The sequence below is a fragment of the Poecile atricapillus genome, chromosome 1 (assembly GCF_030490865.1).
Source record: "Poecile atricapillus isolate bPoeAtr1 chromosome 1, bPoeAtr1.hap1, whole genome shotgun sequence".
Taxonomy (NCBI): Eukaryota; Metazoa; Chordata; class Aves; order Passeriformes; family Paridae; genus Poecile; species Poecile atricapillus.
Window position 1 is genome coordinate 97,878,102 of NC_081249.1, and position 72,089 is coordinate 97,950,190.

Sequence of the window (72,089 nt, forward strand, 5' to 3'; positions counted from 1 at the left end):
CCTGTTTTCCTTTCTGCAGAATTTTTCTAAATAGGAGAGAAATCTTCTCTGCAAAAGAACCAACACTGCTTACTGTTAGAAAATGGAAGAGGTATTTAGCCTAAATGTCCTGAATTCTCTTTGCTGGTTTCTCTTCTGATTCTAGTTTTGTGAAAATTACAGTGGGGGGGGGGGGGGGGGGGTCATCATTTAGCTATCTTGATAATACACATGATACCCTTAGTGACAAAATACACAGACACAGGAATATAAACCAAGGCAGAATCCAGATTATTAGCTTTTATTTGTTGCTTTAAGCTTACCTTTGCAGATTTAGCTGTAATCACTTAATTTTAGGGCCTTCTTACTTCATCTGAAACTGACTTCCTAAAAAGCCCAAGCAGCACCAAGTCTGACCAGGAAAATGCAAGACTCATTGATGAGCTGGTCCCTTGTGACAGGCAAAACCCCTGCATAGTTAAATACCAAACAGAAGATCAAAATAAAACCATGAACACAGGCAGAGAGATGGGTAGATCAACTCACCCAGTGCCTACAAGGCTCCATGACTAAACATCCTGAGCAGTAGTGTACAAGACTATTAACCCCTGAGAATTTATTTTCCCTAAATTGAGTATAAAAGCAGTTTCCTACTTCCAAAAAGTGGTGGACTACAAAATTACCAGCTAGTACTTCAATTCATCTTTTGAAGTTGAAGGTGGCATAGAAGAGTGAAGCACTCTTGCTATTTTAGATGTAATCATCATCACCTTAAGGAATGTACTCCATGGCCTGCAGAGAGAGTGGAGTCTCAATGAGGAGCCCATCAAAGAGTTTCTGGTGTTAATAGGTAGTGGCTAAAGTGGCACAGACTCCTGGTAATCTTTGACTTCACACCACGGAGGATGTGGACCATTACTTTCCAGATATTAAGATGTATCATTCGAAGGAGGACACTACAGTGACACACAGCACTCAGTGATTATTAACAAGTATCAAATAAGACTTATGCATGAGTAATATTTTTTTTTCATAAATATATATGAATAGATCTAAATGTACTTGATTTTGAGGAAAAAGCACCAAGTGCATCAAATTATTGAACAATCTGAGTGACATTCAGCAGCCAATGTAAGACATAATTTAGTCAATGACCAGTTGTGACTAAATCCTCTGCTGTGTGGTTTTCCAGTTGTAAGCGCCACCTTCTACATAACAGCATGGGGGAATTCAACATAGCTATGTCACCATGATTCTATCAAAAAAAACACTGTACTTATTAGAGTTATTTTCATGAAAATCTCCAGAGGTTAATAAGCATTCAATTGTTTTATACCCATGGGGCTATTAACCTACTGTTTCTTGCAGGATTTATGCACAAAACTCAGTGGGAGCTCTCTGAGAAGATTTGCATGTCTAGTTTCCATTAGAGTTAATAGGAGGCGAGCATATCAATGCTTTTTACACAATAGGGAATAACCTTTCTTTGAAGACTTTAATGAAAATTCTTGTTCACTCTTACTCCACCGTATTAAACCCAAAAGACAGTCCTGATAGTTGTCCTATTCTTTATCTTTCTGACAAAAAATGTTAAGCTCAGAAAACTCTCTTCCCATCTCTTATTTTCTTCTTCCTATTATCACTTTTTCTTCTCTTCCATATTCTTCCCCTCCCACTTTTTCATCACTAGACAGACATCTTAAGAATCTCCACCAACGTGAGAAGCAGCATTGTTCTTTTCACTTCAATAGCGTTATACATTTTCAAGCCATAGGAAAAACAAGGAAATGCTCTGTTCAGCTTGGTTCTTAATGCAACAAGTAATAGAGAGATGCAATTTCTTCCCAAAGGAAGCTTTTATTACAAGATGTGTGACACAGGGTTTCAAGAGGAGGGTGGACAAGAACTTGAGAGAGAAAAAATTTGAGGGTCATTAGCTAGACAAATCATAAGAGGTTGGGGAAATCTTTGACCTGAGTATAGCTGATGGCAGGAAGAATACTCAGGAGAAGTATTACGTCATTGACCTTTCTCTCCTGTGCCTCTTTATGTAGGGTCAATGTTGGAGGCAGGATACTGATCTGAAGCAATCTGCTTGTTTCATATGATGTTGGACATTCCAGTATTAATCCATGTCTTTATATCACCATATGCTGACCCTCCACATCAGAAGTTTAGTAGATCAAAATCTTCAGGGCTGATAAGGAAGGGGAGAGGCTGCCAGCCTATTGCCTCACCCAGTGCCCAGGTGGGGCGCATCCTACGGACGGGCTCAGTACGACAGACCATACACAGCTCTCAGTAACGTTCCCTGCTTATTCTGAAGTTTAAAGGAAAAAATAGCACCAGGCTGACCCTAGGCAAGGAGGGGAGAGAAAAACACATTCTCTGATACACTTTCTAGATGAGGAGGGGCATATGAATAGGAGTTGACACAGTAAAAACCACTGTGAAATTAAGCTGTTAATGTGAGTATGTGCTTTTGTTATTTGTCAGGGACACAGCCCTGAAAACTGCTTCTGAGTAAGGAATGCCCAAGGAAAATCAAAGATTAGGAGATTGGTGGAAAGTAGTGGTTTTCCTCTGATAGAAAGCTTTGTTCAGATCTCAAATAACATATCTTATCCAGTATGTTGTTGGCAATTCCCTAAGCAGCTGGCACAGCTGGAATATATCGGTTTCATGGACTTCATTAAGCAAAGATAACTTTTTCTCAAGGTTTTGATGAAGTCATCAGTGGTAGGGTTTTCATGATATCTCTTTGACAAAGGCAGGAGATGACTTCCCTACTAGTTTCAACTGTGGAGATGAGATGTTTCCTGACTCAATTGTTTCTGGAAATGGAGCTGCTTCTGTTTTACCTCCCGTTGCAGAACTGTGGTGTGAGGTTTCTTTGTGAAGCTGAACAGATGTTGTGTAGCATCCTAAATATACCATATGTTGCAAAGCAGGGGATGTTTATCCTTAAATGTGTAATTTGCAGAGCAATTTTAAAACCTCTTGTGACAAATGATTCAGCTCTTCAGAGCTCTTGATTGGTGTATATCTAGCAGGGAGTACTCTAGCTCATATTTGGACTTTTTCTATGCAGTGTTTGTTGTTCTCACTTGACTTATTTGATTTAGTTAGCTTCTTTAACACTTCACAGCACAATGCATGCATCCTTGAGAAAGGGCTACAGGTTACATAATTTAGAAATACAGTGCAGCATAGGGTGGTTCTCCACCCTTGTTTTGTTTTGGTGGTCAATAAAAGTACCCCAGGTTGACTGTAGATCTTAGAGGGCATATCTGCATCTTCCTCTTTCTCCATCAGAACTGTCTCCCTTCTTTTTCGTCAGAATAATATAAAAGAAACAGATGCTTTGATTTTATTGTCCCCTATAGTGTTGCAGAGAGTATGCATCTTAAGGCAATCCTTAAGGTTGTTCCAGCAATTGCAGCTTCCAAAGGATTGCTACCTAAAAAAGAAAACAATTTTAAATAAAAACAAAAAACCAGCCAAACAAAACCCCACAAAAACCATCCTCCCCCCCCCCCCCCCCCCCCCCAAAAAAAAACCACCTCTATCCAAACACACACACAAAAAAAAGCAACAAGAGAAGACCCAACTTGTTTTTGTGTCTTTGGATCCCAAAATGGATGTATAATTCATTGCACCTGTAGTCAATTATCCATTCAAAACTATTGCTATTTCACAGTGATTAGCTGATTTGCCAATATAAGAGGCAGCTGGTTTATCCATGGCTGAGTAGTAAAGCACAATGAAATCTTCTGAGTCCAGATTCTTCTCCTTTTAGAACCACAAACAGAAATAAACTTTCTCCTTCAAAATAAGACATCATTTAAAATAATAAATAGCATTGTTTCAGATGGAAAGACAGTAGTATTAAATTTGAAATTTTTTTAATGTGGACAGATGTTCTTAGTGAAGATTAATTTCTTGACTCTTTCTAATGGACAATATTAAAATATTTGGGATACTGTGTCCCTTGATTCCTGTCTTCTGTAACTTTGTCTTGTTGTCATGAAGACCCTTATCTGTCTTTGCTGTGCCTTTTAAACCTTTGAGATTTTTTTGCACCCAGCTACTAAGGTTGACTCTTTAGTTGCTGAAATATGAAGAACTGTTGGCCACCTCTTGTGTATAGTGTCATAGAATAGTTTGAGCTGGAAGGAATGACTTTTAAAAGTCATCTAGTTCAAAATCCCTGCCAAGAGCAGGGACATCTTCCACTAGACCAGGTTGCTCTGAGCCCCTTCCAACCTGGCCTTGACTGTTACCAAGAAAGGGTACTCTGGACAACCCGTTTCAGTGTTTTACCACCCTCATTTAAAAAATAAAAAAGTAAACCTTCTGTCTTGTATGCAGTCTAATTTAACCCTCCTTAATCTTAAACCATCACCCCTTGTTTCATCACAAGTTTGCTCAAAAGTTTTACCCCATGGATCTTACAGGCTCCTTTCAAGTACTGAATGGCTGTGATAAGATCTCCCAGTAATTTTCTCTTCTCCAGGCTGAACAATGCTAATTCTTTCAGTCTTTCCTCATAGTAGATGTGATCCATCCCTCTAACAATCTTCATGACTCTCCTCTGGGTTAATTCCAACAGGTCCATGTTGTTCCTGTGCTGGGGCCCCAGAGCTGGATGCAGTTCTCCAGGTGGGGTTTCACAAGAGCGGAGCAGAAGGGCAGAATCACCTCCCTCAGTCTGTCAGCCTCGCTGCTTCGGATGCAGCCCAGAACAGTTGGCTTTATGGGCAAGTGTTTTAGGCATCATAAGACATTTTTGTTGAAAAACCTGTTTAAGAAAATAGTCTGATCCTATTTCCATCCTTAGTCATACTGATATGTAATGGGGTGAACTCCACTAAGTCAATAATGTTACACAGAATTAAAACAGATGAAAATAATTTAGAAAGGAGAACATAAAAGGGACAAGCTATAGCATTTGGATATTTACTTTTATTTTTAAGAGGGGTAGAGTAATTCACTACAGATAAGCATTTGATGGAGTTACAGCTCATAAAAGTGGTTCTCCTTCATCTAATCCTTCTGGATTCATTCTCTGCATGGGATCCACTCTTATTAAAGCTGAGCAATGAGGTTGTAAAGGACAGTTAATGGAGGGAAAGCAACTTCTCCCTCTGCTTGCTTTAACATGTTGGTGCAGCTGTAAGGGTGAATTGACAGAGATTTCCAGGAACAGTTACTACTTTCCAGGCAAAATTAAAGCTTTAATTTCTGCTGTTTTTTTAGAGTTTGATGATCATCAAATCAGATGAGCCTGTTATAATGTGTCAACCCCATGGGAACAACCTCCTGTGCTGTTGGAGCAGCATTCTTAGAATGTTTGGCTTGGAAGAAAAATGATTATTGTTTGATACTTAGGCCTCAGTTCAGTTACCTGAGCCCAGGCATCTCGTGCTCAGGCACTGTAAGGTATTGAAAAGATGCCTGGATAGCACTAGCATGTTTGATTAAGAGGGAGAAAACCCAACAAAAACCCTAAAACCAACCCATTAGTTACCCATATCCTTCTGTAGCAGTAGCAAGAGACCAGTGGGGATACCCTGGGGCACTGAATCAAGCTGTGATATTCTGACCTCTCTTAAATGACTAAATAGTGAAACTGCAGCCAGATAGCTGAGGAAAGATTGCAGCTGACCAAGAAGGCAAAAACAAGAGCTAATTTACCTCATGCTATTTTTCAGAACTGGTAAACACTATTGTATCTAGTTTTCTATTTGGTTTCATTTGATTGTATTAGATTTAATTCTTCATTGAGGCTTTCCTATTGCTTCTGAAAGAAAAGAGGAATAGAATAGAATAGAATAGAATAGAATAGAATAGAATAGAATAGAATAGAATAGAATAGAATAGAATAGAATAGAATAGAATAGAATAGAATAGAATAGAATAGAATAGAATAGAATAGAATAGAATAGAATAGAATAGAATAGAATAGAATAGAATAGAATAGAATAGAATAGAATAGAATAGAATAGAATAGAATAGAATAGGAGATTTACTAGCAGTAGATTAACTTCAAAGGCTTCTAAGACTGAAATCAATTTACAGATTTTTTGGATGCTAAAGGGAACTTTAAAAATTAGTCTGGTAGTCTTACAAGGATAAAATGAGAAGTTCTTCAGGAGGAACTGATTTCTTTTTGGAAGGAAATGTTCTAGGACACCTAGAAAGAAATATTTTAAGAGACCTGTGGGATAATTTGGGGTTTTCTTTGGAGAAATTAGAAGTATAGTGACATTAAAGCATAATAATATAAAAGGTAACTAAGCCTAATTTTTAAAAACACCATAAATTTAATGAATTAATTATTAATCATTTTTCAATTATATCTAAATTAAATAAACATTTGTTTATTTTTTCAAATACCAATTATGTTGTTCAAATTTGGCTTGTCCATTTAGTGCAATATGGCTATTCTTCTTAGAACAATTTCTCTCTCTATGAAAATCAAACAGTAAATCAGGTTTTCAGAGAGGCAATGTACATTCTTGTCTTAATAAGAAAGATGTAATCCACGTTTGAATCTCAGCATGGGAGGGTCAGTGGGAGGAAGATGCTCCCTGCAGCAGCAAGTACAGGATCCTCAGTACTCAAACAGTTCAAACACCAGGAAGTTGCATGATCTAAACAGTAGAAATCTTTCATCAGTGCTGAGTCCTCACCACAAAAACTTAAAAGGATGTCTTGCTTTTCATTTTTTTCTCTTCAACCTCCTACTTGTTTCTCTGATCTACATCTGAAAGAAGAGCTTGTTCAAAATCACTAAGATATGACAAGAGAGCAGCAGATGTATATCTGAAGCATTATATTCAGTTGATGCACTTTCAGTCTCCTTATAAAGCCAACAAAAGAAAAATTGCACAAAATGTTTTGCAGTGATCATAAGACACAAATTTTCCACTTTCATGTTCTTTAGCTAAACTGTCAAGAGCAAGCAAACCCCCACCATGATATAATAGATACCACTTTATTCTTTGACATGTCTTTTCCAAATTTCTACATAAAATTTGAACTATTCAACTTTTGTTGCAGGGTTCAGTGTTAGTATTGTCAATCTCAAGGATTTGTGAACACAAACCAAGCTCAAAAAGGGTGCTAAATTAAAATATGCTCACATGTATGCATATACATCATTTATACATCTATACATCTATACATATATACATATATATATATATATATACAGCACTCTTCCATATGCTGACCATGTTTTAGGAGCAGTAAGCAGTGGGGACATAGCGAGGATTTACTTGGTCTTCTCATTTTAGAACTTTTAAACCCTACTGATTTCATAGATTTAAGCTTTTCTCATCAACTTTGGAGGGTAAAATTTTGCTTTAAAATGAAATCAAAGCAATATTTTTCTGTGATTTTAACTTTAAGACCTAATCTCAATCTAGTAAGAATGCCAAGAGCTGTCACAAAATCGTGAAGGCTTGTACCCTTTTGAGAAAAGCCCGTGTCCTAAATCTTATAGACTCTAATAATTGCTGATAATAATTCAGTAAAGCTGCATAACTAGAAAAATGGGAGATAATGCAAATAATATGAATCATCTAGCAAGATCATTTGCTACTTGGATGATGTTTGCAGACATATATATGTACACATTATCTATCTACATGTAGATGAGCACGATGTGAAATTTAGATATATATGGAAGAGCAATAAGGTCTCTTATACTGAAGAAGAATTTCACTGCTGAGAAGAGGAAGTAAGTGTATATTTCCTGGATGTGAGAAGTTAATGCCTGGGTGTCATAAGGAAGAGCTTCTCCATCTCCTGGATCAAGGGGAGGTAAAAGTGACAGAAGATATTGGTTAAGGAGGGTGAAGGGCATCCTATGTACATGACCCTTTGAAGTGTAGGAGACATTGCACAGTACAGCTCAGTTCTTGAATTGTTTTTGTGGAGCTTCTTGGATTCTACCAGAATGAAAGAAAATTCTTGCTTTGGAAAAAATCCAAATGTATTTGTTTCTTCCTTGCATCAAAATTCCTCCATCAATATCCACAAAACACTGGATGTACTTAGTTCTGTGATTTCTATCACAGCTGGTAACAGGGAAACACCTGTACCATTTTTGGTTTTATTCCCATTCCTGTACATTTTAGGAATATAAAAGGAGGGTTTTGTCTGCTTGAGTATTTTGGGAAGCTATTCTGTGGATGACTTTCTTCAGTGGTAATCTATGCTTCTGTCCCTGATACTCAGAGCAATTACAGGACAAAATACTGGCTCCAATCATCCTCTCTTCCTAGTAGATTACATTTTCTTACCACAGTAAGTGAACTTTGACCTCTTATCCATTCAAAATGCAGCTGCTGAGTTCTTCTCTTTTGCCTGTTGCTCTGATTCTCTGAGCATTTTCCTTTTAACTTCTTTTTCCCCTTCCCCCTCCCATTTCACTCACTGCTCTACCTTATCCTGCTCCTCACTGTACAATCTGCCTCACCTTGAAGGTCGTTCACACCATTCTCTCCCTCCCTCCTTGTCTAGTCAAGTCTCTTATCTCGGAACATTAATTTAGCTTGACTACAGTGAGTGAAAGTAATAAAAAATAATTGGCTATTTGCAATACTCCTAATCAAGGTTGTAGTCATGTTTCTTTCTCTTTAGAGCTATAAGGCAATAAAAACAAGTTGCTTTCTGTGAAATGTATTGAAATCCATTGCTAGCTAAATATTATACAGAAATGGAAGAAATGTTAAATTTTAACTATTCTAGAGATAATAGGATGTTCAGTTACTAAAGACAAGTTCCAATTTAATTGCTTCCCTCACAACAGAGTTGTCAAAGGTCAGCATTTGTAACATGGACCATTATCAATATGAATCATAACACTTCTGTTTAGATTGGTGGAGTCATGACTACTGTGGAACATCTACATTTTAATTTCCTGCATTTGTAACCTTTTAAATTGTGATCACAACACACCAACAGAAATTAAATTCTGTTTAGATCTTGTCTTTCTAGACAAAGACTTCACTGTCCTTCTAGGGCTGCATGATAAAAGATGTGTCCAACTTGAGCACTACAGTTCCTGACCTTCTGCTGAATTATTCCAGCTCAAGAAACTGGGGATCAGCTAGTTTCTTCATAACTGATTCTCTGTTCTTTGGGGTAGACTGTCTCTCTTTCTGTTTATTTCTTAATAAATTAAATAAATTAATAAATTTAATATAAATTTAATAAATTTATAAATTTAATAAATTAAATTAATAAATGCATGTCTTTAAAATGGGGTTAATTCAAAAATCCCAAAGACATTTTTCCAGACCAGAGTCAACTCTCTTAGTCAGCAACCTGGCTTACATTTTCTGCTTTAGACTGGTATCATTAGTCTGTTGCTCAATTTTTAGCACTTCTCACACTTTTCTCCACATGAAATAATACTCTGAAATTCTCTCCTTAATGTCAGCCTTCCCTTTTCCCAGCAGACTTACATTCACCTTTGAAAAGAGAAATGTACTTAACTTCTTTCTTATCTTAAATAAATACACCAGTTTCAATGAGGTTTAAGCCAGTCCATAACAGAAACCCAATGCCAGTGTTACACCATTCTTACATGGCTACAATAGTTTGCAATCTTAAAAATCTAGGTGTAAAATAATTGACATTTTCTATTGATCATAAACTCAATGTTACAACTACAGACTCATATAATTTTATCCTTTCCTTGTCCTGCACCACCCTTCAGTGCCTAGGAGATTTCTCAGTTCACAGCAGTCATATAGAAGGGATTACTTTGCAATTTCAGTTGTATCAAAGTAATCTTTTACAGAAAAAAATCCCAAAAAACACTATTTAAGCAATTGGGAACTATTTTACTCTCCTATAAATCAAAATAGATGATGAGATTTTTAGTCTATTTCAGTGAAAAAAGCAATCATTCTAGGGCTGAGACCAAGTATGGGAATTAATCTGAAAATGTGTTGTTTTTCAGAAAGTGAAAAGAAAATGAAATATAGAAAGAAACCTTGATATTACCTTATCTCAGAACACAGCAAATTAGTGTCTTCCTGAGTCCTCTCTGAGCTGTAGCTTTGTTTATGAAGAATGGAATAAGTGGTAACCTTTGGCCTTGTGCTGTGCACTGTCCTAGACTTCTCAGAAGCATAATCTACATTCTCGTTTAATGTCAGCACCAAGCCTCCCATTCACTTCATTGGCAGCAGCCAATGGCTCTTTGATGAGGTGATTTCATGAATTTTGTTATGCTGAGGAGGAGCCAGACTGTGCAAATCTTTCTTACTGTCACATGTAAGCTTCTTGCTGAGTCCATTAGCGTGTGCTATTGAATAAGTGAGAAAGTAAAATCATTTGGTCCCACGGTTGGAGCAAAGCCTTTCTCAAGATGACAACCAGTTGAGAAAATTTAATAGCACTGTGGGAAAATTTAGATTCTGAAATTAGGCTAAATGAATGGACTTCACCATAACATAGTTGGTTTTACAGACTGATTTTACACTGCAACCTAATCATGATAAGACAATGAATCATCCTTAGCCACCTAAGGATTAACTAATTCTGGTCTGGCATCTTTAGAAATACTGCCTGAGAATTAGCAAACCCATTTTGTCCTTTGCATCAAATCCTGCAGGAAAGGAGGGACACATAGAGCTATGTCTAAATAATCCCAGACACAGCAGATGGATCTTGAGCTCTCTTTTCTGCTGTAGATCCATACGTAGAATCATAGAATAGTTTAGATTGGAAAAGATCCTTAAGATCATTGAGTCCAGCTGCTAACCCAGCACTGCCAAATCTACCACTAAACCACATCCCTAAGCACCACATCTACACTTCTTTTAGATACCTCCAGGGACAATGACTCAACCACTTCCCTGAGCAGCCTGTTCCAATGCTTGATGACCCCTTCAGTGAAGAAATTTTTCTTAATATCCAATCTAAACCTCCCCTGGAATAATTTGAAATGGGAGAATTTGTAATGCTGCCACTGAAATCCTATTTGCACAATATAACATTTTCCTTTTGGTTTAGGTATGAAGGATATAAAACTCAAGGCAATGAAAATAACACTTACAGAGTTGGTTGTTTTTTATAAGCCCTTGAGAAAAAGAATATCAGAGTTAAGGTTTCCTTCCTTTTTCTTTAAGCCATATTGTTAGTCATAAGAAAAATATGATGGCAAATTGTTATCTTTTGTAACTCTTGCTGTAACACCTACAGAGAACAATGTAAAGCAAGGATGCAGTGACATGCCTTAAATTAGATCTCACTTTAGCAATCTTCAAGAGGATATTTTATAGCAGCACAATTTCAAAAAGCAATACATTCATTGGACTTTTTTATAATAAGTCACGATTTCCAGGGCTGGCAATTCCCAGTATCCCCTTTGCTATTATTTTTAGCAGCAGTACACCCCTGGATAAAATATATCCTCCCTCAAAGTTCCAAAATCCTTCTTGTCTGGTTACAGGTTGTGCTCGAATGCACAGACCTGTGGGTTACCCCAGGAGCCCCTGCATGACAAGGGGTTGTCCTCAGCCACACTCTGCTGTCAGCACACATCCTGTGGATTGGAATCCAAGTGGGTTTATACACCAAATACAGAATGGACCGGTACAGTTTTCTCCAATAAAGTTTTGGTACCGATGAACACTCTAAGGTGCTGCCCTTATGCAAAAAATATTTGCAAACTGTTAGTGTGATGAGGAGGAAAACAAAATAGAATCAAGCTTCAAGGCACATTATTTTATTAGATATGGATTTCCCAAACTCTGTTTAGCAAAAGTTGAAAAGCGTAATGCAGCACAAGTGCCACGTTTCCAAACGTCATTCTTTTTTGCTGAGTTACACATGAACATTCAGGCCCCAAATGAGAGAAGGGTAACTTCTTGTTACTTTTTATTGGTGGATGCAAATGGCTTAGATTCAGCAAGTTATCTGAGCACACAATTGGCCATTGAATTAAATGGGACTTACCCACTTAAAGCTAAATGTGCTCTGCAGAATGAACACTATAACACTGAGGTATTAAAAATAAATTAGGGTACAGCAGTACAAAAGTTGAGACCATCCACCATCTGAAGTACAGAAAGAATTGAGAAGCAAAGGAACAAATCCAGCATACAATGTTTAATACCTTTAGGCATGATGGGATAATAAGTAGGTTATTGTTTTCTGAGCCATTAAAGGAATGCATTGGTTTTAAGGATGTTCTTATTTCTAGTGAAATTTTAGTTCTCACAGGAAATACAGACAGGCTCTTCCTATGGCTTGCAATGTGTTTGCTAGAAACAGCCATCTGCTTCTCCTGCTTTCTCCTAAGGGGAATAAATTCCTTACATCTGGCCTGTATAATAGGACTTAGTGTCAGATCCTAGACCCAATGAAGTTAAATGATGTCTTTCCCTTAGTCAGGAAAAAATCAGGATTGTATCGCTTTTATTGCTAACATCTCCTGCTGTTTTTGCTCTTTTTGTTTTGAGTTTTATCCTATTCCAGATAATGGGCAGATGTTGCTGCCCATATATCCTTATTTCTAGATTTATGCTTAGGAATTCTCTTGCCTTGCTCAGCATAGATGTTCAATACTACCTATTTTCAAAAGAGCTTTTAAAAACTTTTAATTGTCTGAGTTTTAGAGAAAAAAACTGCTTAGAAAACCCAAAAATTTGACAACTAGGAGCTTCCTAGTTTTCCGGTTCCTTTCTTATTTTCTACTCAGATAATTTTTTCTAATTTCTTTAAGCTTTATTACTATTTTTTTGTTTCACTATCTCATTTTCTGTATTTCATCTACTGTTCAGCTCCAGTATCACAGAAACTTCTCACAGTCATTAATTCAACAAACAGCTTACATTTTCTCTACTGAAGACTAAGATTTTGCAGATAATTTCTGCATGTAGGTCAGAATATTCCATAGGAAGAGAGGTTCCCTGGGATTTTCCTTTCTCCTAAAGCAACTTTTGTGGGAAAGAGCAAGTCTACATTTTAGTATAGCAGTAAACCTGTGGAGTTTTTACATTTCCCCTTATTAACATTATAGCAGTTGGTGAAAGACGGACATGTGTGCCTGTCTTAACACAGGAAAAAAAATTAATTATTATGTATCTAGGAAGATTTTATAACCAGCCAGTACTGTTAATTGCAGAAGTAGGTGGGGAAATAAAATCAACCTAAAGGTTACTGAAGTATAGCATAGTGCAGTATAAAGCTGTTGCCATGCAGAACACTGTGAATTTCATTATGAACCTAATTGTATATATTCAAGAATTAGTGGGTTTGGTGAAAACTTTGCTGATTCAAGATATGTTTTCTATGAAAGGAGGGATAGTAGTCGAGTATGGAACAGCTCGTGCATGGTAAAGAAAGGAGTCTCCCTAAAACCCAAAATAGCTGAGAGGAGCTGTGACAAAAGCTTATAATTTTGTAGGTGTCTGGGAAAGGAGCAGGAGAGAATGATTGCTTACTCACGGGAGAGCAAACAGAGCCAGGTTAAGGTGAAGAGAGAAAGTCTTTCTCACAACATGTTCAGCCATCCTTAGTCTGACCAGTTTGCACTGGGTTTATGCTCTTGAATAAAACCAATGCTAAAAGTGTTGGTAGATGCCTGAATTTGTGGCTTCCCTGATGCAGGAGTCAGTGCCTTGAATTGGACCTTGGGAAGGAGCCATCTCAGATGCAGCTTTAAGCCAGGTGATTTAGTAAAGCAGGTAGAAGACAATAATTCAAAGCATTGTTGGGGATTTCAGAGCAGTTATAAATGATCAGTGAACTATGAATGGTGCAGTAAAGAAACTAATCCAAAGCACTTGAAATCACAAAAATATTTTTCTAATATAACTAGCCTGTAAAATGAAGATCAGACTCCATGATGTAATGCAATACAGTGTTTCCTAAGCAGTAAGGATCTTGAATCTGGTTTTAGGATTGAAAATTAATGCTGCCAGTGTATCATATTGTTAGTACTTGTCACTATTTCACCTTTTTTAGGACCGTCAGATAACTTAGTATATAATCAATTCTCATTATCTAATGAAATCACCTGTAAATTGTTTATTGAATTCAGCAAATTCATCCTTAAATGTTTTGGTGATTCTTTTCAAAGAGACAATGTCAGTCCAGATCTAATTTAATCTCTGAATGTCCCTTGGGACATTTTGTTCTTCACTGCAATTATTAGCATTTTAATGGCAGTTTGTTATTGTTGTAAACAGTAATAAACATCATCCAAAGAACATTCATTACTACCATACTACCATGAATTTAATAATAAAAGCTCCACACCACCTTTACTTTGCTGCCATAGTTTTTAATTTTAAAATAGCAACATATTACATTTATGATAAATATTCAAGAAATATACAGTTTTAGGTTTGGGTCTCAAGACAAGTGTGATGGTTTTGCATTAATTGAAACTTGGTGAGGGGGGAAGAATCGAGTCTCAGATTGGAGGAGAGCTAGGATATGTCTTAGTCTTGGGCTGGCATACTTTTTGTAAGTCCATGTACTATGATACATTAGAATATCCCCTTTAATTCATGAAAAAAAGCATGGGGGGATGGAGTGTTCAAACTAGATCTGAGCAGAGGCATCCATTGATGAAGACAAGCAGATGTTGGAGTAGCTGTGATCCCATGAGAAGCTTGAACAGAGAGAGAGATGAGAGTGATGAAGACCCTTTGTCCCCAGGGAAAGAAAAAGAAAACCTCTGTTCCCAGAGATGAAGACGATCTCAGAAATAGATGAAGAGAACCTTTACTTTTGAGCAACTCATTCTTAACATAGTACTCCATAAGTTGACATGACACACGAAAGCAGCTGTGGGAAGGCTGTGAAAATGGGAGGAACTTCAAGACTGCAGATTTTCTGGGCAGCTGCTATCCATGGAAGTCTTCATGGCATGGCAAGAGAAACTCCTCTCCCTACAAAAACAGACAAAAGACCATTGTAGAGGTGGTAACTGATTGAAAATCCCAGGTTTTGTCTCTGTGTTGTCAGTGGGAAAGAAAGGCTGTGGAGAGGGGAGGAGAAGTTCTGAAGGTTTTATTCTGATTCTTATTATTCTTTTAGTTCTGTTAACAAAGTTTTCTTTATACCTTTTAAATTTTGAGCCTGCTTTGCCCTCCTCCTAATTCATATCTCACAGCAGGAAATGAGTAGGTAGTTCTAGTGGGTACACTGGCGATTTTAGAAAGCGCTAAACCCACCATATTATTTGGTGGTTTGGCCAGGAAGTTCAGATTGGCTAAACCACTACAACTGGTGTGTGGATATTGATGTTAAATATACATATGTGTGTGTGTTGCTGCCTCCTGCATGGAGAGCTCTGTTTCTGATTTTAGTTGTTCTAACCAGTGCTTCTAGAACTGACTGTGTGTCTATTTTCTTAGGAGATTGGTGTCAACTCTGTTGCTCTGGTTTAGAACACCTACATAGCACCACAGAATATGACAGAAGACATCAGGGAGGGTGGTATCTGATGTGAAAGAGATTTGCAGTGCACAATGCTAGCAGATGCACAGGATGTGTTCCAAAATAGCTCCTCTCTTCCATTCAGCTCCCCTTCACACTTTCTTTAATGTGTTCTTGAATTGAAACCAATCCCTCCATCCTCTGAAGCAGTGCACTGCCCTCTCCTTATTCAAATCTCTTCTCAAGGTGCTTTGATTTTGAAGAACTCTTAATAATCCCTAAGAAGGGGAAATGTGTGGTGGGTAGAACATTCTACATTTTGTGGTGAGTTCCAGCTTGTGAAAGAACAAGACTCAGCATGTCTTGTAGTAAGATGTACACCTTGGCCCGCATCTGGACTGTCATTTCTACTTTTACCTTTGTGGATAAAGGTACCTTTACCTTTTCTTCTGAAAGCACCAAGGCAATTACCAGTACCAGGAAATGGGGCTTTTAAATTTCCTCATGTTCAGCCAGAACGAGGAGCTGCTGTGGTAACCAGCACTAAGGGTACAGCCAGCCTCAAATGCCTCCAGCTCTGTAACCTCTCTAGTGATCTCTAGTGTCCATTTAGTGATCCCAATTTATCCCACTGTGCCACCTTCCTCCTCGCCATATGAGCTGACAGATTTCTGCCTTACATCCTGTCACCCATCCTGTCACAGATGCTTCACTCACTGCAAACACTGCTTAGATGTTTCACATGTCAGTGTGTGAACCTCTTCTCTTGGGTATGAGGCTCTGCAGGATCTGGTAGTCAAAGAAAGTGAGGGGGCAGAGTGCCTTAGTCCTTTTCACCTGCTCAGGCCTCCGTGGAACATTCACTTCTCATTCTGCACTGCTCATCTGTCTTGCCTTGTAAGTCTGAAAATGGCTGATAGTTAAGGTGGAAGACTCATAACACAAGTTACTAACTTCATAAAGTAAATGCAGAAAAGTATTGGCAGTGAGCAGTTCTTTGATCCTTCTGTTGAGTATTGCTACAAACCAGAACAGGTTTGTATGGATATGCTTCTGTGTCTTGATACTGTCTCAAAACACTCACCTTTCCCTCCTCATCAGACACTTTTATTCCAAGTTACTGCTTTTCTAAATAAGCTAAAAAGGTCTAAAATTTCACTCCTACTGTTCATTGGGATGGTGGTTTGGGGGGGGCCCTTTTTGGTTTTTGTGGGTTTGGTTTTGTTTTTCTGCTTAATATATTTATTTTAGTTATTTCCTGCCTTTCCAGAGAAATATTTAAGTCTAGTCCATCTTAAAACTGTCTTGCAAGAAAGCATTTTCCTATAGAAAACAAATTGATGACAATGTTTTCAGGGAGTGGAGTCAACAAATATGAGAGAAAAAGACAAAGTTTTTTAAAAAAACTTTTAAAATTTAAATTACAAAAATGGTACTTGAAAATAAACCATGAGTACAAAGGGATATGAGATATGAAAGTCTGAGGAAGGCAGAGATTTTGGATTATACAAGAAAATCATATTTCTTAAGCTAAATAGGCATTACTTTTTTTTTCAGTAACACATAATAGATATTTGGGGCCACAGAATCACAGAATAGGCTGACTTGGAAGAGACCCATGAGGATCATCAAGAAACCACAAATGTTGTTTCTATACAGAGTAACCAAAAAGTTAAACCTTATATCTGTGAGCATTGTTCAAACACATTTTGAACACTGACAGACTTGGAGTCTTAATCGCTTCCCTGGGGAGTTTGTTCTAGTGCTTGACCACCCTTCTCAGTGAAGAACTTTTTCCTAATATGCCATTTGAACTTCCTCTGAAGCAGCTGTAACCTCTTCTGTCATGTCCTATCACTGGACATCAGAGAAGAGATGGACACTTCCCTCTCTTCTTGACCACATGAGGATGTCGTGGGCAGAAACAAGGTCACGGTCTCCTCTTTCTGTGCTGAGCAAATCTAGTGTCCTTTAGGTATTAGAGCCAGACTCATTTGTGCTGTGAGTTTGAAAAGCTTTCAACAAGGAAGTATTTGGCCCTTCATATTTAGTATTTTACTAATCAAAATACAATAAAAATTCTTGGGTTTTTTTCAATTAAATAGATAAATAATATTAATACCGTTAAAGAAATTTACATTTATGTAACACTTTTCATTGACAAAGGATCTCAAAACAATTTATTGATAGTCATAAAAATTCTAATTAAGAGTACCTCTTTTAATTATTTCTGCTTAAATATGTGTGTTCTTAATCACCAGAACTTCGGGCTAAAGTATATTACCTGTGTCATTCTCCTCTACAGCCTTAAAAATGATGAACTAAATTTGTAATTTCCTACTGTGCTAGCTGAGTCCTTACTGGAATGAGTAATCCCACTGAATTCAATGAAGCTACTCATGCAAGTGTTCAGCAGTGTATTAAAATATTGTGCAGCTTAGATCTATTCTTGTCTAGGACAATTCCATCTTTTCTAATTTAGTAAACCATGATTTAATCCCAAGAGAACATTGGCTCATTTTTCTTCTGGAACTAACAGAAAAATTAAACTCTGAAAGGAGGAAGACCCTGCTCAGAGCCACATCAGTCTCATGCTCTGTTGGTTGTTGTTGGGGGTGGCAAAAGTGGTGCTTCTGACTTGCTGCATAAAAACAAGAATTATTTTGCAGACTCACCTGCCCTTAAACAAGGAACCTCAAGTCTGCTGTGCACTCATATTGCAAAATATCATCAGGTGTTGAGACTTTTTATGTGCATATCGCACATGTAGATGAAGAAGGAATTACACACTCAATTTACTTTTGGGAAAGTTTCTCTTTAGGGTTTCTGCACAGATCTAAAGCATGAGAGAGGCATGTCCACCAGAAATATATGGATGAACAGGAGTCTTCCTTGCTCCCTTTCAGCTAGAATAACTGCTTGTAAAAAAGAAGGGTTATAACCTAAATGGTGTGGAAAAATTGTCACTAGTTCATTAAGATGGAAGCAGAAAATGCTACCTCTGTCTTTAATAAGTGTTTATAAAACAAAAATTCAAATTTAACTTTGCAATTGAACTGTTACACATGTTTGAATCTCTCTATATATAAAGTTGTTGAATGTGTTCAGAAATTATGAGCACCTCACCACGAAGGCACTGTGGCAGGAAAGAACCGGAACATTTATGGGCATTGCTGTCACTTTTTGGAGCTGTTAATCACATTTCTCATGGATCTGTCAGTTCTGCATTTCCAGATAGTATTTTCACTTTTACATCATCCCAGGCACTGGAGAGCTGTTATGGAGCCCCTCATGCACAGGGTCACCTTTGTAAGCAGATTGCATTCTGACTTCAAACACGGTGATTTCCGTGCGCCTGCCCTACCTGCCATCCCTCCCAGAGCCAATTTAGTCTCCTATTCACATGCTTCGTGTTTTCTGAATTCAGCAAAACTCTTCTGGATTTGCAATCAGAGCAACATTTCATTCATTTGTTTTGCAAGTGAAATTGCTTGAAGTAGGAAGAGGTTTTACACTGATGCTTTTCCATGTGTCCTACAAACCTAATCATTGTTAGGGATGTGCCTTGCTAATGACTAGCAAAGGAGCTGGCATTGCTGTGTGTGGGATATTGTTTTGGATCAAAATTAGAGGGAATATTTGTGTGAGGTGTCTTCCTATGGGAAACATGGAAATGAGAGGCTCTGAGTGATTTTGCAAGAGAGACTCTCTTCCAAAGATATAAAGGAGAGTAGTGGTGAAAGAAAAGCTGAAAGGAAATTAGTCTATTAAGAATTATTATGAATTGAAGCAGGGGACTGACAATACTTCTCCATTTCATTGTAGCTCATCATCAAATTGAAACATTAGGTTTTACCCTTTCCAAGCCCTAATTAGATATAGAAAACCCCTTATTTTCTTCATGTAAATTCCTCTTTTCAATTGCTGCTTCTGTACCACTTCTCTCTCCTGAGGCAAGCTGCAGAAACTGCAAGCCCCTTTATGTCTTTAATATGCAGGTGAGGTGCTATATGGAGGCATCAAATTACTAATGCAGAGCTAAGAACAAGATGATTCATTCATTCTTAGCTTCCTAGTTCTGCACAACTATCTGATCAAGGTGATATTCAAGGAGGATAGTTTTACAGTGTAACAATAATTTTTATGTAACTTTTTCCAAAAATTTTGTATTTTAATGCTGATGCTAATTTTTGCGGGTGAAAGTACATGTACTTTGAAAAATAAGGTGGTGAAATGAATCCTTCACCAAGTCTTCTTCATTTCTCACAAGCATCAGAATAAGTGTAAAAGTCTCCAAGGTTGGAAACCAGTTTGATTTCTGGTGACCTGTGCATTAAGGTATATACAGGGGAAAAAAAATGGGACACACTGCAGAGACCCCTGAGCTAGTACCCAAAAATCTGGCTCCAAAACTGGGACCAGACCTCACCTGATGGGTGTGTGCCTCCATTTGATGCTGCACCTGAAATAACTCCTTCTTCTGCTAGGCAGTGGTGCTAGGAAATTTGGCTGTAGCACTTCTGGCTTTCATTTTAGCCCTGTGCCACATCGTGCTTCATAGATTTATTGGCTCTTCTGGAGACAGCTGCAGATGGGGGCATCTAATCCATCATGTCACTGGATACGCCCTAAAGGTGTAAAAAGGTCTTTCATCCACAGAAAACAAGTTTTGCCACAGAGTTTGTGGAAACCAAAATCAGACCATTGAAGCTGAGAGATACTTTTGGGGAGGCAGTATTTAACTAGCTTTTTGAAGCTTTAAGAATTTGTTACAGGAAAGCTTGTTGCATCAAAGTGTGATTAAAAGGATACTGTCTTTCAAGGAAAAAGCAGAGACAAATGAATCAAAACAAAATGATAGATTACACAGACAAGATGTTTTTGCCTGGTGATGTAGAGCAGTGGCACTAGGGAGCACAGAGCATTAGAATAAGACAACCTTAACAGTTCAGTTTTTTCCTTATTACAGGCATGAACAAATAAAAAGTATTAAGTGGACTTGCAGAAAAATTTTAACAGAAGTGTCAGAAGTATACTGGGATATCACAGTTCCCTGGTCTGTGCTTATTCCATTTTACTGTGTGAATTAAACCTACAGTTCACTTTTTGGCAGTTGTAAGCATTAATTGGTGTGCCAGTTCGGAGATCAGCTATACTGTTTTTATGATGTATGGGAGAAGTTATGATGGAATTAACTCTCATGCAGTGAGTTGGGAAGAGAAGCTGGGTTAAGTATATCATTTCATGTGAGCTGTGCAGCTGTACAAAGCCTATCAGCTCAAGTGTAATTGTTTTTATGGGCTTTTAAAAGAGAGAAAAAGAGAGAAAAAGAAAGAGAGAAAAAGAAAGAGAGAAAAAGAAAGAGAGAAAAAGAGAGAGAGAGAAAGAAAGAAAGAGAGAAAGAGAGAAAGAGAGAAGAGAGAGAGAGAGAGAAAGAGAGAAAGAAAGAGAGAGAGAGAGAAAGAAAGAGAGAGAGAGAAAGAGAGAGAGAAAGAAAGAAAGAAAGAGAGAGAGAGAGAGAAAGAGACAGAGAGAAAGAGAGAGAGAGAGAGAGGAAAGAAAGAAAGAAAGAAAGAAAGAAAGAAAGAAAGAAAGAAAGAAAGAAAGAAAGAAAGAAAGAAAGAAAGAAAGAAAGAAAGAAAGAAAGAAAGAAAGAAAGAAAGAAAGAAAGAAAGAAAGAAAGAAAGAAAGAAAGAAAGAAAGAAAGAAAGAAAGAAAGAAAGAAAGAAAGAAAGAAAGAAAGAAAGAAAGAAAGAAAGAAAGAAAGAAAGAAAGAAAGAAAGAAAGAAAGAAAGAAAGAAAGAAAGAAAGAAAGAAAGAAAGAAAGAAAGAAAGAAAGAAAGAAAGAAAATTAATGTTTTAAACTGGCAAACTGTCTTCTTGAAAGGCCCTTAAATTATTTGATTTATTTGGTTTGCACCTGTAGAAGACTAGATAAACAATTTGGGATTTTAGTACCTGTTTTCTCATTTCTACTTCTGATTAAGGAAAGTTCATATTAACTGAGTAAGAAGTGCACATCAGCCAGAATTTTGATGTTTGCACAATAAAGAATACCATAGGAACGATGAATTGATTGTAGAACTACAGTGAACTTTGACTCCAGTACATTTGCAATAGCACAAGCATGGAAACAAAATATTCAGAGATTTTGAACCTGTATAACCAGACATCATACTCTTGACATGGAATATGCAACTGATTTGGTACAGGTTCTTATGATAAAGGCCAGTTACAGGTATTGACAAACGTCACTGGAATAGTTATAGACCAGATCAAAAGTATTCTACAGCATCAGAATGATGGTCAAGATGACTTTTAAAAAATGCTTAGTTTGTATCTAAAAATCAAACAAAATTCTGTTTATGTTTTTAACTTTATTAGTCACTAGTTAAAGGCCTTATTTCCTTCATATTTTTTTCTTTCTTAAACTAGTTTCATCTTGTTATAGTTAATGTAATTATAATCCTTTTTATTCCATGCATTTTTCAGAGGATGAAAGCATTTTCATACTAATAGCCTGTGCAATGTTAAATAATCCATTCCAGGCATAGCACAGTTAATCTTTCCCTGTTTCTGGCAGAATTAATGGTAAGAATCATTTTGCTACAGTTGAGTATAAATTCCTATCTGGGAATTTAATTACTGTCTGACAAGATATTAGGCAAATATTGAATATTGCACTGAGAATGAAGCCTTCTAAACAGTTTCTAAATGTACATAAACCATATTAATTAATTAATTTTCTGCTAAAAATACAGCATGCACATCTGTGTTCAGTATAATTTTTTTCAGTCTGGTAGCATCTTGGAAAGATCATAGTGGGAACTTTCAAAAAACAGCAAATAAATCCAAGACCATCATTAGTCAACTGCAGCAAACTGGATCAGAGCGCAGGAGCTCTCCCTGCCACTGCAGCCATTCCTGCCAGGCTTTTCAACCTGAGCCAGCAAGGAGGAGAACCATGGAGAAACCTTAGAAAATATTTTAAAGTCACCAGGGATTTCTGAGTCTGCAACAGATTTGTAACACTTGGTATGGTGCCTGTTTAACAATGAGCTCAAGAGTAAGGTTTGCAAACATTTAGCATTCCTGTTGTAGCTGTATGTGTCAGGATCCTGAAAGGTGTTAAGCTCCCTTCTTCTCCAGGAAGAGGCATGCAAGTCATAGCACTGAGGGAAAGCAAAACAAACAGAGCCTCTGAATATTTTGCTAGGATGTGGTTTTGCAGCTCTCATAGGTGCTATGGCATAGCAACAGGACTGTGTCCCTACAGCCCATTTCAGAATTTAGGAGTAACTAGGCAGATGATCAAAAGATAAACTGAGCAGAGAAAATGTACTTAGATGTCTTTTTATCCATAAGTGCTGTGGTGTATAAGACAAAGTGTGAAACAGGGACTGGTATTACAGTGTATCAAAAATACCTCAGAGCTTTTGGCCTTCTTACCTTTAAAATATTTCTTTATATGGCTTGTATCCTTGAAACATGAAGAGTTCAGGAGTTCAGAGTTACCAGAAAATGCCGTGTGACAAGGAGTGAATTTGCCATTTGCTGAGCCCTGCTGGCCACAAGAACCCACAAGAGGCACAGCCAAGTGTCACTGCACTGCCAGACTCACCTTCTTCTCATTCCCTCGAATGGAGGCTTGTTGCCACTGAAGATGGATAGATCACACGGACACAGCTCGAGGTGTGGTGAAAAGAAGAGAGAGTTTATTTTTCCTCCCAGGATTTATAGGCTTGTGACCACGGCCAGGGATTGGATGGTCAGGATAACACTTTCTCACTGCACTGGCCATGAGAGATGCCGATCACAAGACGTGTAACAGAAAGAATGTACACATATCTATGTTTACAGTTACTGTCCTGGGAAAGTCTTTAGAAAACCATGTCAGCAAGCTCAGAAGCTGAGTTTTCAGGGCGACAGAGGCTACCCATGGAAAAGCAGAGGCATCAGCCTGCTATATAGCTCTGCTATAGTGATTTACAGCTGCCCAGAGCCCACACAGCACTAGTTAGATCAGAGTTTCTTCGGGCTTCAGCATACACTAAAAAACTCAGGACAGATTTAGCTTTGTTTAGAGCAATTCTTTCTGCTGTAAATGGCACATGGCAGGAATGTCATAGGGATTTTCCATAGTAATGGGCTCCCAACCTAGAATTTTTGTGGTAATACTTGCCCATGTCTGTCAACAGCCATTCCTCTAGATGAGCTCATATAAACAAATATAAATATTTCTTTATTTTATAATCTGAGCTATGTACCTTTTATTTCTGGATCACCTTTTAATTATCTGGTTTCAGAGTCTAACTTATGCCTCACGTGCATAAGTTTGCGCCTCACCTGCACCTAATCTTTCCTCTGGCTACCTGAAGACTTCCCTTATTTTCAGACTAAATTTAACCATATTATTTGCCTGTAATCTGCCAGTGATGTTTTCCTCTCTGTAAGGATTTGTGCTAAATGGGTTGTGGGTGGACTAGATATTTTCCTGGGCTTTGGTTGCATTTGATTGAGTTTAAAAGGCAGCTTAAAATATTTGGTTCATTCTTACACTGCTAGCAGAATGCACCTCATTCTCCATCTGAAATCTGGATTGACTGTTACTTTTTTTTTCAAGAACTAGTGTATTTTTGTGCTTTAAAACTGGTTGTCAGGCTGTGGGATTCGGTTCAGAAGGCAAATTGCAGTTACTGATGACACTCATAGAACCAAAATATATTCTGAACTTTTAGAAAATATTTTCACTGGTCCTTTCTTTGTTTCCTTGAAGTTCTGGGAGGACAATAACCCAGAAAATAATTTAAAATAATTAAAATATAATATTATATATATTATAAAATATATAAGAATAATATTATTCTTAAATGATAATTAATAAAATAAAACAATTTCTTTTTAGTGGCAAACACTATGATCTGGAAGAGCTTCTGAGAAAGAGGAAGGAGACAAAACCACCCAACATGGTATGTGATCATTGTGTTCAGTGCTCTGTCTCTGTAGGCTGGGGTGAAGGAATAGAGTGAATTTTACACCAGAGGTATAAAGAGGTATAAACATCAAATGCATTTCTTCAAATAGACTCTCCTCAAACAATTTAATTGATCCCAAAATCAACAGGCATCTGAAAAGCTTATGTTCACACATAAGTGCATGTTGCCTTCACTTGTCATTATATTGGACTCCTCCCTGGAGCTGTTTTGGGGGTGGGGTGGGTTGTGGGATTTTTTTTGGTTGGGTTTTTTTTTGGCTGTTTTTTTTGGTTCGGGTTGTTTTTTGGTAAGGGGACTTGATTTGAGATTTAGGTGGTTATTTGTTCATTATATACTGGAGCATACAGAATTTTGCAGCTGTGTGTGTTCACATACATTGATCTAATGTGAATAGAGAGAAACCAGACTATAAAATTACCAGTTGTTTGGTTGATTGAAAAGAAAAGGAAAAAAAAAAAAATAACAGTGTCAGGCTGTCTATTACAGTTCTTTGAGTGAGGTTCCAATTTAGTCTTGTCTGATATAAAGAGGGATTCACACTTATTGAAAGCTAATAAGCCAGCCTGATCCAGTTTTGGATTAGACTTGAGCAGTTTCAAGTTGGATGGGAAGACACTGAGGATGAAGAAAATCAAATAATAAGGTAATTAGTGTCCATGTTCTGGTATCACCTTAGCAGCACAAAGTTTTTAGAGCATCAGCTGTGGAAATTCTCTGCAAAAGATTTTTTTATTGTCATCTCACTGCAGGGACTAGAGTCTATAGATGGATAGGCAGAACAATACTTCCTCCTCACATGGCATATGCTTAGCTGGAAGTGGACAGTGACTGCCATTCCCTACAGGGACTGTGGTGACACTTCATCTTCCCGTTAAACAGACACTTTCACTTTTTCACTAGGACAGAAGGGTTAGATGAGTGGCTGGAAACATCTATAAAAAAGGATAAACACATTAAAAGCATTGAGTTAGCCTAAGTTCATGTCATCTGGAGAGTTAGAGAAGGGCTTGCAATGACTGCATTTCAACATGATATTTAAACCCAATTTTAAAATTATTCTGAAAGGGGTATTCAATCAGAGTTGGTATGAAAATTTTAAAAATGTTGTAGGCAAAAGCCTTCGCTCTAGTATCTCATTGAAATTTATTTGGTAATGTCTGATGAAACATTGAAGCATAGATGCAGCAAAACCATTTTTAAAACTTTCCAGGGACTTCTTTATTAGCCTTATAACAGCATGGTCTTCACTTCCCCTGCTCTTCTTTCCTTGTCTGCCTCATAACATTGATGTATTTTCCCTCTTACATTCGGGCAGACACTGGTACAAACTTTAGAGATGAAAAATATGCCTGCTAGAAAGTTTTCTGTGGGAAAAGATGAACCTCAAGATTTTCAGTGAGATGAATGGAAATAAGTAGGTCAAAAGAATCCCATCACTCCAAACAGCAGATCAGTGAAACACAGGGAAAATCAAGGTGTGTTGGGGCACCCTCAATCCTTGTCAGACTGTAAGGGGACTTTGAAAAGAGAGTGTGGAAGGGAAGGGTGTGAGGAACTTCAAACTATACCTGCCATGAGGGCACAGGACACCTTGTACTATCATGGAAAGTGTTGAGGACCCAACCCTAAATGTACCTTCACGGTATTTTTCTTTCAGTTTACACAGTTCACAACACTTTATTCTCAGAAAGGCATTATTATTTTCTCCTTCTATATGATTCACTGTAAGAACTAAAGATGAAATAGACCTTCTGAAGACAAAAGCTCTGTTTTTCTGCAATCTCTAATCCTGATGGCATAGTCTCACAATTATTTATTTTCTGAGGTCCGGTCTCATTTGGTGCAAACGAGCAGCAGTGAATGAAACGAGATAGTCTTGTGAATGCCTGCCATTCTTTGAAATATGGAATTGGGAACCATTTGCAGAAATCAACATTATTTATGATCACCTGTAGAAATCCATTTTATGTGTTTCTAATGAATTTGATCTATTTTTCTCTATGATCATTTCTTTACTGGTAGAACTGACAGTTTTAAACAATTTTAAATGAACAGATCAAGAAATAGGTAGAATAATAGAATGTTCTGTGTACAAATGCTGATCCTGCTTCTTTTAGTAAAGCAAAAGACCTTCATAATTCATTCATGCCTTTGCAGTCATGACTTATGGACCTTTTAAACTCATGAGAGAAACATAATACTCACCCTTCATGGGTGAAATATTCTGTATGGGCTGGGGATTTATTCTCTACTCATCCTTCTCTTAAAGGTCTGATGAGAAGTGTTTTTCAAGGGTTAGATTTCTTTACGGAAATTAGATCAGTCCAGATCACTGACAAAATGTAACCAGCTTCACTGTTCCAGATTGTACTGACTTTACAGCTTTATTCCATATTTTTTTCTTGCTCACATTGAATATGAAATCCCGAGGTGTTCTGTATGGAAGTTAGCTGCGGACACTGGTGTTACTGAGTACATGGTTTACAGGGAGACACGAATTGAGAGCTGATCTCCAGGCCCTCTGAGGAAGAGACTCTTGCTAATAGTGGGTGTCAGCAAGTGGATGTCAGCACCTTGAGCCAGGTCCCACTGAGCTGACCTGTCTGCTCTGTGGGACCAATGTAAAAAATTTCAGAAAAGATTTTGAACGAACTATTTCAGAATGGTAATTTTTCTAGAATAAATCGAAGTGAAGCAGACAGATGTCCCATCAAGGACTTATGAATAGCACCAGTAAAATTTATTTATATGTAAATGGTTTAACACCAGGCAGCGACCAAGGCCCACACAGCCCTTCCTGTCCTCCCCACCAGTGGGATTGAGGTGAGAAGGGGAATAATAAAAGACTAGAAAACTTGTGTGTTAAATTAAAGGCTGTTTAACACTGCAAAAACCACACACAAACAAAGTAAAACAAGGAAATAATAACCATAATCATAATCATCATAACTCCCTGCTTCCCATGGGAGGCAGGTGCTCAGCCATCTCCAGGACAGCAGGGCCCCATCACATGTAATGGTTACTTGGGAAGACAAACTCCATCTCTGCAAACGTCCCTGTCTTTCTCCTTCTTCACACACTTTTCATATGGAACATGAAAAGTCACATGGTCTGGAATATCCCTGTGCTCACTTGGGGTCACCTGTCCTGGCTGTGTCTCCTCCCAAATTCCCGTTCCCCTCCAGCCCTCTCACAGCCTGGCAGCGCAAAAGCGGAAAAGGCCTTGGCTGTGTGCGAGCCCTGCTCAGCAATAACAAAAACATCTCTGTGTTATCAGCCCTGTGCTCAGCACAAACACAAAACACAGCCCTGCAGCAGCTGCTGGCAACAGAGGTAACCCTGCCCCAGCCAGGCCCAGCACAGTGGGGTAATCCATTGCCTTCTAGCAGGATGTATGAGCGGGTGCTGTTCAGAGCCGTGCATGAGGAGCAGGGCACAGGGACAGGTTTGTGATACGATTTACAGCCCATGGCTCAAATCCAGTGCTCTCACTGAGACTCCAGTCCTGACAACACAGTCACCTGCACACTGGGAAATTATGTTCTTGCATTTTTAGGTACTCATACATGTGCTTAAAAAAAATCAGTCTAAGGAACAAATACATGGAACTGTGTAGGGACATGAGGATGCAAATATGTGAGGTGTGGGTGTAAAGTCAAAATATTGATTATTGCCATGCATTACTGAAAGTAATAGATGCTCTTCAGAAATTGAAGATTTTGGACAACTTCTTTGTGCCTCAGTTTACACTTACATGTCCTAAAGTATTAATGGTATTTTCAGACATGTTTTATGGCTCTCATAACGTTCTTATCATTTTCAGAGAAGCTCTGGTACCTGAACAAATTATGGGACAAATACATCAGAAGCCATGCATAAAATGTTTGAGTCTAAAAGAGTGATTAGACATTGGTATTATTCTGATAACGCAGAGTTGAAACTTTCTATCACTTTGGAGAAAGTTTATTTTATCTGTTATAGTTCAGTTTCTCACTTTACTGCTGATGAAAATGTATTGTGTAACACATCATTAGATAATTACTTGATTACAATTTAATATCTTCTGCAGAATCTTCCAGAAATAATGCACTTACAGTGTAAAATTTTTTTGTGGCTGGTATTATTAAGTTATTGTATTTTAAATAGATTGCATGGATATGATTATTTCATTAAACTACCAATTGTTCTTGTGTGTATGTGTGTTGGCAAGGAAATAATCAGATAATGGATACTAAGGCCACCCTCTGAATTGCACACTACTCCTCAGCTATCTAACCTGTAATTTTAATGCAACATTTTCTCCTTCACTAACACACTCTGCAGTTATACTGAAATTATAGCTAAATTGTGCAAAAGTCAGAAAATCCTGAAATGAAGCGTTAGGTGAAATTGGGAGTTCTTTCCACGTGTATAATTAAAATAAATTTTTACTGCTGGAGGAGTGTTCCAAAGAGGAGGAAAAAGGTGAGAAGGAGCGAGCCGAGCTCTTGGTTCTTCTTGTGCATCATCAGCAAGAAGACCTACTAATTTCTGTGTAGTGACACCTGTCTGGTGTCACCATTAACTGGTAAGGTGTGACAAATGTTGAAAAGTCATAAATCTGAAGACCTAGAGTTTCATGGGTGGGAGTGGACTCACTGAGTGTCTGGAACCTTTCTTTTCAGAAGACACTTGTTAGGTGAGTCCTTGGTCCTTTTGTAGGGGTTTGTGGTGGACTTTGATCCCATTTTTAGGGCAGACTGAGTGCTGACCTGTGAAGAGGAACGTGGTGTTCTCATGTTTGTCGTGATGTACTGCAGGAAGAGAACCAGAGCTGGGGTTCAGGGTGGCTGCAGAGCAGTGAGGAAGGGATGTGACTTGGGGAGGACAGCCTGACCCTCCACGCCACAGGCTTCCAGTGTGCCAAAGTGTGAGAAAACTGTTTGGAGTGTTTCAGGCACAAGAGTTTATTCAGACAGAAGTAGGAGGAAGAAATTATAAACAGAAAAGTAGAAAGAAAAGGAAAAAAAAGGTGATGGGCTAGAATATGGATCCTCAAAATGTAAAATACAACACCAGAGCAGTATTTCTTTGTTACCTTCAGTTTTAAAATGCCTTTAAACTTACTTAGACAAAGGCATGTAAAAGTATGACATGGATAAAGCATTATAAATAATGTACAGGGCAAACACGACAACAGCTAAGGCTGGCCTTCATCTAAAAAGTCTCAAGAAAAGGCAAAAAAAAGGGGAATAAATAAAATGCACTTATGTAGCAAGAATAGAAATGTTATCTGAAAAAAACAAAATAAAATCATAAATAATTTCCTGCTCTCCTTCTTGTTTATGCAACATTTGTTTAACAGCAGGGACAACTGAAGTTAGTATCAGATTTCTTGTTAAGAGTTAAGTGGTTTTTGTTAAGCAAAAGTATTTTGGCTCAAGGAAGTCAACACTTAAGCAGAGTGGAGACTGAGCACCACTCCCACCATCCAGATGACACTCAGAGCAAATCAGTGAGGTGGAAGGAGGAACAGGGATGTGGGATGATGAAGCAGGGCAGCCACCTCTGTTCTCTCTCTTTTCTCTTTGTTTTATACCTGTTCTTGTGTCAGCAGCCTCTAGATATATTGAGCATATTTTTATGCAATCTATAATTTAACAGTAGTCAAATACTGTTTCTTAAAAACAGAAACAAGAGCAGACTATGAAAATAATTACACCTGTGTTTTCTTTCTCTGATTTTTTTCTTAAAAATTGAAGTCATTTCTTGCTGGAAACAGGGAATGAAGAAAACACAACCTGGTGACAGCTAGTTACACTTTGGTTCACATAAAGTGCTCTTAATCCTTGCAACAGCACTGAGAAGTACACATTAAAGAAATGCAATGTATCATATGTAGGACTGGTAGGTAGGATTGTAGCTGAGACTTCTTGGCACTTCCTTTTATTATAATAATAGCTTTGATTTCCCTAATTGCCTATAACTTTGCTTAAATATAGTCCTGTGGGTTGACACTTAATATTGTCATGTTAAGCACACAGGTCAGCTGGAGTGACTGAGTAAATTTACAGCAACAGTTCAGGCAGTTCCAAGAAGAGGAGGAAATATTTTCAGTGCTGTTTTAAAGTTTTATGGGAGTTTCTTTTCACAATGAGCATATACATAGAAAGGAATCCAACTGAGGCTGCCCTTGCAACCCTTTTTTTTTTTGATTTTACAGCTGCTTGTGCATTTGACTTTCAACCTTAATGTTGTTGTCTAGTACTTTATGTTGGAGATTCTATGTAATTTCACAGTGAGTTCCTGCAAAAGCATAGATTTGATTTGAATGTACAGTACACAAATCACAGAGCAATGAAACCATCCAGTGTTTTTAAAGGGAACCTCGGTTTATTTCTGCAGCTCTCCTGAATTCCTTCTAATAAACATAAATCTATATCTTAATACATCTATCTGTGCATTAAATTATGTTTCTTTCCTTACAGTGTAGGGCCTGTGCAACTGTTCCTGCTGTTTCTTATCCCAGTTTTGGCTAACATCTGTATATTAGATCATTGGGAAAAGAGCAAAACAAATTGACTTCAGCTGCTTTTTAAAGTATTTGGTTATCTCTGGAAAGTGGTTTTCTCTTCATTTATCACTCATGCCTATCTCTTCCATGATTTTGCTAATAATTGTGTTTCTTTTTAAGATTGGAGTGTTTCTTCAGTCATCTTCCCTTGACAAAGCAAATGGTATAGAATCTAAACATGATTTTTTCTGTATAGAATATATTCATAAAATATAAAGAATAGAATAGTGGAAGAATAGCCAAGAATACTGGAAAACCATTCCAGATCAACCTCCTGGAAGTCAGACAGAATGTCAGATTAAATTACCAAATCTTCACTGGCTGTGGAAGTTTTGCTTAGTGCAAGATTGTGTCTTGGCTCTGACTTCAGATGAACATTCTTTCTCCAGATACAGAATGGAAAGTGTATATCTTTTATCAAAGCAGATAGGTCAGAGTCTCATTTCTACAGCTCTTGACTACTGGTATTGCAAGAAATTTTTTAAAATACTGTGCAGATAGTATTCACAAATTACATATATAAATATAATAGTTTAATAGTCACATTGATTAAATATGTTCATAGTTTGGCTGATCAGGCTCTTCCTAAGTTTGGTTTGAATTATTAGAAAATATTTATTATTCCTTCTTCAGATAAAAATGAGGCAGAACTGTTGTTGAACATTTAGGAGTGTACGAATGTAGAATGAAAACCCCTCAGATCATTCAATATCTCTGCCATTAACTTTGACACCCTAATCTGATGATTTTTTCCCTACATAAAAGACTGAGATACAATTTTTTGAAAGAGCCGTATTTCATACACTCCATGAGAAACTTTGGCAAAAAATATTGCTCATAATCCCTTGCTTCTCTTTGCCAACTAATGTATTGAGAAACACAGAATACAGAGCAAAGAATCAGAAGGATATAAATTCTTGGAAAGATGAACTGCAAGAAAGATATTTTCAAGCACTGATTTTAAACTCAGGTCTCCAAAAGTCATTAATAACAAGCAATGAGCTTTGAACAGAGCACATGTGTGTCTTGAGAGTAGAAGAACCAGTGGATTTTCTCTAAATATTTTTGCAAAAATGCTCAGGAAGAAAGAGGTCATCAAACCTCTTCCCAGAGTTTGTATGATCAGACTGTAAAGTCAACACTAGATCTACTAGAATCAGCAATGGCAGAATAGCCCTTGGGATTTCATCATTAATGTTTATTCCTCTCTTAAGATTTTGTTTTCAGGAAGGGAGCACTAGTGTATTTTATGGAAGGAAATTGTGAAACTGGAGTTCCAGATATGCTGTCTAAACAAGCTGTAGCAGTAAGGCATTAAAGTAACCACAGAAGGGAACGAAAGTCTAGAGGCAAAATGACATAAAATCAGAACCAAAAAAAGAGGTAATAAAATGAAAGGGGTGTAGCTCTGGATTAGAGCATTTCTTTGTTCCGTCCTCTTTGCTAAACCCATAATTACCAATCTTACAGTCTGAACTGTGTTAATCAAAAGAGGTGGTGGTTAGTAGCAGCTCAGCAGTTGTGTGTAAACAGAGTTTTAGATATTAAATGACAATTAAAGGCTGTTAAAAAGTAAATTACCAAGTGATAAACTAAGCTTCATGAGGGCTGGAAGGAAAGTAGTAAAGCTGAATTCAGCCACAAACCACTAACTACAAACAAACTACTGGCAGCATGTCAGCTTCCTAAAATACCTTATTAACACCCTGTCTTTAGCTCTTTTAAAAGTCATAGAACTCACAAAGAGCTATAAAAAATATTGAAAACTCTCTTTCAGCTTCTGAAACCAGCAAATCTGGAAAATGCTTTTCATTTTAAAAGGAAAATAGCAATCTAAAAACTGGATTAATTTTAATTTCATCATTACCTTATATGCTTAAGCTTAAACTTCTCTTGAGTAGTCTTGACAATTTTTGGGTCATCCTCTGTTAAGAACCCAATCTAATGAGTAGCTTATGACAATGACTAAAAACCAAGGAGAGAGGGAATTAACCCTGCCAGAAGAGCTAAGCCCAAGGGAGTGTCCTGGATGTGCCAGAGTCGTTAAGGACTGTGCTTTGATGATGTGAAGCTTGTGGTGTTTCCTCACTCATCTTGCTCATTGTTTTGGGCTGAGAATGGCCATGGCAGGTTCCTAGTTTAATTCCTCAGTCAGGGGAACCTGTGGGAATGCCTGTGGCTGTGCGAATATCTCACAGCAATGCAGTTGAGTCTATCCCCTCCAGAGACACAGGGGAGAGGTAAAGCCATGGCTCTTCCATGAGACAATGATGTTCCACGCTTGTCTCACATCCTGGAGTCATCCTACCTTCCCTCCATTTCATGACTGAAGTTCCTATATTGAAAACTTTATTGCCAGGAGAGATTTGGGGGAAAGAGGGACAGTCTTAGGAATTACACACCCCTATCCATTGACAGGAGGAAGTGTAGGGTGTGTGGGAGCATGAATGAAATACTTCTGGTAAGTGCCTAGGTAAAACAAACCAGATCTACTAGTTGAGAGCACTCTAACCAGGAACAAGGCTCTGCATGCATTTCTTTGTGCCTGCATAAAGGGGCAGAATTAAGTATTTAAGGTGCAGTATTGTGTCTTGAACCATTTTAATAGGTATTCCACATTGTCTTTTTTTCCTAAAGGCCCGAATTATCATCAAGCGTGACTCTACTACCCACTGCAGCTTCCCTTAGATCTAAAATCAAAGACCATTACATTAAACAAAAGAAAAAAGAAGAAATCTATGCACTGGTGCTTAAAATTGAATGTCATTTTTACTTACAAACACTAGCAGGTGTTGAGCAGAAAGAAACCCCTCATGTATTAGGATAATAAATATGGTAGGGATAGAAAATAAATGTGCACAATGCTTACAACTTGCTCAACCTTTTTCTGCCAAAGCCCATTCCCTATACAAGCTCTCTCACTCACATCTGTTTCTATTTCTGCTCAACTTCTGACCTCACCCCCTTTTCGGTAAGGTCCTGTTTTCTTCTGCCCACCTTCTTCTAGTATTTTGTGATTCTGATCTTATCAGGAAATGTGCTCGATATAACATAAGCTATTGTAGCTGGTTTTAAAGATTTAATGAACAGAAGTCGATAAGTACAATAACAGAAGATGCACAAACTAGAGGACACACCATAATTCTGCCTCTTTTCTTGTTTTATTATGGCCTCATTATTTTTTCTGTCACTGTAGAGTACCCCACAGGCTCATAATGTCCATCATTTATAGAATTTAAGAAACATATTTGCTGCCTGTTTTGGAAAGGGGAAAATAGGGGGTTTTTTTGTTTGTTTTTGTTTGCTTTTTTTGCTTTTTTTTTGCTTTTAAGTTGCCGGCGGTATTAGAAAGAACTAATCACATAGCCCTGGAAATAGAAAACCTGTATTGAAGTACTGAATCAGGAACAGGAAGAAGGTACTTCAGTATCCTGTCTGCTGCACGCTTCACAGAGGTGCTTTTTTCTCAGTTGTAGAGGAAGTCTATTAAAAGATGACGACTTGATACGAAGGAGAGCCTCGTCCTCTAGGATATGGATTAAGATCACTAATTTATTTCTATGCTGGGCATTCAACAAATCTCAGCATCACAATGTAATGATTTAGTCCTATCTGAGCTTCCCTTTGCCACCTGGTCACCTTCCCAGTCCCCGCAGAATACACCTCATTTAAATTTTGTCCATTTTCTTCTTACTGCAGACTTTCATTAGCTTATTCTTTATCTGCCCTGAAGTGTGTAATGATAATAGTGTTGCTTAGATAGCTACTTTCATTCCAAAGTGCTTTACAAACATTAACTAATTAATGGAGAAGACAGAGTATCAAATAATGAATCTTTCAATCTATTGGTGAACTGATATAGACAGATAATATGATTTGTTCACTACCTGAGTAGTTCAGAGGTGGACATTAATTTAAAGTGCTGGCCAATTTGACTGTCATTGATGACGACAGAGGGAAAAAAATCAGTTTATATTTTCCCTACATGATGCATTTTTTTCATTTGAATTCATGCCTCAATCCTTCATTTAAAATTAGTTCCATTGAATGGGATGGCCAAAAGAACAATAAAATGATTTTCACAGAAATGGAGAAATTAAGATCCACACAATTTTTCCAAATCATTGAAATCTATGGATTTTACATTTCAACTGAAGAAATAGTTTCATAGAATTTTGAAAATTTTATGCTATTTCATGCTCTACAAAAATCCATTTGGATACAGAATCATGATGTTTTGTGTACACATATCAATTTTTGGTTAATAATAATGGCTTAGCTTGAGCTTTTTCATCTTCACTTTCATTGACCACCTACCATCATTTTCTACTGAGGATCAACAGATGCTGCCAATATATAATGAAGGTTTGAGACACATGATCAAAGTAAACTAAGCTGGGGAAAAAAACAGCTGGTGCTGTGATATGGCAGCAAAAGAGTGATCTCTAGTCTCCCTTTCAAAAAGTTTATTTTCTAATTCATGATGTAATAGGAGGAATAATGAGAGATTATCAAGCCGTGTTTGTTGTGGTGGACATATTTATACGTATTCAGGAAAAACCAAAGGACTTGGGAGACCAGCACAAAAATGTGGAACTTTTTTGTCTCCCAGAATTACAGCATGTCTGTGCTGGTTAACCAAGCTGAAACCATGTGAGGGCTGCTTCGTGGTGCAGTCTTGTTCTCAGTCCAGAGGTAATTCTACCCGGAACAGTTTTTCGCCCTATTCAAATGTCTGTCCATAACAGCCAAAGTTGGAACAGATCATGGAAAGAGATTAATCATTCCAATAGTATAAAAACAGTGGGAAGGAACCACTTATAAGTCTTCTTTAAAGAACCTGAACCCACAACCACATTTGGTATGAATTAATGTGTGGACTCCTATTACTCACGACTACGACTGATGGCAACTGCTTGCTGAGTGTCTGAATTGCAAAGGTATGAAGGACATTAGCACAAATTATTTATCCAAATACTATTCCTGGAAGAATGGTTTCAGCAAGTGGCACTAGGTATGGGTAAGCCAAGCTTTTGCTTGGGGCAGAATGTGGGTCAGAGCCACACCACCTGCTTTACCTACCACATAGCCCTGCAAAGCCAAGATCGGGTTTGTGACATGGCAGCTATTCCCAAGGAAAGGTCTTTTCTAGAAGTAGTAATTGGTGATCCAATTCCATCCAGCTGCTTCCTTAGCCATCCTAGTAAGGAAGTCTTCAGTGTCCTTCCTTCCCTTCTTTCCCAGCTTTATCCTTTCTCCCTTTTCTGCGCTTGCTGTGAACAGAGAAGCGTGGTACTGGTCCCGTCTTACCAAGAGGATCACAAAAGCTTGAGCCAGTCCTGGTTATTCACTAGTTGCTCTCTCTCACTGCACTTGTAAAGGGGTTCAGCCCTCCAGCCATGGACCAGGAGCTGTACCATGTAATTTAGATGGCCAAACTCACCACAGTGAGCAAAGGCACACTAACCTGAGCAGAATAATTTAGCAAATATTTGTGAATGGAGAATCTCTTTCACAGTCAGGATCTCATTAGCCTGACAGAGTTCAAGAAGCATTTGGACAATGCTCTTGGGCACATGCTGTGACTATTGGGGCTGGTCTTGTGCAGGGCTTCAAAAGAGTCAAAGATCCTTGAGGATCCCCTCCAACTCAGCTTATTCTGTGGTTCTGTGATTCTGCAAATATGATTTATAATGACTCTTCTCTGCAGTAAGCATAGCCACTTGGAGATTTCTCCATAGGGATAGCCTCTTTGGAATGGTAGGGAGCTTTGTGAATAGCAGTCCTTGTTTAATCTCTATTTCATATCTGACACTGTAGATTTCATACTTCATGACAGTATATCCATCATATTATCAGGAGATTTTAACTGCAGGCAAAAAGGAGTTTTAGAAATAAATCCTTCTACTACCTCATCTTTGCTATCTAATAATGAAGAAAAGTCTGAAACAGTGTCAAGCTTAAGTAAAAAAAAAATTATTCCAAAAATCTACCCAGAAAACTTTTCTAAATTCTTTTTATCCACACAGAGAAAGGGAGGGGAGGGAGGCAAGAGGTGTCTGCATTTAATTTAATTCTTGATTCATTTTCAAATTGCTTGGGAAACAAGTTTATGCATATTAATTACATTTCTAATGAAAAATATTTAATTTGCAGTTGCACCTGTTTTCATGGCAAAGTATAAATTGAGCTTGCAAAGCTAATATATCTATAATTTGGTAAGTGTTGAAACAACCATTTTGATGGAATATATATGACTGGAGGAACAAATGCTGTCACATGGGGATTTTTCCATCAGGCTGTACAGGACCCACAGTGGCTGGGGCTGGTTGCTCTTGGGGAGCCCAAGGTTAAAGCATCCTGTGCGAACACAGTTAATAGTGGAAATGTCTCATAGTAACACAACAGAGTAATTTTATCTCAGTAAGGATTAACTGGAAAAAAAAATGCTAATAAAAGTCCCCTAGGTTATGTACACAAAGACTTGCCAGGTGTGTTTCCTTGCCATTTCTCAGGGTTTTTTCATAAGAACAAGGTTTTTTGAAATATTTCGTCACTGTTGATCTAGTACTTGACTTGGTTTTTATTGTCAAAATAACCCATGTGACACCACAGATAGGAGCTGCCACAGGTCAAAACCTGATCCCAGCAAAATTTAGAGGATGAGAGTACATTGTGCAGATAGATTTTGTCCCTATGGGTATCTCTAAGCAATACATTTGATTTTTACTGCTATGGTACGATTTGAGTTTTTCCAATCTTGCTTGGTTTTTATATCTAAAAGAAAATTTAAAGTAAAATGCTTAAATTAATTTTAAGTGTTTATTTCTGCTTCATTATTTAAAGTGTTTATTCAGTGCCACAATTTAGTCTTCACTGAGCTTGAAATGCATCTTGAACAGAATTGCCAGAACCATAATATAACATTAGCAAATCTAATGCTAAATGGTGCTTGTTAATGGTTGAAATTATAGTTTAGATCCTGAAAGTATAAAAGCATCATGAGATCCTTTGCACTTGGATATGGGGTTTGGAATTCATATTAATGTTGAGGAAATTTATGCTCGGGTATCTGGGAGGAAATATCCATTGTGAAAACTGAATTTCTCGTAGCTGTGCTTTGCACAAAGCAAAAAGCTCAAATGCTTCCCGCCCATTGCAAGGTTCACTCAAGGCACTGTAATTACAGTAATTAATGGCATTGTAAAGCACTACTTATTTTTAGTAGGTGTAATTGCCAAGGGTGCTTCTTTTTAAAATTCTTTGAACTGCTTTGTCTGTCAGTAAGCACAGATGCTGACAGATTTTTTTTTCCTAATTGAGAAAAATAAATCAGTCATCAAAGTCAAAATTCTTCAGAATAGTAGAGTCACAGTTCATGCTGAGAAGGGACTAGCTCCCTTAGGAGTGATTGATTTTGATGTGCCTGCTCATGAAGTAAGATACTGTTTTAACACCTGAACAAGTCTGTGACAAGCAATTGTAACAAGTGATGTTCAAAGCTTGCCCTGTCACCAGGGTTCAACTCAGACTGTGCTTACGGGGTAGCCAAAGCTTTCTAAAGATCAGTCCATGAAAGGGGAGCACCCTGTTTTCTTTGCAGCAGCCTTGTTTGTTTCCTTCACTGCAAGAAACTCTGACCATTTTTATGCAGTTTAATGGGTAAAGTTGAATAAATGCAAAAGGAATAAAGGAAATATCTAGGCACAAGAATGACTTTTGGTTGAACAAATGGGTTTTCACCTCTGCAAAATTTAACAGAAGCCTCATGATTTTCTGTAACATTTAAATGACTAACACTCAGAGAAACAAGAAAAACCAGCTAAGTGAAAAATATATGAAATAATTTACAACATATAGCCTAAACCCCAGGGGCTTGTGAGAAGAGAAACAGTGAACAAATCTTAAAAACACAAAAAACTCATTTCACCGAGTTACAAGCCAGCTCATTTTGAAAAACAGAACCAAACGTCAGGATGCAACAAACCACAATTTAGTAAAATAATTTCTATATTAGCTAAAGGAAGTAGCTATTAAAAAGATATTTAAAATTGAAACAATGGAATCTTAATTATTCCTACTCTGTGGGTCTGGATCCATCACGGTGTTATGTCCCTCAGCAGAAGTGGTGGGGCCAGCTGGTGACAAAGTCAACAGTGTTTTGTTGTATCCAAATGCAGGTCCAAAACACCCAAATGCAGCCTACCAATTCCTCACATTTCAAGTCTGCCACCTATGGCAGAGTAGCTGTAGAATCATTGCACATTTTTGCTAAGTCCTCAGCATGGAGTCAAAGCAGTAGAACTTTATTGACTCAAGAGAAGCTAGGCCTATCCCAGACAGAGGAGGACTCAGCTTTAAATAAAGAGGTCTAGTTAAGAACTAAGTGATTAAATTACCATATACAGCATAAGATTAGCACTACCCTGATTTTATACCACAGGAATTCATCCGACTTCAAGCAAATACCTCCTATGTTTTCTGTATCCTGGTGAATATGTCTATTCAAAAGAGGAATGGCTGTTTGGCGGGGAAGACACCAGGCTGCAGAGCACACACAGTGGTACAGATTGTTTTGAACTGAGAAAGTTTAAGGGACTTACAGAGAAGTTTTTGGGAAAGAAATCACAAAAGTCACAGTGAATAGACAGCAAGGGTTTTCTGGGGAACAGGCATTTACCGGCTCTGACTTCCTCTCCTGTTTGTTTCCTTTTTAATAGGTTAAGCATGCAGAATGACCAAGGCTGTGTAAGAGAGGGTGGATTGAGCTCTTATGTGGAGCAGATGAGGAATTCAGGTGCTTGTGGTATTAGAAAAGCCAGTCTTCACTAGCCACAGGTCAGTGTGGAAGCAGTGATTCTGTACATGGTGCTCTGCAAGAACAGCTGTCAGGTGAGAAGGACTGACTCCTGAAAATGAAATCATTAGATTTGTTCAATGCAGTCACTTCTGTCACTACTCTCTGCAAGTTCTACTAAGCAGTCATTGACAGAGCAGAATACATTTTCAGCTATACTGATGAGAACCAGCACTCAATGGAGAATTCAGAACATTTTGTTACAGTTTGCTCTGAGTCTGAAGGCTTTTTCATCACTTGTTCCTTCTTTGGGGGTTTTTATTAATTTTTTTTGTCATAAATAATTTTTTTTGTTATTCTTGTTAGTTGTCCTCAGAGGAAAAAAAATCTGTCTCAGCTAACGTGGGTGCTAATAAAAGAGTTAGTCCTGAAGAGCCATGTGGGCTGACAGACGAGGATCCTCTTTGTTGTTGTGCTCTACATCTGATTTAATATCCACGTCACTGGAAACTCAAACACACATAATGAGGAGGCAAATGACAAACTCACTCGTCAACATTGCTTCTTTCTGATGATTCCTCATGCAGGATTTTCCATGGTTGTGTTTGCAGCTCAAATAAAACTGCAGGAAATAATGCAAGTACACTAAGGCACTAAAAGGGGTGGTCAACATGTAAGGGCTCAGCATGTGTGCATTTTAATGAGGTGTTAATTGAGAGCAGGGTGAAGGTAAACGGCAGACTCAGAGAGGGGGCTTGGATTTATTGGAAACCAGAACCACCTGAATGCTGGGCTCTCTAATACAGAATAAGGACAAATTCAATTCTAGTTTTTCCTACTTCAGGCTGTTTTATAGTTCTTTGGGTTGGAACATTTATAATAGATTTACTAGGAGCTATCACTCCAAGTTCAAAAAAACAGATGGGTAGTATGTAATTGCTGAAGCAGGACCATTCACGTATTTACATATATAGAAAATGCAGCAAGCAAAATATTCATTATGATCATGTCCCATTCCTTAATCCTCCAATTAAACTGAAAAATTTGTCTGGTGCTATGTTCCCAAATCACATCACAAAACACTGAAGTAATTTTATATCCTTTCCCTCCTGAAAGAGTGTGGCAGCACTCTACTTCCACATTTCAAGTGTTTCTACCAAGGAGACAGTCATATAAAAGGTTCTCAAAAGTGTTACTTTATCTCTGTAGTCACTATTCGGGCTTGAAAGCAAACCCTTTTTTTGGCTGCCTCACAGAATAAAATACTAAAAACATGCCTTTGATTTCCTACTTTAAATAGAAAACAAAAGCACTCTTTTTAGGAAGCTAAGTAATTTTTTTACTCTGATACTTCATTAGGCTCACTAGAGGCTTGTGTCTGTCTAAATTTTCAAAGCACTGCAAGATATTATAGTTTTGTAATTCCTCTTTGACTGAATCCCTTATTCCCTGCTTGGAAATGTAGTAAAGCTGAAATGTCAGTCCCATAATAACTGGGAATATTCTTGTGGGGTTTTTTCCCTGCAAAACTAGTGTGCATGTAGCCAAGAACATATTTTTGCAGTGCTGTTAATCTGCATCTGTAACTTGAAGTAAAGCATTGAAATCTTTTTGCAGGGGGTAGCTACTTCTAACCAAAGTGGAACTCTCTTCCACATCTGCTCATTTAGTGATAAAACCGGCCCATAGACTGTGTAGCTGCAGAGGGTCTGCTTGAGTGAGCACTTGCCTTATGATTAGGGGAAGAGGAATCCCTGAGTGGCAGAAAGCCAACATGAACATGTTGTACCTCCATGATCTCATGGCAATAAGACCCTTAAGAAAAAATTGTAACCAAACTAAACACAGCAACACTTTCAGAGTTATTGTCACCCCATACTAAATGACTAGAGCATCTCAAAACTCTTCTGTTCACAGCAGAGGTAAGAAGCCCTTTTGCATGGCCATTAGTTAGGGAGAGTACAAGACTCTTTGTGATCCCAAGGTCAATTCTGTCCCTTTATTGTGTCCCAAGCACGAGCAAGTCAAAAAGCAACTACTTTCATCTTGTACAAAAATTCCACAATGCCACTAGGTGGGCTATGCTCCATGCAAGCCTGTTCCAGCTGGAAGGCATCCAAGGGCTCCAATTCCCTGCCTAAGTGGCTGCTTGGGATGGCCTGGCTCTCTGACATCATATGTCTCTAATGGGGCACCTGAATTCCCCACTGGCCTGCTCAGAATGGCTCTGCTCTCACCCAGCACCACACGGGCTAGTGATCCACCACCTCAACAGCACCAAGTCTGGGGCTCCTTTTTGTTCAGTCTGAATGGAATCCAAAGGAATTGAAGAGAAATGTAGTATGGTTCAATAGATATTACACCAAACCCCTGTGGAACTTAATAGAAAAAAATTCTTATTCATAATGACTGTTGACCTGCCTGTCTTCCTAAAATGTCATTCCCTGTTAAATTTTATGAGATTGAGGAAATTATTCTGAAGCTGCTATTTTCTACAAGAACTAATTACACTTATTATTAACAACAAAGGTAAGAATCAACAAGCAAATAATATGGATAGATATGCCAGCAGGAAAAAAAAAGTCAAGCAAAATGAGGAATGGTTCTTATGGTTTTCTCTCGTACATTACTCCTACAGCCAAATCATGTATTCCTTGGTCTGCACTCTTCCTTAGGCACAGGTGTCTCTGAATTTACTGTGCTGTTAAGAGGTGATGTGGAAGAAAACTTCATTTGTTCATTCCTCTACACAGTCAGTGTAGCTTATATTACTTGAACAGCTTTATTTTGATGTACTTTCTCTAATCTGAAATTTCAATGTTATCAGCTTGTCCAGCCTCAAGGTTCAAAATAGCACAACCCCAGCTACTCTGAACACTGGACTTCTGTCATTACACTCACTTACAACATGCAAAAACCTGGCATGCCAGGATCTGCTCCAGCTAAGAAAGGGTTGATCAACAATAGATTTTGCCTTTCAAAAATGGACAAAAAATCCAAAAAATATGGTAAAGTAATAATTACACAGAAGTGGTTTGCAGATGATAATGTCTGATTGAATACCTCCTTTTCTGGGGATTCAAATACTATGGTAACAGACAAAAAGCCTAATATATTTTGACTAATCAGGATTGATGTTAATTAAAGACGAGTTCAAGATAATGACTTCTCATTACTATGTGATAGCTAGAAAGAGATTGTTCTACCTCCAGGTAAAATAAGCAATTAGATAACTTCTGTTTTTAAGGACTTCTTTTTTTAAGTCTTATCTCATTCTCTCTTCTTTTTCTGATGTCAAAATATTAATATGTAAATGTCTTATTTTTATTGCTGCTCAGCTAGATGAATGTTTTTTAGCGGTTCTCAGACTGCATTATTCTTTCACTTTAATGGAATTATATTTTTCTGTTTCTAAAAGGGGATCATAGCTTACTGGTTAAAAAATGGTAAAAATAGAAACACTAAGAATAAACCCATCAGTTACCACTGGAAAATGCAATGTGAAGTAAAGGCAGAGTTGAATCTGCCATAGAAGTGGTAGAGCTTTCCTTAGAAAGTAAAAAAAATATATATAATTTTTTTCTTCCTAGTCATTTGACTGCCCTAATAGGAATGATAAAAACCCCATTTGAAAGGTTCTTTTTCTTGTTTCTGCAGAAACATTCTTGTTTCTACAGATAGGAAAAGGGAAGAAGACAAAGGCTCTCTGAAAAATTGTTGGATTTCCTCCTAAAGCCACTAGCATTGGTGGTTTCAATATCATCACTTATATTTCTCATTTATGAGGATAAAAGGAAAAAAAAACAGCCCTTCCAAATCCTACGTTCTTGTGACCTGGTATCATAAAAATTCCTGAGAAGGGAAAAAAAACAGGCTTCATTTCAATGACAGAATAGTTCCACCAGATTCTTTCCTTTTTTCTATCTTTTCTTTCTTGGACCCTAGATTTTTTTAAAAGTCCATGAACTGTAGGTATTAGGAAAAGCTGCCAGTGCCACCATGAACTTGTCATCATCCTTAGCAATTGAAATACATTGATTTAAATCCTGCCTTTCCACGTGCCATTCATCAGAACTCTACTGATACAAGGGCACACTGGAGTAACTCTGTGGAATAAAGTTATGGTTCTTTTGAAAGAAGCATTTAAAAATGGTGGTTTGATGATACTAGAGGTTTAACAAATGGTGACACTCTATAAGCATGTACAGTCATTAGAGCTGAGAAAAACAAATGAAACTGATGCTCATTGGAACGGAAGTGTCACTGGAAACCAGGCTTACAAATATTTTGGAAAATGCAGTTCAAGACTAGAACAGGCAGGATGAACTTTGAGATAAACTGTGCTGAATTTTCAATAAATGTAGAGTTTCTTGAAAGGGGAGCACTTTAAAAAAAAAAAAATACAAGGGTTTCCAGGACACTGTCACTACACAGAATATGGTGACTTCTTTTAAGAGGTTATTTTGAAACCTGAGATTTATTCAAACCCAGAAATACCAGGTGATACTGAAGGTGCATGAGTACTTTCAAAATAAAGCCAAAGGTTGGCTGCTGCAAAGGAATAAAGCAATGAGTTTAACTATTCCTACCTGTTTCTATCCATATAAAACTGTTCCTTATGCCATACCTTTCACTGTTTTATTTTGCTTTGCTGTAATTGCTCCTAGAAAGCTCAAATAAAGCAGAGCCCCATGAAGCCCATACCATCTATTACTAATGGTTGGAGAGCAATTGGTTTAGAAGTCACTAATTTGTTTAAGAATTAAATGAAGTGAAGCACCAAAACACTAATAGAAATCTAGTTTGTATTAGCTGTGGAATAGCAGTAATGTGTCTTTGAATATAGAATTTAGATTAGAATTAGGTGCACTCACAGACAGAAGGGAAAATATGTCTATGTTATTTGTAGGGATAGAATAAGGAAACATTTGCATTAAAGAAATTAATGAGGTTATATTGTGTGACTGTGTTCTTGGTGTTCCCAGATACAACTATATGGAACTAAATAGAAAATATACTGTTCCCTAAAAGTAGAATCTGTTGCCACCTGAAATAAATGGAAAATGTTCCCTAGCTACTGTCAACAGAAGGCCAGTGATGCACAGCTGGGGCGTTAATCACACACGAATTCTCCAGCCAGATCTTTGTAATGTTTTGCAAAATTGGGCAATATTAGTTAGGTATCAACAACACTGTTTTAAACTAATTTCTGCATTGTTTTTTAGCAAGGACAGATGTATAGACCATTCCAAATTGGATGATGTGATAGCTTTTTAAGTGTTGCAAATTTAAGTAGTTTAAAGAAAGTAGAAACTAGTGTGTGGGAGGCATTTGGTGACATATAGGGATTCCCAAAGCACTTGAGAAACTTAAAAATAATTTAATTATCCCGTATCACACTGGTTTCCCTCCTGAGCTCCTGGGAACTCTACAGTTACCATCTGTGTTCATCTTAGAATATTTAAGACCTATGGCTAGGAAATCCTTGGTTTACTGTGAGATGTTTTATTACAGAAATTATTGTCGTAGATTGAAAACATAATGGAAGTCTTTTCAGCCTTCAACAATACTAAGTACCAAGGAAAATTTATCAGCTTTGATGTGGAGGGGGTAAGTGTAAATTTAGGTTACAGTCATTACTTGATTGGGACAAAAAATAATTAGTGCCACAGTCTGTGCTGAGACCTTTAGAACAAACAAAAATAGTTGGTTTTAATGAAGAAGCTAAAGCAAGAGAAAGATATTTATAAAAAGGTGAATTAAGGTGCTGTTGTAAACCTTATTAGTGAGAAACAGTCACGGAATGAAATGGAAATAGCAGTCCACTAATAACTTCCTTTACTTAGGTGAAAGAAAAAAAAATTCAGTGTATTTCCTTATGAAACAACAGATAAAGCAATATATCCCAATTTCAATAGTCTGGTTCATAATATGTTTTTCTGATTCCAGATCATGCCTTTCAGGAAAGGGTGGTAAATACCCTGATGCTTCTGTCTGACCACTTGTGGCAAGACTCAGAGCATCAGCCATGCCACTGCCTGATGAGTGCATTGTGAGAAAGGAGCTATGGCTGCTCCATGTGAAGTACAGGGCTTGGAGTTGGTTCATCACAGCAGCTGGTGGCAGCTCCAGCAACACGCTGCTGCTAAGAAAATGAGAATTCCCTGACTGAGCTGTGATGTCCAAGGAGTTGTCTGGAGTTTGCTATTAAGGGTTGTTCCTGGATGAGTGTTCTGACTGATGGCTTCATACCCAGACATGTGATGTCATTCTGTCCAACCATGGGGTTTAGATTATTTTCCCAAAGTTTACAAGCTTAGCAATTTTTCCTTTTTTTTTTTACTTTTTTTAATATTTTTCTCTTTTTTTGTTTTTTTTTTTCTTTTGAACTTCTTTTTCTTTCCCATCAGTTTTTGGTACAAGGAACAATTCATCTTCCTTTTTCCTTGTGACTTTGTACCTCAAGTGAAGCAGGTAGAAACAGAGTACCTATTTTTTAAATAGGAGGATTTTGATAGGATTTATTTAGAAGCAAACATATTTTTCACAACATTATCACAAATATACCGTATAATTTCCCTTTTCACATTATTGCTCCCAAGAATTTTTTGGGTGCGTCAAGAGGTTGTTGAAAGCACTGAAGCCAACAGCAAGGCTGGGCAGTAGAGCAGACCACAGGTGAACACCATTATAAAGGATTATAAGTGAACTCTGGTTCCAGTCTCACAAACCAAGAAATAGAACACAACTATAGCCCTCATATCTATTTTGTGTTTTCATGTGGCAATAAAACTTAGGCGATCTGAAAGCATCTAATGAAAGTTGTATAAAACTACATCTAATGTAGCTTGTGGTCAGCTAAATGTGCAGTAATGTGGTTGTTAAACTCAACAATAACCCCTCCAAACTGCCCAAGAAGCCCACTACACTGGAAGGCTTTGGGGGTCATATGTAGAAAAGAAACTAGACCAAAATGTCTCATTAAAGGGAAAATGTAGTAGTGGAAGGAAAAGTCAAGCTTCAGCTTAACTTTTAGCAATGTTTTCGGGGTTTTGTTTTTGAGTTTTTTGTTGTTTTTGTTTTTTTTATTTCATGTAACAATCAGAGTAGGAGTGAGGAAACAACTCTGTAATCACTGACATGATCTCAGGCAAACTGCTTTCCTTCTGAAGTTCTGGCATTTCTACCTGTAAGATCTGAGAAACACCTAGAAATTTACAGGGGAAAGGTGTTACATATCACATCTAGATGGTGCTGTTCAGAAGGGCTTAATCTATGGGCAATATGTGATTCTTCACACATTGGTGTAGCTCCTTCTGAGATTAAAGATTAAACTAAAACCATCAGCTCAGATTTTAGTCTCTCAGAAACTGAGGATCAGGAAGCTTTAAATTTGAACATGCAACTGCAATTTAGATCTGGGGGGAACATAAAGGAGAGAGAAATCCTTTGAATTTACAAGTAACATAGATGACATATGGCTGTGATTTTGGCCTGCTGTTAAATTTATGCAGGGTGCACAGAGTACTGTGTGCTCTCCTGGGAATTAGTTGTCAAATTGCATTAAAGATATTCTCCAATATTTTATGATGGAAAGATTTGCCAGACTTCTCTCTACTTTCACCCTTAGTTTTGACCATCTTCAACAACTTTCAGCTTTTATAGGAACAGGGAAGAGATTTTGAAATATTGATACTTAACATTTCTCTGTCAAAGCCTCGTAGTGCTGAGCAGGAGTGGTATCACAGAGCTCTTCCCTTGTGCTCTCCTGTTGTTCTTTCTGAATGGCACAGGGACTGAGCAGCTGCTGCTATCAAATGCCCCCCTATTAAAGGGGTCCACTACCACTCAGTTAAGATGTGGGAAATTAAGATATAGGACCTGGAAGCTGTCTGCACCAGGGCCCTGAATTATCCCTTCTTTGGTCCTTTGCCAGCCACGCTGCACAGCTGATGTCTGCCTGGGGCTGCGGGATGCTGCACGTGTTTCCAGAAGCATCTCTTCCAAACCCTTGTCACACAGGGCTGCTGGGCAAGCCTGAAAGTAAAGAAGGTGACTCTAACTGGTGTCAGGCTGAGTCCAGTATGGAAAAAATTTCATGGGAAATTTCAAAAGGGTGGTGAGAAGGAAGCTTAAGATGAGCTTGTGGTTTTCCTGCTGTCGCTGAAGTTATAAAAAGCCCCCCAGTCTTAGTGTCTGGGTGTACTTTGGGAATTCAGAAGTCCATTTATCCAGCTGAATTAAATTGTCAAGCTCTGCTAATTTCAGGAAAATCAATGAAGATGTGACAATTTGCCTTGGCTGATGAGATGGCCTGGGATACCACTTGCAATGCTGAGTGGGAACTTTGCTGACAAAAATCTGTCAGCATTGCATAGTATTGCAAGATTCGTTGCATGTCACTTAAAGAGATGATGGGGGGAAAAGGAGACACCAAAAAGTACTGGTTGTGGGCAGAAGGCCAGAAGTAGTTCTTTTCAATGCCATATCTATTAAGAGAAAAGGGGGGAAAGCCATCTGTGGCAGCTAAATTGGTATAATAAAGTCAGCAGATGAAAGCAAAAAGATCAGAAGAAACACAAAACAGAAAAATGTAACTGAAGAAGTTTAAACGTGCTTTTTATTGCCGTAAGTTTGCGGTGGAATAGGAGGTAAAGGAAAACATTTTATTAAAAAAATATAAAGAATGGAGACTGTTTCCTCCTCATTCAAGGGAATTGCTTGCAGAAGGAAGACAGGGTTGTAGTACAGGGTTTTCCTCTACACTCCCAGCTGTGAGAGAAAGATCCAGTCACAAGAGAGATCAGGGCATGGTTGGTGCTGAAAAATCCCCAAGGAGGTTCCATGAATTCCAGTAGTTCTGGGGTTTTGTTGTATGTAGGGTGATATTTTTTAAAATGAGCTTCCAAATACCTTTTGGGAACAACTTCATGGCACATTTTGTAAACATGTTGATCCTCACATCCTGACAACATTCCAGTTTGGGTAGTTGCATCTGCATTGGGCAATTCCATCTGCATAGCTCAGCTACTGATAATTTCCACTGTACAGGAAGAATCCTGCACACAAGCTGTTGACCTCAACTTAAAAAACAACCCACAAACTTGTGTATTGTTAAATGGCACTGTAATTTTTACCCCAACAGTGATAAAATCAGGCTGACTGTGTTGCAGTGGGCTAATCACTAATAGTACTCACAAGTACTTTTGACAAGAGTGCATGTGTTAAGGCAGGTAAAGAAAAGCAGGAAAGGTTAAAGCTACAGGACAGACTGAAAGAAAAATTACAAGGGAAAAATTCATTGCACACATTCAATGTCACAAGCTACTGCAAATAGTCTGTGATATTGCTATTACAAAAAAAATTTACTGAAGGCTCACATAAAATTTAGTTTTCCTATTTTATTTTAAAGTTTTTAATATACTACTATGCATTGCATTTAAAATACAGAAGCAGAACTTTGTTTGCTATTACTCAAATACAAGTAATGCTTGATAGCTGATGTAAAATTCCAGTATGTATTCTTAAAAAAGGTGACATTTGAACGCACAATACCTCACTGAGGTTCAGTCCAGCTAGCACTGAGACTTCTCTCAAAGAATCTGTAAATATACCAAGCTTGCGAAAATGTTTATTCAAATTATTGTGGAGGAAATGCACTTATTTATGAAACAGTAGGAGTTTGGTTATAAATAGCTAATTGTATTTTCACAACTGTCATCATCAATGAAATCTACATTGTGGTCAGCAGAAATGCCAGTTTAATTCGTGCATCACTGACAAGCTGATGTATGATTCCAAAAGGAACATAAGGAACACAGAAGTAATAAATTCTGAACAAAAGCTGTTTAAATGTAAGTGTATTTAAGTGTAATGTAAGTTAAATTTAAGTGTATTGCATGGTACAATTTTTTGGGGAGGACCGATGAAGAACAGGACTGTTAAAAAAGCATAACTTGGTAAAATACCATTTGGATGTATGATTATTTGCAATTATTGCAGTGCCAGAACCAGGCATTTCCTTTTCTAGTGCAAAGAAATCCAAATAACAAAAGCCTCTCAATATAAATAGACTATTTGCACTTAATCCATTTAAGTCTAGCCTACCTGTCTTATTTGGTTCCAGAAAGTAGAATCAGCCTTCCAGAGTAGTCACATGCTTTCTCTATGGTGACTTTAGCCACTAATCTATTGTTGAAAAGAAAGAAGGGGCAGATCAACTCATATTTCTTCCCTTTTATCACTGTGCTATAAAATGTGACGTGTGTGTTTTTGTTTTGCTTTTCATGACTACGTATGAGAGCAGCCCTAACCTCATCAGGTGAGTAAAAATCTGCTTTGTGGATCTTGTGCTGCATGGACAGAGGCAGCTTCCAGGTAACTTAGCTCTGACAAGACTGAGGAGCTCTTGGATGAGTCAAAGACCTTTGGAGAGCCCAGATTGCTGTCAGACAGGATTGTATGTACCTGAGAATATCGGGTGTCTACACACATTTGAAGGTTTAGCACCAATAAATTTTTTGATCAAGGGCCTAATTAGCTTAATTATAAATTTCAGAGATATGGAAAGGATCCCGATTCAATAGACTGAGCAATGCTTAACTAAGATCACAGCTTTTAGATGGTATGCATAGTCATAGACCCAAATGCATTCTGCCTAATTGTAACTAATTTAGGAGTGTAGACTCTGTGTTCAGTAAAGAATGGAAAGTAGGCACTCTCAGAGATAATTCATGCCTTAATGAGGCTCAGTTGTGCTCTGGAGGTGCCCATGGCCTTGGGCAATAGAGGGTTCCTCTATATTTATATACTTAAAGTACTTAACTTAGGTAAGACTCTTAAGCCACAATTTTAAAACCAGAAGGAAGAATTTTGTTCAGCCAGTGGACCTCCAGTGCAACCTCAGCCACAGAATTTCACCAAGTATCATCACTTCTGTGCCAAGCTTTCCACTGGAACTGAAGCCTATCTCTTAAAAAGATCAGCTGGAGAAACTGCCTATTTAAAACCAGGATATTCAGTTTTATTATTATAGCTCCAACATATTTCCTAAAACTGTTGGAATGCCAGATGCCACTTTGGTGAACTCCAGATGGCAGAACTTTAATCAGTAGTGAGATGTGATTTACTAGAAATGCTCCTCTACAGCAAAAGCAGCTCTCGGGCTTCTTCTATTTTTGAAGTATTTTGGGTTGCTCTTCAGACCATGTCTTTAAAGTTTATTCACTGTACAGATTTATGATAAGTATCATTATTGTAAAAAAGTACCACAGATATAAATACTGCTTGCAATGTGCTATGGTGAGAAGTACAAATCTTTATCATAAGGATTGCCTGAGAATCTAGAACATCAAACATCAAGCTTTCTCTTAGGCTGAAAGCCTACTTATGCTTAGTGATCACAATAAAAATACTTTCCTTCACTTTTAAATGTCAGGGTATTGTTTCATATGGCGACAGCATGGCTAGTTTTAAACATTAGCATAAGGAGCAGGTTCTCTGGTTTACTTGGTTTTGTGTGCCTGTAGCTTCCCAGCTGGGGTTCCTGCATTGATGAGAGGGCATAAAATCAAAGGCAACTCTCTACATATTTTCCCTCTCCAGCTCACTCACAGGAGCAAAGCAGTGGGCAGCAGCCAGAAAACGATACGCTGATATCCCTATCCATCCTGTATTCTCTGTGATCACATCTGTCATCTTTATTCAAAGAGACTGTGCTGCTGGAAGGAACCAAAAATTTGACTGCTTTTTTCTGCCATGGAAGCCTTCTATATTTCTTCTTTCAGGTAGAAGTGCAACTAGATAATGACATATCCTATTTCCTCTGGGGGCCTCTGGAATAACATTAATTTTGTGTCGTAAAGAAAGATAAAGTGGAAAGGTGCAGAGAGCTGGTGTGGTTGCCTGATTATGCCTCAATAAAACCTACTTGTTTAACCACAATTGTTTTATTCATTTTTTGTTTAACTTATAAATCTGTGAACACTGTCCAGAAGATACAAGTCATCAGTGGTGAGAATTTTGACTATTATAACCTGTGAAAATAACTATAAACAATTTGGGGCTGGAGAAGACAGTTAAAGCAAAGAAATCATACTCTACAGCTCCAAAAAACCATAAAGATACAAAACCAAAACCATCCTTGGGGTAGGTATAACTTGGAGTGCCTTGGAGTTGCCTTCACCATAAATTCCAGTGCTCATACTTTTGCTTTCACAGGCTGTGTCTGCTGTGTAGTGCTGGTTGTGACTCATTCACCTTTCAAGTCCATTAAGCAGTGAACATGGAGGCTGATGTGAATCCTAAAAAACCTGGCCCATTTTTCAAATTGGTCCTGAGCTCTGTGCTGCTACAGTTGCCCAGGGAATCAGCAAGAAGAGCTATGTTGCAGGATTAGACAAGGCCATGGAACAACTCACTACCAGAAGCTGCTGCAGTACCAGCTGCATATGTCTGACATAGATTTTTGGAGAGTCTAGGAGGCACTACATCAGAGGCCTGCTGTCCTGCTAACCTCGTTTCCCCTCCAGGCACATGGAAGCTGTGTCCCCACTTGACAGCACACCTATAAAAACCAGCTAGGTTAGAAATATAGCTGAGGTCAGCTCATCATACTCATGGGTTAAAAGCAATTGATTCCCCTATTCCTCTCTCTCTTCATTCCTCTTGGATAAATAATAAGTCCTGTTACAGGGAGAAGTTCAACATATTGATTTGTTCTTACCCAATTTTTGTTTTCACTCCCTCTCAGTTATGGGGGTCAATGAGCAGAAAATACATTGAGAGAAGAAGCAGCAGAGCAGAGAATGGTCAGGTCAGAGGATCACTATTTGGACTGAACTCTCTGAGTCTCTTCCTCTCTACCAACAGAATCATATGACATCTTTCATCCTCAAAGGTCTTGCTCCTGAGTGCCTTGTGGAACTTGACCTGCCTCCCTAAGAATGACTTCATGCTCTGCTGAAACACAGCTCCTCTGGGACTGCAAAGTGCTGCCTGCCAAGGGGCATAATGCAACAGGAATAAAGCTGGAATTAATATTGGGTTGTCTGAGGTGTTCCAGGGGGCACCTGGGTCAAGATTTTGGGGCTGAATCCCCATTCAAGCAAAAAGATTTATGGGATAATTTAAGGACAAGACGAGATCAGTTTTACAGCTCATCTGAAGAGTGGCATCAGTCCCATCCTTTTTGTATAATAAGGTATAATTAAGTTAGTTCAGTACTCACTAATAATTGTTGATATCTTAATTCTGCTAGGACCTGTAATTTTTGAAGGTTTTCTTGGAAGTTACTGATTCTAACACTAGGCCTTCCCCAGTTACCCTTTGCACACATGGATAAAATCAGCTTTCAGGAACAATACGGGAAAAGTGCACTTTCTTTGTGCTGTGTATCTTCTGCTGCTACAGCAGCAACCAACCATTTATCACATAATCAGATCCTTGCTGAACTATATGCCATCTGTGATCAAATGAATGATGAATAAATTCAGAATGCAATTTCAGCTAGTCTATTTTTTGTTCATATTTCGTTCCTAGTAGAGTTGAGTCTTTTTGACCTTGTGAAAAATAGCTGCATTTGAACTAAAAATGTGGGGTTTTTCTAGATAATGGACTATGCCAACTTCTATTTCTTTTGGAATTCAATAGAAACCTTTTGGTATATCAGGACATTTTGTACATCCTTATTTACTTTTTCTCCTTTCAGACTATACTCTTTGATATAGCTAAACTCCAATCTTTGTTTATATCTTCTGGCTCCAGGAACTCTTTTTTGATTTCCACTGTCTTCTGTGTAGAAGTAACTCTTGCTATCAAGTATTAGATTTAGTTTTCCACTCATGTAGCTATGAGCTAACAAATTACACCAATTTCTTGAGGCCTTCTGTACTAAGTGAATTTAGCTCAATATTTCTTAGCTATCAGCCCTTTCATTATTGTTAGGGAATGCTTCAGTGATATTTATTTGTCATTCCGGTAATGCAAGTTCTTTTGCTTTGATGCTGAGACTTTGAATCCTGAATTCCTGACAACTTCGAACTTCCTTCAGAAAACACCTAATTAAAATGTGTTAATGCAGTGACTCTTGGTCACTTGCAACCCCTGAAGACATCCCCAGTGGATGTCTAGTTTTGCTGTATGTCAGCTTTCAGCTAAGGAAAAATGTCTTGGGTTTACTTACCTTGTAGTGCAAGGGGTGGAGTGGAGCTTTACATAGGGCAAAAACTCTGCATTCCAGATCTTCTTGGGTACAGGGTGGGCTCTGTGAGCCCTGGAAAAGATGCAGACTGCTTCTTCCCTGTGGCATGGCTGATGAGCTTTGTGCAGCAGCTTATAAAACATTTTCTGCAGCTTCTTTAATGGACTGACTTGCATGTTTACCTATATTGTGTGCACAGCCATAAACACTGGTTTTCCTAAACAGTGTTTTGGCAGAAGTGAACAGCATCAGATGGAAATTTGAAATGCTTGCCAGAATTTCCTGGGGCAGAAACAGCAGATGTGGAGAGGCAGAAATTTCAGCAAGGCACATAGGAATAATGGGGAAGCACTTTTGGGAAAACAAAGCAGTCTGGGCTAAGCAGGGGAGTCAGAGATGGATACGGTTTCTTAGCAGAGGGGAAACCTCCTGTTAGTTTTCTGCAGATTATCCTTAGCTTCAATACTCTTGGCCTTTCTGTTGGGTTCTGCCATCCATTCTGTTCCTTCATTAAGTCCTTTATTGTTTCTGCTTTTCTTTAGGTTTTCTCATTTACTTCCCACCAAAATTTTCATTTCTGTTTTTCCTTGCCATAGCATCTCACCACATTTCCTCTACCTCTGATTTTCCCATTGCTATTGTTGATGTATTCTCTTGTGTGCTTCCTGTCTTTTCCTCTCAATTCCTCATCATATTTTTTTTCCCTGTTAAAGTGGGGTAGTGACACTCTTCATGACACTGCTGCTGTCTCAACTCCCTTAGGACTGATGGAAGCCCACAGAGCCCTTTGGTGCCTGTTTTGAGCTTCAGTACGAATGCAGGCACTTGCTGGAAGCCCAGTCAGATAAGAGGTATACAGGGAGAAGGTAAGAGCTGCCAGAGGGAGAGCTGGAGAAGTGAGAATGCTCCTGAGTGCCAGACCAGGTGCATAATCATTGCCAGGTCTTCACTAGGCTTTGAACACAGGGCTCCAGGTAGCTCCAGCTTTGGCCACACTCTCAGTGAATACTGTTTGGTGGTAAAGGTGGACAGACAGCTCTACCACGGTTGTATCACACACAAGATGTAGAGATGACAAAACTTGCCGTGTTGAAGCTGTTCCTCTATGACACAGAATAGCAGAAGAGGTGCTAATCACTCCCTGCCCTCTCTAGCACAGAGCAGAGATTTCAAGAACCAGTCAGGGCAATCCATAAACTGTTTGTACTTCATGAAGGTGAGCATCAGACAAAGCATTTTGTAAGTATTAAATGTGACTCACTGGCAACTTAGGCTGGCAGTACAAGCTGTGGTAAAGCACAAGAGCTGAACCCAAGCCAAAAGATAAAGACATCACTGTCTGATCAGCCAATGTACCATATGTTGGTGAAAATATCTCCTGAGGTGTTTCCCCCCAGACTTTGCTTGAAGAGAGTGAGCTGTTTTCTGCCATTGCATGACATGTCTAAGTTGTGACTCCTGAAATTTTTCATCATAATGCTTCTTTTACAGTATATGACTGCTTGTAAACCGCACCTTAGAAAAGATACATTCAGCGATGTGAGCCTTCCAGATTTATTAGATTTAACTCCTACACAGCAAAACATGTTCTAAAGGCAAATTAGGAGAGTAACTTGGTGCAACACACAACGGCCAGCTAGATATGCTGAAATACGGTGTGCTCTCCAACTGACCTATGCCAGAAATATTCTAAGATCACTAGGTTGTGCTTCTGCACCATCAGAGAAAATTTACAAGGGTGCAAAAGGCAGTCTAATCAATCCTGTGACCATAAAGAGAGAAAAGTAAGTAATCAATCATGGGGCTGGATTTTTTTAAATTTCTAGTCTGTAAGAGGTTAGAAATTATAATATTGCCTCCTTATCTGGTGTTTTAAAGGATGTATGTTTGATTTTTCTGATAGAGTGGGTGCTAGTTTAGGATGATGTATTATTAAATCATTTTACGAGAAACTAAGATGAGTATTTTAAACAAAAGGTAAATTTGTAAGGCAGAATCATAATATAAAAAAAACTTATCTAAAACTAAGATAACTCCTTCACACATTACAGTTACATTAAAGTTTATGGCATCTTACCAAATACTACACTGCAAACTCTTTTAAATTACAGTTTTTAGCCATTTGGATGTCTTCAAATGCAGGCATTGATAGACATTATTCACCCTACTAGTTGTTTCATCAGGGGTAAGGTTGAAAACAAATTAACACTTTTAAGGACTATTTTCATTTGAAATAAATGGTGTATGCTTTACTATATACTAACAGTAAAAGCACTCAATACCACTTATTTTGACTTGGGTCTTCATGTGAAAATAAAGCTATTCCCATGACCTCTGGGACTGGATTACAGCTTCAACCTTACTGATACACTCCGATCTACCATGATACGCCCAAAATTAAGAAAAAAGTTCACTTTTACAGTTCTTCCTTCCTGTCTTTTAGAAACAGGCTGTCTCTGTTCATTGTAGATTGCTGGATATTTGGATCCAGAAGAAGTACTCCCAAGGACAGCAGTTTTAGTTCAGGCCCAAAAGGAATGGGAGGTCTCTTTTTTTCCAGAGGAGTGGCTGCATGGATAAAGCAGGGCTGCAGGTCAAAAAGATGGAACAATAAGTGAGATGATGTATTTTAAATTGCACAATGGTATAACAGAGGGGATGTACCAAGCTCTCTTTGGAAAGTGATTTCAGATGTTTCCTACCCAGAACAATACAGATTTCAGGGACTTCATTTAAAAGCAATCACAAGGCAAAAGGTCACCATGCAAACTGACTAATTGGTCGCTGGCCAGATGGAAACCTCTCCTTAGTTCATTTCAAGGACAAGTTGCTGCTGGATAATGTATGGCAGATGGGGATCCAAGGGAGTTTATTTTCATGAGTCACACTGCTATGAGGGCTACATAACTCTTTGTACTGGGGGTCAAGCCAGACCTTGTCTTCCTCATCTGAAGGGCAGTATGTCTGTGCCCCATGTTAAAACAAGGAAGGAGAGGAGCACAAATCATAAGCAGAGGTCTCACCACAGGTTCTATTTCCTGCGACCTCAAACTGAAGTATGATATGTTTGCTGTCAAAGAACAGTATAGGTGTAACCCTTTTCATTCTCCTGGAAGGCATGTGATAATCTTCATCTAGCATTTTGTCACTGTCTCCACAATACAGCATATAAATAGAAACATCTTTCCAGAACAAATCTAGAAGATGATTTATTATTTCCCTCTCTCTGATTCTTCCCAAAGACACACTTCTCCTGGGGTATTTTCAGTCCTGCATGATAGCTTTCTGAGGAATAAACCCTAGAAGATTGTAATTCTACAAAGGGGTAATTAGTATAACTTGTAAGTAATTTTAATAATACTAAAAAGAAAGATTATTGCATTATCTGCCACTTCAAAGAAGATCCACCCATTGAACACAACTTGAACACAACCTCTTTTGTTGCATTTCCTTCCACATTCATTGTGCATCCTTCAGGTTAGCATACATCTTCATTTGGTAAAATCTTAAGAACACCTCCTCTTTTCTGCTTTCTCTTTGCTGTGGAAGTAGATTCTGTAGCTTGAGGCAAAATATGTGATCTGCTCCTTGGCTTTCAGAGCTTTGTAAAATTGCTTTTCAGTTCTGTTGTTTTTTCCAGTATCCTAGGAACAAAGAGACACTAGTGTTTGAAACATCAAAACTTTCCAGTTAGTCTTAGTTAAAATGCAAAAATCTAGGATTTGCCAGGTAAAGAACAGCCAAGATTGCAAGTAAAGTCTTTGTAGGTTGTGTGGTCTTTCTTTTGTAAAAACCCAGCCTATTACAGTACAGGATTGTCCCACATGCCTGTGTCCAGATAGCTCTCACATAAGTCTCATGCACATTTGGAAATGTTTCTTCCTAATATGAATCCTTATTTTATGGGGTATTTTAATCCCATTCTCTTTCTATACAAAAGGCTCTCTGCAAAGTCATCTAGCTAAAGAGAATACACCATGATGTGCGTGCTCTGTGCAGGTGGCAGCTCTGGGCACAGCACCTTATGTTTACATTGCAGAATAGGACTTCCATAAATATTTTTCTCCCATGACTCAGGTTGTAAATATATTGATATGGAACTGGGTGCCAAGCTGGAGAGCTAATGTAGGAGGGCAGCTGCCAACATGGGTTGCTATGGATAAAATGTTTGATCTGTGCTTTTGGAATAGACCACACTCAAAGGTAGCTAAGTGAGTTAACTAACTTCTGCAGCAGTAAAGAAAGTTCCATACTGTTTAAACCTAGACGCAATTACGACTAAATCAAGCATGAAGGGAAAGGGAGTAAAATCTAAAATGAGAAGAAGAAAATACTTTTCTTTTTTTCCTGAAAATGTTGCTTGGTAAATTAAGATTAAAAAAAAAAAAAAAAAAAAAAGGAAGAAAATCTAGAAAAGCCTCAGTGGCTTCATAGATTTTTTTCCAACTAAAAAAAAAAAATATTTTTTTTTAAATTTAAATTAGGATAAGCATTTTAAAATTTTGTCATTTTTTTAAATAGATCCTAGCTCTGCAATCATAACAATGAATTAAAATTGCAGTGAATTCTAAAAGCACTAAGAATCTCTCTTTACAACCACCAAGACTTTAATTATTCTAAAAAGCAGGATTTTACACAAATAATGCACAAATAAGAGGCTTAGTTCAGCAGCAGCATACTTTGTTGTTTGGGGTTTTGTTTTTTTTAATTTTACTACTTGCTTACTCAAAAAGGTATTGAAAAATGTCCTTTCCAAGTCAAGAATAAACAACTTACAAAGCCTAGTAGTGAGACAGATAGCCTGTAAATACTAAGAGCTAAGCCCAGGGGAAAATAATTCAATGCTTCGCTAGTTAGGAGGAGGAAAATAAAAATATTTAAGTCAAACCAGGAAGAGATAAAAATAGATAGGAAAGCTAAAACAGAGGAAACTATTTTCACTCTGATAATTTCAATACTATCTTGATCCCTGTAGTTATGAGTTTGCCTTAAAAGTTGCGAGTTGAACTTTTTAAGAATATAAAGGTTTCATTCTTTTTATGTTGTTACCTTATTCCTGAGCTTTCAGGAGTGATATCTTGCAGAGCTTCCCTGAAAACATGAGGTCAGAAATTTATCTTAAGGATAGAAAATGCATTAGAAGTTATCCCATAATCTCATGACAAAGCATTAATGGTACTTCTGACTGGAACTTTCTCCCTGCTGGAATTTGTGACCCTGCACTTTCAAGGGCAGCTGTCCCTGCAATTCTGCAGCCCAAGGTGAGGCCCCAACCTGCCCAGAAGTTGCTGCTCTGCAGAGTGGCCAGAGCACAAAGGCTGATTTCTTTGGAGCAGGATATGGCCAAAACAAATGGCTTTGCAGTGGCTTTTCCAGCTGCCCCAGGAAGAGTGGAGCAGACCCCTCTGACACTGCTGGTACCTGTGAGCCACCCTGGGCCCCCCAGGTGTTTGTGCTGGTTCTGAGCTCTGCACACGAGAATCTGACTGGATTTTGCAGCACAGAACAATAAAACATAGCTAAAACAAATTTAACCTTGTCCCACACAGCACATAAACCCCCCACTGATCTGTCTCCTTTGGCCATAATTTTGGTCTCATGAGGAGCTTTCCATGTTGGAATCTGCAAAAGGGTCAGTGGCCTCAACTTGTCCTGTATCAGGGCAGAGCAGGAAAAGGAAATTGATGGACTGAACAGCAAAAAAGCTTTACAGTACTTTAAAACCAGCTTTCATCATGTGAGGGGCTCCTTTGGCTCCATATTGATTTGATTGTGTTATCTTCAGGAAAGCATCTGTTTTAATTTACAGTTAATGCTCCAAAGGCTTGAATCCTGAGTCACAAATCCGCCCCCATCCCCTCAAAATGAACAAAGGTAATATTAATCTCAAAAACAGAAAGAGAATGAGTGAATGGAAAAACACAAACATGCAATGACTCTGATTTAAGGGTGCATCATACAAAATCCAAAAATCTTTCTTTGCTGTCACCCCTAGGTCTTTGTTGTCTCATTGTTGTTTTACCAAGAGTAAGCACTAGCTAGATATTTTGATCAGATCTGGAAGAAAGTTAACTGGGGTGTGATCCAAAATTGTTCAGGAAATTCAATTTTGTACATGCCAAAACTCATTTGAATCCGTTAGAAAAAGTTTTGTATGGAAACATAGATGGAGAATTAAACAGTTCAAAGATTTCTTTTACAAAATAGGCTCTTGTTCTGTAAAGGATCTAGTTGTTCAAAACCAAAATAAGAGAGAAAATGTCATCAACAGTAAACCAGAGTACAATCTCTAAAGAAACAATGCTATAAATTAAAAAGAAAATGTTTTATTCAGCCCAAGAGTATATTTCCAGGTTAGTGATTGTAGTTGTTGAAGAAAGTAGTCATAATTTCTGATTTAGGACAACCCAAATAAAAATTAATGTGAAATTCTTCAGGTTAGCAGCAAACCCGGCAAAACCATCATTCACATGGATATGTTTTTCTTGACTTTTATTATAGTAATATGTTTTATCTGTACAGCATGCAGGCTGTTATTCTAATAACTGTTGTTATGCCTGAAAACATCTTGTACCTCTTGATTCTGAAATTTTCCTATGCAAAGAAAATTGGTATTTTCATAGCTTAGGCTTGTTTTGTGATGGAATCCACCCTTTCCTTCTGACTGGCTTCAGATTTTCAGGGTGGTTTCACCCACAGATTTGAATGCCTTGGGCCCAGGCAGAGGGATGAAAGGCAAATGTCTGAAATTTGGCACAGAGCCTTCAGCTGTGCTTCAAACTGCAAAGCCTTAATGAACCCTAAGGATAATTTCAATAAATGGTCTCCCAGTACTGACATACTGTCCCTCCAAGAGGTTTGTGGTCTTTGAAAGATGAGCACAGTGAAGCTGTTAGAGGAAGATGAAGAAAAATATGAGCCATGTGTGTGACACCGAGGCACGGTCAAACAGGGGCCCCAAGAAGGGCACTCTGAGCTAATTGCAGCATGCAAGTTGAAACAGAGCATGGTGGGATTGAAGACTTTGCTTCCTTAAAATAAAGTCAAATATTGGTGTTAAAAGACTCAGAATAAAGGAAGAGAGTGTGGGACAGAAGAGCTTGAGGAAACTCCTGCCAGCTATCTGTTTCTGGCCTGTCGTATCAAGCAGTAAAGCCATCCCTGTTGCTGGCATGTTCGCCTGTCTTCCAAAAGCCAAACTGATGAAAATACTGCTGATGTCTCTGTTGAAATTGCAAATGTTTTCCAAAGTGCTGATACAGAAGATTTGCAGTTGGGTTCAGCTGTTGACAATTCCTTTCATAAGTAATGAAGTCTAACGAAGGCAGTGCCTGTAGCTGACCAGAGCCCACTTAGCAGGCCGACAGCTGAAATCTGTACAGCAACTCTTTTTATGACACACCAAACAAGCCAGGGCACTTTCAGCCTGGGAACGAGGGAATAAAATATTGATTTAGTTATGGCAAAATAGTAAGACAAGCCAGGCTGTATCTCCCTACAAACTGCCAATCTGCCATCTGCTATCCTTTCATTTTCCCTCGCACCACTGATGCAAGGAGTGTCCAAACTTCAGCACATGTTTTGCAAACAGCAGTGCCCAGTGGGCTGTTGCTGTAGGTCTGCCATCAGCATCAGGCCTGTTCCAGCCTACTTAACCATTTAATTTGGTAAATGTCAATATGGCCTCTTTGTTCTCCTCGGCACCATATGCTATCCGATTAAAAGTCAATCAGGTTTCTCTCAGCTCCTCTTTCTTTCAGGAAGATCCTTGGCAACTGACAGCCCCCCTGGGAATCTTAGGTAAAGAAGAGCTGTGTTCTGTGGAAGTGCTGCAGTTATCGTAGGCATTGCAGCTCTGCTCCAGGAGCACTGACACGTGCATTATTGCACAGCTCACGGTGCATACGTGTGATGGAAACAAGGTGGGCAAGGGGAAGAGTTCAGAGGTGAGGTAGAAAGTACAAGGATGAGTATGAAATTGTGGAGTTTTGTTCATAAATCAGATAATAGGAAGGACATGAGACTTGTTCACACAAAAGTGTTTTATTCATTTTTCCCATGACTTCAATCAAAGAAATTACACAAAACAATTTTGAGCAGTCAAAAGCCAAAGCTTGATGATGACTGGAGGTGAAAAGGGGGGAACAAAATAAAAATAGAAAGAGACAATAATAGATCCCAGCATCATGCTCTTAGAGACATTACTCACAAATATTCAAGATAGAAATCTCTCTTTTATAGATTCTGTCTTGCTTTACTCCTCTTGCTCATATGAATGCTCTGTGCACACACTTCTTATTCTTTGAGGGCCATTAATTTACCTTCTCTTATTCATGGTCCTCTGAATCATCTGGTTTGATTTTTAAGTAGGAGCAGGCGGGAATGCTTACAAGGCAGAGGAAAGACAGGGTTTATTTGCAGAATTGGCAGAGGGATTTAGATGAAAACTCAGCAGTTAGACAGGAGAGAAGTAGCTTTAAATCCTGTTTCTGGCAGAGCCACTGACCTCCTGAATAACCTTAACCAAACCTCACCTGTCTGATCAGTCGCCCTATCTCCTGTGACCCTGTCAGAGCTGTCCCAAGGAGCCAGCTCACTCACAATTGCTCTCCAGCTGCATGTTTGCCTAATCCAGCATTCAGTCCACATGGCAAACTTCATCTCAGGCTTCTCTTCCCTTTACAGTGGAAGTGAAAAAGTTCTCTTTCTCCCTACAGAGTTTCTCTTTGCAGAGGAGAATGTCTGTAAGAGGTTTTTTTCCTATAGGTAAAAGTGATGACATGACAGAGGGCAGTCCTCTGCTCACAAGCGTGCTCTGGGGGCACTGCCAGGGGAACATGTGCCCCTGCCTGCAAGAGATGGAGAGCAAAGCAGTGGTGAAAGCAGGGGACAGACCTGATACAGCTCACCTGTCAGCTTTAAACTTCAGCCCTGCTTTAAACTTCACCCACCATAGGACCCAGCCCAAGGTCAGGCTTACAGCCAGTGTGTGCTGGGGCTTGATAAAAGACAAAACACTCAGGTCTGCAGTTACATTTGGAAAATGGCTTTTCACTAGTTTTGTAATATGAGCAGTGGGGAACTGGGTATAAAGATCTAGTTTTTCCTTTCCTGCTGTATTGAATTTGCACACAAACAGTGCTCTTATCTTTTTAACTCACCAGTTTGGAAAATGCAGTTCAGCTCTGTGTCATCACAACAGTTCTGGCAGCTCCCAGCTGAAAACAGAGGTCTGAGCTCCTGCTTCAGGAGCTGAATCTTACACCCTGAGTCGAGTCATGAAGTTCTGGACAGTGTATTGTAACCATAGTGGTGGCTGCCAAGTCTACTGGCTTTTTACTCTGTGGATTAAAATAGGTGTCACTTTATGATTCCTGAAGAAGTGTGGGGCAGCATTAGTGTGTCTCTGGGAAGGAATTTTGAGATTCAGCTTCTATAAAGGCAGTTTCATATGAGAACTGTTACTTGAAGATTTCTTGTTGTTGTTCATTCCTACTGCTGTAGAAGTATCTGTGTATTTGGGTTGTTGTTCTTTTTCTTTGTTATTCTATCTTTTCCATGCTCTTCTTTATACACCTCATTTTTTGGACTGCTCTTTTCAGGGAAAGACTAATGTCTTTACATTAAAATACTAAGCAATCAAGAGGACTGATCAGGTTACAGCACTTTGGATCCCATCACAATGAACTATTAATTATTAGTAAATGATAGATTAAAAAAGGTTATGCTCAAAATATAGAACAGAATTTTATGTTATCCATTAATTGATTATTTATATTAAACATGCTCTGGAAATATAACAGTCATTATTCAGGCCAAGATTTGAAAGTTGCTAGGTAGCCTATGTCATGTCATTAATCTAAAATATGATAATAAGGTTCTCTACCCAGGTTGTTAACTTAAATCAGTCCCTGAAAATCATTGTCTTGGGATGGTACCAGATTCTCTTGCTTGCACAAGAAAAAAAGAGTTCCATAGTACCAGTCTTAACATTTTGAAAGGGAACCTTGTCATTCTTTTTACGAGGCAGGCACCTCACACAGTTGGGCTGAAGGAACTACAGTCACAAAGTGGTAAAATATGAGCTTTTTGATCTTCTGAGTGTCAAGCAAGCCGAAGAATCTGTCCTTGTACTTCTGTCATGGTCACTGCAACTCAGAGCTGAGTTACATTGGTGTGGGTTTGCAGAAGAGTGTTGTGCTCCTTCTCAGCCTCGTGCCAGAGCTGTCACTCTAACGCCACTGAGCGCCGTTTCATTCACTCTGGGGAGATGGACAGAGTTGCTTTCAATGGCTTTATTGGCTCTGACTAAGGCACTTTCTCACTTGCTAGTTAGTGTAAACTGAGGGCTAAGGGGAGAAGAGTGACTAAAAAGGTCAGGAGACAGGATTAAGAGATCTTTCTATGAATGGATTGAGTGGGAAATTAGAACTGCAGCTAACATGTTGGAGGAGAACCTTGATGCAGCACACACGGAGCTGGTTTTCCCCTTCTCAGAATTAAGTGCTTGCCACTGACCAGCCACAATTAAACTCTCTGGCCTTTGATGAATAGAGATGCTGTGGTTTGTGCTAAAATTTTTCTGCTTTGGCCAAAATGAGAGGATGAAACTAGGTAATCACAGAATGCAACATTAACCAGCAAGGCAAAAATGGATGGTCAATTTACTGCAAAGCTTAGTGGTTCATTATTTCATATCAACAGGTTCTTCAAAAGAAGTTACAACATTTACTCTGTAGAAACTGGAGCTTGCCTGGTTGCAACTCTCCTATATATTCTTCACCGCAAGAGGTGTGTTTATATGTGCATTTTGTTTTGACAATTGAGGCGAATTGAAAGTCCTAAGGGATCAATAGATTTTCATATTTTCCTCATGCTTTTAAAGTACAGCCAGTAGCTAACAGAGAATCTGCAAACACCCCAAAGCTTATGGGCTTAACTGAGTTGAGGTTAAATTAAACATATTTATTAAAGATGTGAGCCCATGTACATAACATCCAAGCTAAGCCAAGAAGGAAGAATGTCTGGAGCTCAGAGAAAAGGACTACGTTTGTCCCTGGGCAGGGCAGTCTCATCTAAAGGACAGTGGTAGCAACAGACCTGATTTAAATTAGGGCAGTTTGCAGCTCTGACCACACCCCTTGACTAAGGGACTGAATCACTACTGAGAGACAGAGGCCAGGCATCTCTTTGGTATTTTTCAGTAGATGGAGTAAGGTTTGGTTATTTTCTGTGTTAGCACAGTAATGTTCTGACATCGTTGTGAAAACTGAGGGAGGGAGGGAAGGAGAGAAGGAGGGAAGGAAGGAACTGTGGGTGGCATACAGAGAGGATTTGGTTCCCACTTGCAGCAGCTTCAGTCTAATCCTCTGAAAGGAGCAGTTATTGTCAGATGTGTGCAGAAGCACATGACTGGGAGAGGTACAGGTTACTTGTCCTATGTCTGCCTCACATTTCCCAATGCCATACAAGGGGGGCCTTTGCTGTGACACATGGGGATTGCAATGAGCTCTGCCTGTGATGGAAAACAAGATCTCTCTTGAGTGATGAGTATATACTCAGCTGGCAAATGCAGGTTTAAAGAGGAGAAAACCTCATCCCACACATTTTTTGCCTGTCTGAACCTGCCCCGTGGCTCAGTCTGACTCCGCATAGTCCTCGGGGCAGCTGCCATCATCCCTGACAGCAAGCTGTTGTTCTGCTGAACCTCCATCAGTGGCTGCCTATTTTTTGGCATGACTGTCCCAGCAGCACATCCAAAGGCTCCAATTAGAAAGCCTAAGTTCAAGCTGCCCATGTTCAGCTCACCCTGGGCATCATCTGCTCTGTGCACAGGAGGTGATTCCAGTGCCTGTGCTGACACTGACACATGCCCTGATGCAAAGCAGGAGGGGCTCCTAGGAGAAACCTCTGCAGCAGCACGGAGAGGAGCTGGGTGATGCCAGGAAGCACAAAGGACACTAGATGTGCCTGCCCTTGCTGGCTCTGAAATCAGTCTCTCTCAAGAGGGCCACGTGCTGCAGCATTTCACTTTGCCCTTAATTGTAGGCTTTGCTTGATGCTTCTGCTTACCTTCCAGTAATGTTGACAAATGGCTCATGCTTGTAAGTGAACATGGCCATGCACTTTCCAGGACCTTAACAGTTCATCTTACCCTCCTCAACCTGCTGCTGAAATTTTAAGATATTTTTCTATCCACCTGCTGGGCAACTTGAGCAGTCATAGGTCTCCAATGAGATGACAGTGTGTGCCACTGAGGCAAGGAATTAAATTACATTTTTGTACCTTTTTCCTTTCACTTGCATTACTCCACCCTTTTTTCTTTACTATTCCTACAAATATTTCTATGCCACTGTTTGCAAAGCATCATCATTTTTTGCTCTTTTTTTTCTGACCTTTGGATACTGCACACTGTGTGATGTATTAGTCTCTCAATATTTTTGGTGATCTTATTGGGATTCATAACTCCCTACTATGCACAACCCTTTCACACTTTTTTCAGCATTAAAAGGGGTATCAAACCTAGCAAAAATGAGGAACAGCTCAGTGTAAGGGAATGATTTGAGAGGCACCCAGAAATACGAAAGGGGCACGTGCTATTCAGCTTGTTATAATCTGTCTGGCTCCTGAAGCAGGGAAGCTGTTAAAGCAGGGTTGAACTTACCCTGTCTAGGAAATGGAAACTCTCATCTCCTCCACTCTTCATTCTCCCTACCCCATTACTGCATTACTGTAATTTGGAAAAATCCTACTCCTTGCTAGGAAGTGAAATGAGAGGATATAAACAGGGAAGGGAAATGGTATGGAAGAACAGTTCTCCAGAAAAATGTATCTCCTCTGTACAATGACTATAATGTACCATAAGGGTCTTGGTTTCTTATTTCCATGAGCGTAGAGACTTAATTTTTTTCTAAGGCAACATGATACAGCTGGTTCTGCCTAGGAATTAGTTTTTCCCCAGTCAATAGAAATTGATCAGTAATAACCTTAATTAACATTTGCATAATTGTGATTAGTAACTTACAAAGAAACTGTTGTAGTAACATTATAAAAGATTATTTAGCAGTTATTGAATTATGCTTTCTTTATTTCATTTTTTTTAAGTCACAGGGAGCAGCATCCAGGAGGTGTCTAGCTGATTAGTAATTAAACATATTAAGTAGCTGTAAGCTGAAGTAATTAAGAGAAGTTTGAGCACTGTCTAGGTCAAGCAAAATCTACAAGAAGGCCAAGTGTTTCCTGAGGAGCCCAACTAAAGCATCAATGCTGTCCAGCTTGAAATTCAATTCTCAGTTGTTCATCACTGTTCACTGATGGTTTCATATGCTTATTCTCAAGAAGTGCTCCTGGAGCACTAATGCCTAATTCAATTAGATGGTGCAGTTCATTATTTACTGCTCAGCTTCAGCAGTGCTATGAGAATTGGGGCCTAGGATAACTCTTTTTTCAATGTCAAATTACCTCAAATGTCAGTTGTGACGGATCCAGGACTAACTTCTGACCAAGATTAAAGCTCCATGACTTTGCCCTGTGCATGCTTTGAATTTTAATGTGGATGATCAGAAAGAAGCCAGCAAAGGGGAAGTGAGTAGTGAACCAAAGGGAGATAACACCTGCAGGTTCCTCTGGAAGACCAAAAGAAACTAGTTGTGATTAACAATCAGCAGCAGGTTACCAGAGACCAGAAACACGGACAATAATTCTCCTAATAAGGCGCTGTGAGAAGCATCAGCTGTGATTTTTATTTTGAAGTTTGAAGGTGCTGAGGTGAGGGTGTTGAAAAATGCAGATCATTTCAAAATGAGAGGTCTGTATTTTGGTCTTGCAGAACCCAGAATATATCATAATTTTTAAAAGATGAGAAGGAAAATAATACAGAAACTAAATGAAAAACAAGTGTCATACATGATAAGGAAGTTCATTTCATTCTCTGAACTCAAGGGTTTGGTGTTAGAGAAACACTTATGCACATGGAGTACTGAACTCCATCATTTACAGACACTGCAACAAAGACATATTTCAGTGCCATAGGAGTTATTAATGGACCAATATTACTGCTAGTCCTGCTGAAGAATTTTCAGCAAACAGGACTTTACAGAAAGAAAATCAAAAAATAATGATAGAACAGTTTCCCTTAAAGCTGCCCACCTTTGGATTTATGATGGTTTGTCTGTAGTTACAATCTGATGCAAGTTCTTCACATTCAGCCTTCTAGTCTTTATTCTACCTTTATCTTTCCTGGGCTTACTTTCTTCTCTCCTCTCAGCATCACAATGATCACACATTGTCAGAGAAATCCTTGTAGCTGACTGCACCCAACTTCTCAGCCATCCCAAAAATCTTTACTCTTGTCCCTCTGGTTTTGTTTGTTCTCAGATATTTTTTGTCACATTAGGAAGAGATTAATCTTTCTGGTCCCAACATGCTAAATTATTCTCCTTTTTGAAGTTAGAAGTGACAAAAAGTGTATGTTTTCAATTAATTTTTAAGACTCATTCTTTCCTAGATTGAACATCTCTAAAATTGAACTTCCTTTTTGCTTTGGCAACAAGCTGAAAATGAGACAGCTTAGCTGAGAAGGAAATGAATTATTAACCCTTTCAAACACTAAGAGCATCAGCTAATGAAAACCCTGTATTTTAGAGATCTTTGAGATGTAAGGTTTTATAGAAGCCAGAAGAAAAATGAAATATGAACTAGAAGCACAGAATATTTCTAAGTCATGTAACAAGCTCCTAAGCTAAAAAAAAAAAAAAAAAAAAAAAAGAAAAAAAACCCCTAAATTATGTGCCTTGAAAATGAACCACATGGGGTATCACAGACCACTATGTGTAATGATTACTAAATGCTCCAATGTTAGACTAGAACATCCAAAATATTGTTTCATTTTAGCATATAGGAGGCCCACAGCTCTCTTTATTGCATGCTTTGGCTATGCTTCTGTGTGTTCCTACTGTGAATTTTGACTGCACATTAGGTATGGAATAATCCAATTTTGCACAGCAAAACTTGGCAGATTGAGTTTCCCTGATTCTAACACAAGATGTTTCAGTTTTGCACAGATTTCATGTGAGACTTGAAAGTTCTTTTTAGGGAAAAAGCTTCACTAAAACCGGACTGGATTTTTCTGAAGCTAGTCACCAATCCATTAAAGTTGATTATCAGAAGAAAGTACAGTAAAAGCACAGTAAAATAAGAAAAATCTACCACATCCATTGGAACAAATGAGAGAACAACAGCTTCTATTGACAGTTACTTTATTACTGGTAAAAATCCTTTTTTGGGGGGGTGGGGAGGGCTGGATTGCACAGAGTCCTCCTGTAAAGGCAAAGCCTAGCTGCTGTTAATCCTGGCCTTTGGCAGCTGAAAATCTGCTCTGGCTCTGTTCAGCCCACTCCTTTTTGAGAGCAGTGGCAAAGATGATATATTTCTATTCTGCTGCATCCCCAGCTCGTAGTAATCAGACACCTTCAGAGATTCCTACAGCAGCTACACCACCTCAGTGTTCTCTGAGCCAGAAATGCCAGGGAAATCTGGTGGAATAATGCTTTCTGCCTTAAGCAAGTCCCTCCTCATGAGCTGGGTGAGTTGGTTCTGTTCTTTTTCTAAGCAGCAGGGGCTAAACTGGGTGTCAACACACTGCAGCCAGGGCTGGGGTTTGGCAGCATCACTCCCTCCAAAGCCTGGCTGTCCAGGAGCTGCTTCCCTGCCAGTTCAGTGATTCCCTTTGGAGCCTGGGAGACTGATGGGCGAGAAAAGGAGGTGTCTGGCACAGCTCCCCCAGCTCTACCTGCTCATAAATCCATCTCACAAATCTATCTCAGTATATTTACAGGAGCTGTGAAGCCTGCTAGTGTTGGGGATTGCTCATTAGCTTATAGTCACAATTATCCCTAAGGAGGAGAGGACTACAGCCTCTGCTTTCAGCATGCAAATTGAGTAAAGTTTGGAGCTACTGCTACACAAAATCACCAAATGCCAGGCTGTCATTACTGCAGTTGGTTTTCAGAATACGATTTTAATTGAACTAATTATCACAGACTTCAACAGGTATTTTGAGGTTTTAATGAACACTTATAAGAATTTTAATCATGCTCCCATTGAAGGCAATACCAAAAACGCTTCAACGGCTTTGCATCACTACACACAGTGCAGAATATTTATTTTACTTGTATAACTAAATAATGACATAGATCTGCAGCTCATACAATGGAAAGCATTAAACTCAGGTACTCATGACACATTCTATCTGGAATATTTAGACAAATAGAGCCTCAAATCAAAAATAGATAAAGCAAATTAATAGCTAATTTAGGATGTTACTGAGAATAACATCATGAAGACACAGAAGATGGAAGCACTACATTTCACTCTGATGAGAAAATCTGCAAGCATCAGCCCTGCTTCTGCAAAATCCTCCTGACAGAGCACCTGTGCAAAGACAGAGAGAAATTCTGTCCTGCACTTATTAAAGTGAGTGTGTCTAACTCAGTCATGGTAATTAGGACTCCAAATGAATTAATTGTAATAATCCTACTGATTTCAGCAGGATTATTTATCAGATCAGTAGTTATTATGTGCAAACAAAAGAATGTGCTGCCTGAGGAGGGAATATGAATAGCAAAAATGTTTAGATCTGGTTTCCTATGGGGTTTTATTTTGCACCTACAGAGAGAAGCATTCAGCCTGTTCCTTTTTTGACCTGGTCAGGTGTTATTTTATGCCTGCTCTGCACATTATTTTGCAGTGTGCTGAATCAGGGCTGTCTCACCATCCATAATGTCAGTACATGTGTAGAACAGTAGTCATTGCTCTAGAGAAACAGATTTTCTCTGTATATATAACTTGCAGCTACCAGACAGCTAAGTGTGGAATTCCCATGCTGAGGCATAGGGTGCCCCTAAGTATCTGGGGTTGATGCAGGACACACTGATATGACCTGTGCCCTACTGGAGTGGCAGCTCGAGGCCAGGCAGGCTGCTCTAGAAACAGATCCCCAGTGTAAAATGGGACTAAACACTCTCATTTAGCCACCTGAGCCTCCCCTCAAATATCTTCCTATGCTTCCCATTTCCTGGTAGCACTAAAGAGGCTGGGGATGCAATCAGCTCTCCTCAGCAAAAAAAAAGTGTGAACAAAAGGTAATGGCAGGTTCCACATATGTTGCTTCAGCTAGAACACCTGGGGGGGGGGGAAAATAAGCTAAGCTTACATAGCCAAGCTTTCAAGGAATGTTTAGTGGATAATCTAGTGAGGAATATAATGTGCAAGGGCAATAAAGACATAATAAAGGGCAATAAACAAGATCTAAAAGCAGTCATCTGGCCCTTCTCACAGACTCACCAGGATCAAATTTCTAACAGATGTTGGCATAACTTGTCCTTTATAAACAGCTTTTACACAGAAAGAGTCCTCAGCTTTCCCAAGAAAGTCATTCAAGTGTGTCTCTGCTGTTTACATTCCAATGCTCTCATTTTCTTTACTAACCTCCCTTGCTGTAGTTTAAACCCATTATATCTTGTCATAGTCCCATTGGCAGTAGCTTTTTACATACATGAAGGCTCACTGTGAGATCTTCTCACAGATGTAATAAATTAAATTGGGCCACTTTTGTTTCTTTAAGTGTTTTTTGTGGTTTTTTTTCCTGCTAGACCATGTATTCTAGACTGCTGACAATGCTTTGTGCTTTCATGTGGCCAATCTTTGACTGCAGAAGCCCTGACTCTTCTCAGTCTCACCTTTTACTCCATAGTGAATACTCTGCAGAGTATACGAGGCTGGTCCTACCCCTCAGTGCCTCCATCAGTTGAATGAGTGGCATCAGAGCAGCCAGGAATTTGTTGTGTGGCTTATGCTGGCTGTCCCAGGGGTTTCACCTGGTAATTGCCATCAAGGAAAAAGATCAAAAAAAGATCAAAAAAAGATCAGCTGATGAAAACTGAGTAGAAACTATAGAAAAAGCTGAAGTAATGGACATTCTTTTTTACTCATGTCCCACAGTTAATATCAAAGTTCAGATTTGATTCTTGACATCATTTGAACTTCAAAAGGTGTGAACTTTTTTTCAGTATGAAGGGAAAGCTTCCAAGGTTTCCTGTAGTTCTGCTCAAACAAATCCCTTCCTTTTTCATTCCTCTTTTCAATATT